At 36.7% G+C, this 72,089-nt stretch overlaps 1 protein-coding gene across 1 annotated transcript; it reads right to left on the reverse strand.

The window, feature by feature from the left end:
* Positions 1–45,486: 45,486 nt before the first annotated feature.
* On the reverse strand, positions 45,487–57,920 carry LOC131048425 (small ribosomal subunit protein uS15). Its single transcript, XM_057982382.2, has 5 exons — positions 57,757–57,920; positions 57,541–57,613; positions 50,086–50,224; positions 49,724–49,910; positions 45,487–45,915 (listed from the first exon to the last, which is right to left on the reverse strand). Exons 1-5 carry the CDS (start codon positions 57,777–57,779, stop codon positions 45,882–45,884), a joined length of 456 nt encoding a protein of 151 aa, XP_057838365.1. The 5' UTR covers positions 57,780–57,920; the 3' UTR covers positions 45,487–45,881.
* Positions 57,921–72,089: the final 14,169 nt, after the last annotated feature.

The raw sequence follows: 72,089 nt of genomic DNA on the forward strand, positions 1-72,089 counted from the left end.
GAAAACAATTACCTTAAGTGGTTGGTTGTATTGAATTCATTCATTGTTAGCTTAATATTGTGGCCTAAGCCTATAATTTGTTGGCTTTGGATATATATTTTCAAGCTCACATTTTCATATTGTCTACTTTTTTCTTAGTTGTCATTGGATGCTCCTATTTCTAGTGTTAGGGTTAAAGGTTGGGATTATGACCATATATAGGATTATTGTAGATAGAACTATAACCTTAATTACATCATAACCCTAATATAACACACATTAACTCTACCCGTTAGTAACCCTATTCCTAATATTAATTGAATCTTAACCTAACACTCCAACATTAATTTTATTTACTCTTTACCTTACATCGAGGATAGTAATTCAATACATAAAAGATGGTTCTTTCCATATTTTAATAAAATGATTTTACACATTTTCTAATCATTTTTATTTGCAATATTATTTTTAAATCATTTAAACTTTCAAAAAAAATTAAATTTTTTGCTAATTCTTTTTAATTTTATAATATTTTTAAATACAAATTGTTTTCTAAAATAACAAGCAATATATTAGAGACAAATTTTCTTACACTAGAATTAAACATATTAATAATATTTCTTTTTCAATCCCTAATGCTAATATTAACCTAAGTTTTATCTTAGAATGGAAACCTTATTCTAACCAACCCCTAACACCAACATTAAGCTAACCTTAACCGTAACCCTCACTACAATTAAAAGTTGGTACATATTATTTAATTTTGGTATATTTTTTTTTAATATTTACATTAGATTAGATTGATGATTTTAATTCAATTCATAAAGATGGTAATCTACTTATTGTAATAAAATAATTTTACAAACTTCCTAATCAATTTTTATTGTAAACTAATTTTTAAAACATTTAATTTTCAAAAAAAAGAAAAGAAAAATTTAATAATTCTTTTTCAATTTTATAATATTAATTATAAAATTTAAATATATTATTTTTAAATGACAACAAATAATATAATAGAATGAGAAATATCTTACAAAATGTAATTAAATCAAAATAAAAAATCAAAGACAAATTTCGTTACAATATAATTATAGCTATTATTAATATTTATTTATTAGAATTACAAGTATTATTTCTTCTATATGATTTCTATTGCATACGTATGTGTTTAAAATAATTTAAATACAATGAAATTATAAATAGACAATGATACATAAAAAATTTAAATATAAAAATAAAATTATTTTTGTTCAATAGAATTAAAAATAAACACTAATATATAAAATTTTAGGTTAAAATAAAAAATATAATTATATTTAAAGAAATTCAAATAATCCAAAAAATGTTGATAGTAATGCTAATTAAAAAATTCAATTATCTTATGTTCATCTTTACAATATTTGAATTGTCTTACTATTTTACTTTTTTATAAATAATAATTTAGATTATTATTTTCTTAATATAAACTTGAGGAAATTAGATTTTTTTTTAAAATGTTAATAATTGTAATTCTATCGTAATGAAATATGTCTCTATATATTACTTGATGTCATTTTAGAAAACTTTATATTATATGTTGTACTATTCTTAATCTTAGTATTTCAACCTAAAAGAATTTGCATTATAATCAATAAAATATTATTAATCTTACTATTATATAAACACGTGTGTTAGTCGTGCGTTTTACACCATCAATTTTGCAATAAACGATTGCAATTGACTAACACATCGCTATCATGTTGTACGAAAAGTCTGTTTTGGAGCCAAAATAGCTTCGGCCCTTAGATGCTGAGAGCCAAGCATATTTTTTATCCTTTTGAATTTTGAAGTGCTTTGCAGTTTCTTTATTCAGCGTTCTTTTTGTTGGAAGTTGAAGTCCAACGGACTCCTTCCCTGTTTACCGCCAAAACTCTTGGCTATTCATATTCTTCCTGGAAGCTCTTTAAGAGCTGATTGTAATTCATTTTCTGAAGTTGATTGCCAGAGCTGATTGCAGCTGTGTAGATGTAAACTAGATTGGTGAATAATATAGTGATTCCCCTGCTTAAAGTGTGGATGTAGGCAATTGCCGAACCACGATAAATCTGTGTGTTCTTGTTGTTTGTGTTTGTGTAGGGGAAAAAGCGAGACTAGGTTAACATGCCCTAATCCTACCTTTTGACACACATTACGGAATACGAAAGAGCCTAGAGATATCGCACAATTGGCTACTTCTTTTTGTGAAAGAGAGAGCCATGAGATATCTATTAGGATTTCTATTCCCTTGTTGAAATTGTAAGAACAAGTAATGCAAGTTCAAACCCTAATCCCAAAAATGCAAGTATGAACTAATAACAAGATTGCAGAATTGAGATTAAACAATGAACAACTGTAATTACAAGGATGAGATAAGAATGCAGATGTGTACCCGGAGTCAAAATCGGACTGAAAATGTTCAGGATGGGGGCGCGGGCGCCACTGTCCTGAAAACTGCACCGGAAACTGCTGTTCTGCACTCTGAAACACTGTCGGGAAGCTGTCTGAAAGCTGTCTGTCCAGAGGACCAGGGCGCCCAGCGCCTCTGTCCCAGGGACCAGGGCGCCCAGCGCCCCTGTCCCAGTCTTCTGCTCTGCAATTTGATACAGAGTGTTGTCTCGACCTTCTCTCTCCGGATCTGTATCCCGCGGCGTCGTTCGAGTCCGAAACCTACAATGATATCTGAAAAAGGGTGTATGGGCGGCTATATAGGGTTTTGCCTTAGTCAAACCCCCGCTTCGGTGATTTCCACCTCCACGAATAGCCAAGTTGTTTTGTAAAATGTATTGTGTGTGCAGACCTAGTGTGTGTGCAAGGTCCTAAAATGCAAGAAAGCAAACTAGAGCAACCTAGAAAGTAAACCCTAATTGCTTGTGAATGATAACATAAATGCTCTAAATCAAGATGCAATGTGATCTAAAGCATGAGTAAATGATGTATTGAAGCTTATGCAAAGACATGAAAACAACATGAAATCATACCCAACCCTCAAGGGAGGAGTACAAGCCAATCTTCAGTCGGTAATCTCCTATTGTTCTTCAATGTCTTCCAAGCCCTAAGTGAAGGAATGAAATTGATAGATGCTTGATAGAAGGATGTTGAATGTTGTTGAAGTCTTCAAAGATCTGCTCTTTCACTGCATATGAAGTTCCTGAAAACAAAAATCGGATCCTTTCAAATGAAGAAAGAGAGCTCTTATGTAGGAAACCCTAGATCGTAAATTCGTCTTTTGGCCGACCTAGAGATTGAATATCCTGCCAATTTCTTGGGGTTAAGCTTTATTTTATGATTGGATCGTGCTCCCAAAATTTCAGGAAAAATGTCCGGGACCATGTGCACTCCGGGCGCCACGATCCCGACAACTTTTCACCAAATTTTCAGGGCCGTCGGATATGATGATTTTAGAGAGAATCCCGAAGTTACAGGTGATTTCGAGATGTTTTGACCCCAAAACCAAGCCCCCAAGTTCGAAATATGACTTAATTAGGGTTTTTGATTGAGTGATGTATTGGAGGAATAAAATGTGAAGGGCACGCTTTAGTGAAAGGGCCCAACTTTATGATGTAGAGAATGATGAAATAGGACCTTAGACCTAATTAATTTGATTAATTAAGTGCTAAAGGAGAAATGCAATGCAGAATGTAAAATGCACTAAGGCGGGTGCTAAACTAGGTGTGAAATTGTACCACCCTAGCGAGTGCGTACAATTTACGACGCTACATTTAGCCCCCACTTTAGCGGTCATATGAGTACTACGTGCATATGCAAGCTAAAGTACAGAAAAGTAAACATTATTTGAAAAAGGATATATCCATAAGTTGTCGGACAAAGCCCCCAGCGGTATCTGCAGTACACAGTTAGGAACCGCACCCTACAAAACACACGTTAGATCACAAAATCACCTAATGCTTACTAGGGAAAGTGATGAAATCTGTGAGTAGCTATATGCCCCCCCCTGTTTCAACTTGCTTATTACGGAGGTGAAACAGCGTAGCATGTTTACTTACGACAAATTGTGTAAGAGAGTATTGATGAGGGGTGTTCACTAAATAGGCTTCATTAGAGCACTTTTTGGAACATCCTGAGAGTAGGGGAATGAAAATACGATTCCAACGCAACAAACGGCTTGAAAATCGCATCTCTCAGACCCAAGTTATGATAAAATGAATGATAGAGGAAGATTAGGGTTTCAAAAGTAGAGATAAACAAATGAAAGTATATACCTTGAAAGTGACACTTGCATTTGTCACTTTGTTGATTTCAGAATACTATTCAGTGCAGCGGAGCCCACATAGCCATCATCATGCCTTCACGACGACTGGAACGTCCCACGAGGATCGAGATCCTACACTAGGCCGTGATCGACGACGAGCCACTAGACGAGGTGAGTTGACTGAACGTTTGACTTTTGATTTTTCGCATGTTTGACTTTTTTGTGATCGTATGCGAGCCTTGAAGGCTGACCGGGGCCCACCCAGGGCGCCATGGTCCCTGTGGGGCGTCCTGGACCCCTCAGGGCGCCATGGTCCCTGTGGGGCGTCCTGGACCCTTCAGGGCGCCATGGTCCCTGACAAGGCGCCATGGTCCCCTCAGGGCGCCATGGTCCCTGACAGGGCGCCATGGTCCCCAATCAGGGCTTGGCGAGGGGTTTCAGGGCTGGCATACAATGTTCAATAGTTTGCGTTAGCGTTTTTGATGATCGAGTATTGATTACGGTTATGTTTTTGTGTTGTAGGGTCTCCCGTACATGAGAGAGCATACATCGGGACATATTCTTCGCAGTTTGCGAGATCAGATTCCGTGGCTGACTCAGTCAGAGAGAGACACACTATCGATTGTGGGATTGTGGTATGTGATCCTCATGCCAGCCATTCGGTTCCATCCTGCGATGCTGATGGCATTGATGGAGCGATGGGATCCTGACACATGCACTTTTCACCTTCCAGTAGGAGAGCTGACGGTCACACTCAAGGATGTGTACCGTATACTTCGTCTTCCTATCAGAGGAGCGACTGTTGCATACGCGACCGATCGGTCAGCGGAGGATCATCAGAGAGAGCAGGTGTATTGCATAGGGAGAGTCATGCCGAGCGAGACGAGAGGTCACATCATGGTCAGCTGGCTCTTACATCCTACAGGGGAGGTACCCCTTCTGAGACGCCTTATGATAGCCATCATAGCACTAGCCGTTTGCCCTAATGGGCGAGGGACACACATGCATGGGGGTCTCACATGGTGTATCAGAGCAATGGAGAGACACAGGAGAGTGTATGCTTGGGGTCGGAGTATGCTTGCACATCTCTATCACGACCTTGAGGAGTATGTATTCGGACAGGGTTGCAGTTTGATGACATGCACACTTCTGCAGGTGTGGATTTTAGAGCACTTCACATGCACCAGGCCCGTCGGCTTTCCGCTGAGTACAGTGAGCGAGCGACCTAGGGTGTTCGCTTATCCACTTACCAGCGAGTGGAGATTTGGAGATTTGTTATATTGGAGAGTGATTTTTGACAGACTGACAGCCGAGGTGATAGTGTGGAGACCTTACCTACGGATGCACAGATGGGATGGTATGGAGAGACAGTTAGCATGTCTACAGAGGAACCGCCTATTGCGGGGACGATATTCACACATCATAGTCCCATTCTACTTTGACCGAGTACGGAGGTAGTTCGGGCTAGAGCAGTGTGTTCCAGCCGATGTGCCCATCTATACTCGACACTCACGGGTCCTTCCCAGACCTAGAGCAGTAGCGAGACCGACGGTAGATGACATTGAGACGACAGACCTAGAGGGATCTGATCATGATGTAGTCACTGATTATTCTGCAGAGCCTGGAGCACAGCGGAGGTACGTCTCATGGTTTATGAGATCATATCCAGGTCCTATCTTTCCACTAGATCATCCGATAGGCTATCCAGGCCCATGGAGACATGGAGACCGAGATGAGGACCAAGGATCTAGGTCAGAGGAGCCAGAGGAGGGAGAGGGTCATGAGGAGGTGGGAGATCCTGATCCACCTATAGGCGATCAGCCCAATGCCGAGGAGGAGGAGGATGCAGGTGATGATGCGGATGAGGATGAGGATGAGGATGACAAGGAGGATGACGAGGAGGAGGATAGAGATGATGAGGAGGAGTCGGATGCAGCTCCCCACCATTCAGGAGACGACACCATAGCTCTGGATCCACCTCTTATTCCCCAACAGGGGGAACATGAGGCGATGCGGAGACCTGTTCCTAGTACCATCCAGCCTACACCCGTCGTGCACAGATTATTCGAGCGAGGGGAGCCTAGCGGTTCCCAGGCACAGATGCTACCATATCATGATCCCTACTGGCGTGAGGGAGATCCAGGTATAGTAGGTTTATATTGATTGATTAATGTTTTGATGATATAGAATGGTACTAACAAAAATCTGTTCAATTGCCACAGCTAATGTGCAGGAATGGCGTTCCCTGATTCAGCAGGCAATGACAGACATTTCCATGATAGCACAGATCCCCAGTTCCTCATAGATTGCCTATAGGCCTCAGGGGAACGCGGGTCGGCATGAGGATTTGTTTTTCCCATTCCGAGTACAAGTAGATATATGGAGGGAGAGAGAGAGAGTCCTATCAGAGGACCTCTAGCAGGCGCGGTAGAGAGAGAGAGAGTCCTATCAGAGGACCTCCAGCAGGCGCGACGAGATCTAGCAGCGGCTCAGACCGAAGCTACCACCTATCGCGCGATCCTTATGGATAGGGATCGTAGGAGTTCCTCTCGGAGTCACTCACGATCTGTATCGCGCTACACACCCATGGGTCCACCTTCACGGCCAGATCAGGAGGGAGCGTCCAGTCGACACTCTCCAGCCACTAGCCCTAGGGATAGGAGATGATTTTATGATGTAAAAGAGAGGTCACATTTTGGATATACAGTGACCTATATTTGTATACGATCCACACATATATATGTATATATACATGCTTCTCTTTTGTCTCAAATGTGTTATCTTTAATGCTTAAAACAATGTATATTTTGTTTTGATTAAATCTAATACATTTGGTAAATGTACATGTATGTTCAGAATTTAATTTCCATGTGATTGATTTCTCAATGCTCCATGATTAAATTGATACATGTGTGACTTAATTAAACATTTAATCAAGTGCTACATTGATGATAAGGAAGAAATATGCATTAAGTCTAAGAATCATATAACTAATGTGATTTAATTTTGAACTTAAACACAACATGATACGATTCTACTTAACACATAAAGACACTATATAATATGCTAGCATAATGAAAATGTAAATCTTTTACAATTTACATAAATGAATTCAAGACAAACTATAAAGTAAGAAGACACGCTTGTCAGGAATGAAGCAATATAGATTAAACAACATATCATTTAATTCTATTTTGCTTTAATTAAGAAATACTAACATATTATCCAATGTTGAAGAATTGAAAAGAAGATAGATGAGGAACGAAGAATTAAGCGTAATATCTACGCAAGTGCATAGCATTGATAGGTTCTTTAAGAGCCATACCATCTACATCTGCTATTTTGTAAGCACCTGATCCATAATCCTCAATAACAATATATGGTCCAAGCCAATTAGGACTAAATTTTCCCTTTTCTGCAGGTAAGGCATTCACATTGCGCTGATTCTCATAAAGGACTAAGTCACCTACTGAGAAGGAACGTTGAATGACCTTATCATTATAGCTTCGTTCTAGGGTTTTGTGATACGCTTGAATATGCTCAAGAGCGTTTATGCGTTGTTCATCAAGCATCTCAAGCTATTGAAGTCGTTGTTCTCTATAAGAGTCATCATCTACTATACCTTTGAGAGAAACCCTAAGTGATGGAATCTCTAATTCTAAGGGCATAATAGCGTCAGCACCATAAACAAGATTATAAGGAGTAGTTCCCGTAGCAATTCGTACACTCGTTCGGTAGGCCCAAAGAGCATAGATTAGCTGGTTACTCCAATCCTTACCATGCTTATTCACGGTTTTGCGAAGAATTTGTTCAATTATCTTATTGGATGATTCAGCTTGACCATTTGACTGAGGATAGTACGGTGTAGAAAATCGATGTTTGATATGATACTTCTCAAGGAATTTCTTCACGTCCTTGTTCTTAAACGATGTCCCATTATCTGAGATTATAGTGGAAGGTATCCCGAATCGAGAAATGATGTTTTCTAGGAGAAATTGACAAATCACTTTAGCAGTAGTAGAGCGAAGGGGAATAGCTTCTACCCACTTCGTAAAGTAATCTGTTGCGGTTATAATGAAGGTGTGTCCTTGAGATGAAGGAGGAGAGATTTTTCCAATAAGATCCAAACCCCATGCGGAGAAAGGCCAAGAAGCTACTTGAGAACGAAGTTCTTGGGCAGGAGCATGAATCAGATTATTGTGTTGTTGACATTGATGACATTTCTTAACAAATGAAAAGGAATCCTTCTGCATAGTTTGCCAATAGTATCCCATACGAAGCAATCTATGAACTAAGGATTTGCCCCCAAAATGCCCCCCACAGGCCCCTGAATGTGCCTCTTCAAGAGCAACAGGGATTTCCGACTTGTTAAGACAACGAAGGAGAAGACCATCATAACCCCTTCGATAAAGGACATTAGAAAGGATGATATATCTAGCAGACAGCTTGCGGATTCTAGCCCTAGTGTTTCTATTGGCAGAATCAGGAAAGGTACCATCGGTCAAATATCTTACGATATGCGAGTACCATTCATCTGAATCTACAAAGTCACAACATGTTACCAAGCTAGAATCGTCTTCAATAGCTGGAGAAATAAGGTTGTGAATAACAAAATTAAGATCAACCATAGGGTCCTCTAAAGATACTAGAGAAGCCACACATGCCATTGCGTCTGCATGTCGATTATCTTTTCGAGGAGCAGGTTCCATGGTATAAGAATCGAATTTTTGTAATAAAGAGATAGCAAGATCTTTATATTGTGATAATTTGTCTTGTTTTGCTTGATACATTCCTGTTACTTGTCTTATAATCAATTGCGAATCTCCATAGATATGTATGTGTTTTATATTCAGAGCTAAGGCTGCTTTTATTCCCGCTATAAGAGCCTCATACTCAGCAATGTTATTGGTACACAGGAAATTTAGACGATATGATAAGGGAATAGGTTTCTTTGTAGGAGAAATCAGAACAACACCTGCCCCCGATCCCGTACGACACTTAGAGCCATCAAAGTATAACTCCCAAGTTTCATCTTTCTCTATAAAAAAAATGAAGTCATCAGGAAAGGACTCAGGGTTAGGGAAGGAGAAAGGTGAAGGGGCCTCAACTAAGTGATCAGTCAACGCTTGTCCTTTAATTGCTCTTTGTGAAACAAATTTAAGGTCAAATTCAGTTAACATCATAACCCACTTAGCTAGACGTCCTGATAAATCAGTTTTAGAGAAAAGATGCTTCAAAGGATCAAACTTTACCATGACGTGGACTTCTGAATTTAAAAGATAATGTCTCAATTTCTGAGTCGCAAACACCATGGCCAAACATTGTCTTTCTATCGCAGAATATCGGGTCTCATAATCGAGTAAGGTACGACTTATGTAATAAACCGGACATTCCTTACCATCTTTATCATGTTGTGTTAACAATGCTGCGAGAGCATGAGAAGAAGCAGCTGTATACAGAAGGAAGGGTTTAGAAGGTTCGGTAGGTTGAAGAATAGGAGGACTAGCCAAATACACTTTTAAATCTTCAAATGCTTGCTGACAATCCTCATTCCATTGAAAAGTGATATCCTTTTTAAGAAGTTGAGTAAAAGGAAAGGTACGATCCGCAAGCTAAGACACGAACCTACGAATAGCTTGAATCTTTCCTTGTAAGCTTTTAAGTTGAGAGACATTTCGAGGAGGTGGCATGTTAACAATAGCATCTATTTTTTTAGTGTCCACCTCAATCCCACGATGCGAAACTATGAACCCTAATAGTTTTCCACTATCCACACCAAAAACACATTTTCGGGGATTCAAACGCATGTGATATTTACAAATTCTTTCAAAGATTTGACGAAGGATTTTAACATGATCCATGCGAAGAAAGGATTTAGCTAAAATATCATCAACATAATCCTCTAAAATCTTATGCATATAATCATGAAAGATAAGGGTCATCGCTCGTTGATAAGTTGCACCGGCGTTTTTAAGTCCAAAAGGCATCATTATCCAACAAAACGTACCCCAAGGAGTGGTGAAAGCGGTTTTGAATTGATCTTGAGGGTTTATGAAAATTTGATTGTAGCCTGAAAAACCATCCATGAAGGATAACAAGGCATGTCCTGCCGTAGAATCAACTATCATGTCAATGTTTGGAAGAGGGAAATCATCTTTTAAAGAAGCCTTATTCAGATCCCGAAAATCAGTACACATTCTTATTTTGTTGTCTGGTTTAGCCACAGCGACAATGTTTGAAATCCATGGGGAATAGTCAATAGGGCGGATAAATCCAGCCTCCAATAATTTTTCAATCTCAGCCTTAACAAGCAGAGCCACCTTAGGATTCATTTTTCGAATCTTTTGTTTCACGGGCTTAGCATCCGGAACTAAGACAATATTATGAGTAACAATCTTAGGATCTATACCAGGCATGTCAGAATATGTCCAAGCAAAGAGCTCAGGGAATTCATGCAATAGTTCTTCATATTGTTTCTGTTCCTCTTCATCCAAACATTTTCCAATTTTAATAACTTTCTCTTTGTTGCAAGGATCCATCTTAACATCAGTGGTGTCACTTATGAGAAGATTACTTTGTTGAGGAGTATCTTTTAACCGAGGGAATTCTTTCACAATCTCATCGTTATCAATCTCTTTTCTAAAATAGGCTTCAGTGTTCAAACAATAAGGGAGTCCCCTATTGTGGTGATAACGAGGAAGAGTGTCATAGGCTCCCAAGAACTCAGCTAAAGCATCGTCAGTAGGGAAGATATCCAAAGCACAATCACCTGAAGGATCCCCATCAATATACTCAGGGTGTTGTATTGATAAAGATATAGAGATAGCATTAACACTAATGCATGGTCTTTTAGAAGCTTTAGTACGTCTGCAGGGATTATAGCCAAGTCCAAAGGCATAATGTTGAAAATTAGTCTCTAGAGGAACTCTTATCCCTTGTTCATGAGCACCACAACCTTTTCCATGATACCCATGCTTAGCAAAAATGCGAAAACCACGACCATAACGATCAGCCATTTCAGGAAGAGAAGGTGGTTTTTCATAAGACAAAGAATCAAACTCTTCATAATTAGAGGTGTGAGGAGAAGTTGTTTGAGAAGCGGCCACAAAATTATTACTCATAGATTCAGGTAAGGTTGATTGATTTTTAGTTTCTTCTTTCTTTTCAACTTTGTGATTTTCAGCTTCTTCCTTCTTTTCAACTTTAATTTCTCTAGAAGGAACCTTATATTCACCTACAAAGGTAGGGTTAAAATCAAGAGATCCCCAATCATCTTTTGCGAGAACCTTCTCAGGATCAAAATCCTTTTTATGTGTAGTTTCAAGTCAAGAAGGATCTTCTTCAGGAGTTCCAGACTCATTCAAAGAATTTTGATCATCAGAGAGCGAAGACTCGTCGATAGGTTTCTTGTTTAAAGAATCATCACTAGACGAGGATGGCTTAGAAGAATCTCCTTTGGAATTAGATGTTTGTAAACAAGCTTGAAAATTAGTATCACCTATCAAAGTATATGTCTTATTGTTATAAACGAATTTAACTTGTCTATGCAATGTAGAGGGGACAACTTGCATGCTGTGAATCCAAGGCCTCCCTAATAACAAGTTATATGTTAAATTTCCCAACATAACATGGATAGGAGTAGGCAAAGTAACAGGTCCCACTGTGAGAGGTAAGGTGATGATACCTAATGAAGTCTTAGCCACATTGTCAAAGCCACGAATGGGACGAGCGTCAGGCTCAATAAGAGATGTATCCACATTCATCTTATGCAATAAATTAATATTACACACATTAAGGCCAGAGCCATTATCTACTAGTGTTCGTCTTATAGTAGTGTCTTTCATGGTAACCACAATCATCAAGGGATCATATTGTTGTTGAATTTCACTAGTAGGCAACTCATCTTGGGTAAACACAATTTGAGCTTTAGGATTCATCACAGAGTTAACCAAAGATGCTATATTACTAGATGTATTTGGTGGAGGAACATTCAAATCTTTCAAAGCATCTTGTAACATTCCATGATGAGCGGAAGAAGTTTGAATCAAATCCCAAAGGGATATCTTAGCAGGGGTAGCTTTAAGTTGTTCTATGAGATCAAATTCCTTACCCATAACTTGCGAGATATGGGGAGCTTGAGGAAGAATTGGTTGAGGATTAGGAAGAGAAACTGGAATAACAGGAGGAGGATTAGGTTGCCTATTGTTTCTAGTATGATAAGTATGGGCAACCGCATGATAACTCTCTCTAGTTATTTGCTTAGCATAACTGTAAGGACTTATAGGTTTTCTTCCTTGCACAGTGATGATTGGTTTATTCGGGGTACGAAAGGAATCATGATCATACCTTCCTTGGACAGTAAGGAGAGGTGATTTAGGAATTTGAAAGGTGGGAGAAGGATAAGCACCTTGGACTTCAAAGAGAGGCTTATTATGTTCATTCAAGTTTATCATGTTAACCAATTTAGAGGTCTTGTTCTTGTTTAAAGATTTCGACAAAGCCACAAAGTCATCAAGAGCATCATCCAACAAAGCATGATCATATCGGTTAAAAGGTTTGTCTTTTGATTCAAAAGGAGACATCTCCTCATAGAGGGGATTATTGAAAATAACCATGTTACTAGATTCAAGGGAAGAGTTGATAGGAATGTATCCTTGAGAGGAACCATTCAACTTATCTTTCTCATCACACCTAAATGGCATAGTAACAAGGTTTATGAGTTTTTGGTAAAATGAAGGTTTGGCATCCTTAGGGTTTAAAAACTCATCTAAAGCTTCATCTAATTCATCTTGGCTATACTCATAATAATCATCAAAAGCATGAACATTTTGCAAATAAAAATCTGACATTTTGAAAAGATTGCATAAAATTTAAACACACAATGCAAAGAAACACACTTTTTTTTTTTCTTTTTTTCTCTTTTAATGAAAATGAAATGGAAACACACTAAATCTAGATCTAGATCTAACAAATGCAATGCAAGAGGAAGCAATGATAGATTCACGTCGGGTTCACCAAAATGTGTAGGGGAAAAAGCGAGACTAGGTTAACATGCCCTAATCCTACCTTTTGACACACATTACGGAATACGAAAGAGCCTAGAGATATCGCACAATTGGCTACTTCTTTTTGTGAAAGAGAGAGCCACGGGATATCTATTAGGATTTCTATTCCCTTGTTGAAATTGTAAGAACAAGTAATGCAAGTTCAAACCCTAATCCCAAAAATGCAAGTATGAACTAATAACAAGATTGCAGAATTGAGATTAAACAATGAACAGCTGTAATTACAAGGATGAGATAAGAATGCAGATGTGTACCCGGAGTCAAAATCGTACTGAAAATGTTCGGGACGGGGGCGTGGGCGCCACTGTCCTGAAAACTGCACCGAAAACTGTTGTTCTGCACTCTGAAACACTGTCGGGAAGCTGTATGTCCGGAGGACCAGGGCGCCCAGCGCCTCTATCCCAGGGACCAGGGCGCCCAGCGCCCCTGTCCTGGCAGGACCAGGGTGCCCAGCGCCCCTGTCCCAGTCTTCTGCTCTGCAATTTGATACAAAGTGTTGTCTCGACCTTCTCTCTCCGGATCTGTATCCCGCGGCGTCGTCCGAGTCCGAAACCTGCAATGATATCTAAAAAATGGTGTATGGGCGGCTATATAGGGTTTTGCCTTAGTCAAACCCCCGCTTCGGTGATTTCCACCTCCACGAATAGCCAAGTTGTTTTGTAAAATGTATTGTGTGTGCAGACCTAGTGTGTGTGCAAGGTCCTAAAATGCAAGAAAGCAAACTAGAGCAACCTAGAAAGTAAACCCTAATTGCTTGTGAATGATAACATAAATGCTCTAAATCAAGATGCAATGTGATCTAAAGCATGAGTAAATGATGTATTGAAGCTTATGCAAAGACATGAAAACAACATGAAATCATACCCAACCCTCAAGGGAGGAGTACAAGCCAATCTTCAGTCGGTAATCTCCTATTGTTCTTCAATGTCTTCCAAGCCCCCAAGTTCGAAATAGGACTTAATTAGGGTTTTTGATTGAGTGATGTATTGGAGGAATAAAATGCGAAGGGCGCGCTTTAGTGAAAGGGCCCAACTTTATGATGTAGAGAATGATGAAATAGGACCTTAGACCTAATTAATTTGATTAATTAAGTGCTAAAGGAGAAATGCAATGCAGAATGTAAAATGCACTAAGGCGGGTGCTAAACTAGGTGTGAAATTGTACCACCCTAGCGAGTGCGTACAATTTACGACGCTACAGTGTTGTGTATATTTAATTGTGTTTATCTGTTGTTTTCAATTCGATTTCTTCATCCTAACAATTGGTATTAGAGCGAGGTTAGATCGTTGTTTAGATTTTGGTGTTTGAATTTCCAGAATCATGGAAGAATCGAAGATAGAGAAGTTCTCCGGTCAGAGCTTCGGATTATGGAAAGTGCAGATGGAGTCTTTGTTGATAAACAAAGACCTTTCAATCGTGCTTGAAGGGATAGCAAAGAAACCAACTAGGATAGCTGATGAAGATTTTGTAAAATTGGACAAGAAGGCGAGAGCGACAATTTTTCTCTCGCTGTCCAATAATGTTCTCTTCAATGTCATGGGTGACGCAACAACAAAAGAAGTATGGGATAGACTCTCAGCCATGTATGAAATGGCTTCAACTGCAAATAAAGTTTTTATTATGAAGCGCTTGTACAAACTGAAAATGAAGGAAGGTTGTGCTATGGCAAACCACATCAATGAATTTAATACATTGATTAGTCAAGCGACTTCGGTGGGGATGACACAAGATGATGAAAGCAAGGCTGTTTTGTTATTGTGTTCTTTACCAAGCAGCTAGGATGGTGTCGTAACAGTAGTTAGCACATCTATATCTGATAAAAATAAATTAGTTTTTAATGATGTAGCAGCTACTCTTCTCAGCGAGGATTTGAGAAGAAAGAATGATGAACCTTCATCCGATGAAGCTTTAACGGTGGTCAGCATCGATAATAGAGGTAGAAGTCATAACAGAGACAGAAATAATTACCATAGACATTCGAAATCAGAAAAGAAATCAAAGTCTAGAAACAGAAATGGTGAATGTTGGTTTTGTGGCAAAGCGGGTCATGTGAAAAAGGATTGCAGAAATTTCAAAAGAGCACAAGAGAGAGTGTGGGACAGCGAAGAAAATACCATTTATGATAAAGATGATAGCGTCTTAATCCTTTCAACAACCGACACTACTCCGGATTCATGGGTGCTTGATTCTAGTGCCTCCTACCAAGCTACCTCATGTCTTGAAGCATTCATCAACTACCATGAAGGGCACTTTGGCAAATTTTTTTAGGAGATAACAAAGCTTGTGAAATTACAAGCAAAGGGGATGTATTGCTGCCATTAGAAGGTGGTAAAACATGGTTGCTCAAATATGTTCGCCATGTCCCAAAATTGAAGCGGAATTTGATATCCGTTGGACAGCGCTTTGGTCAAGGTCTTAATGTTAATTTTCTCCCGGATACATGGAAAGTAACACATGGTACCATGCTGATTTCAAATGGTAATAAAGTGGGAAGTCTTTAAATTTTTAAGACTCATGGTGAAGTGGGAGCTGCAATGGTGATTGAGGACAGCAAAGTGGATCTTTGGCATCAAAGACTTGGGCACATTAGCAAGAAAGGTCTCCATGTTATGCATACAAGAAATCAGCTACCGGGCCTCAAGCTTGTGGACTTAGCCTTTTGTGAACATTGCCTCTATGGCAAACAAAAGAGAGTCAGTTTTTTGAAAGGTGGGCATGACACAAAGACAACACCGCTGGAGCTTGTACACTCGGATGTTTTTGGACCAACCGAGGTAACCTCCATTGGAGGAGCTAACTATTTTGTAACATTTCTTGATTATTGCACAAGAAAAGTATGGATTTATATGCTTTCTAGGAAATCAGAAGTGTTTTCAAAATTTAAAATTTTCAAGGCATTAGTTGAAAATCAGATTGGGCATAGGATTAAATGCTTACAAACCGATAATGGTGGGGAATTTTGTTCACATGAATTTGATAATTTTTGTGTTGATAATGGGATTAGAAGAATCAAAGTTGTTCCATTCACTCCTCAAGAAAATGGTGCAGCCGAGAGGGTGAATAGAACAATCCTTGAGAAGGCACAATGTATGTTGTCTAATGCAAGTTTAGGCAAAGAATTTTGGGCAGAAGCGTGTAACACAACAGTGTACTTAATCAACCGAAGTCCATCATCTAAATTGGATTTTGGTATTCCGGAAGAGGAATGGCAAGCGAAGAGGATTTCATATTCGCATCTTCATGTGTTTGGATGCAAAGCCTTGTCGCATATACCCAAAGAAAAGAGAACAAAATTGGATCCAAAGTCATTGAAATGTATCTTTGTGGGGTATGGAGAAGAGCAGTTTGGTTTCAGATTGTGGGATTCAATTCACAAAAAGATTGTTCATAGCAGAGATGTAGTCTTTCATGAAACCTCCTTTCCCGCACTACAAGATTCAAATAAATCAGAGACAGAATTTGTTCCTATGTCTCTATTTCAGAATGTGACTACCAACGCTCTGCCTTCAGTCTCTCATTCAGTGGGAGCTCCTATGACATCTGTTGAATATAATTCTTAGACTGAGAATGATAAAGGGAGTGATGAAAATGTTTGGTCTTCGTGTAATTTTGAAATTGGGGGTCTCCTAAACAGAGTGAATTCTCCCCCAAATACCACTGATGTTGGAGGAAATTTGGAAAATCATTATCATGGTGATATTGGCTCACGTTATTCCACATTGTTTGGGCATCCTTCACGGTGCTCTGCACCTCCAACACATTCTGCAAATTTTGATGCATACTCCCCATGGCATGCTGTGCAGTCTTCACGTGCAGCACACCCACCGCAGTCCTCACTCCCCGCAGCCCGCAGTCCTTCCCGGGAGTCTTCCGCAACTCCTTGCTACCTTCCCCGTGCTCCTCCTGCAGTCTACTCTCCCCGCGAGCTCCCTGTTGGTCCCCATGCCTCCCCACCCCGCGGGCCCTCTCTGCAGACTTCCCACGACCCCCCAGCAACTCCCTCTCCTTCTCCTTCGCAGACCCACTCCCGTGCGCTCCTCGCCTGCAGACCAGTCCACGGGGCCCCTGCAGACTTTTCCTTTGCAGCCCCACCGTGGAGTCATCCTCCAATGCAGACTGTGGAGGATGCCACCACGGCTCCCCACTCCCTGCAGTGAAAAATGTTGCCATGGCTCCCAGCCTTCTTCACACGCCTAGAACGCAGGTAGAGAACGGTCTACATTCCCGCGAATTGCCTGAATCTAATGTGGATAAAAATCCACAGGCCAGTAAAACTAACAAACTCACAAACAGAGGGAGTGATGTTAATGTGATTAAACAGGGAACACAAAAATTGAATGACTCTACTACTGAAATAGAGAGTCAATTGAGAAAATCAACCAGACAGAGGCGAGCTCCTGCGAAGTTCTCCGATTATGACTTACTGTTTTGTGAAGAGGTTGAACCTTCTTTACTCATCTCTGATCAAACAGAGCCTGCAACATACAAAGAGGCTTGTAAAAATGCAGACCATGATAACTGGCACGCTGCAATGTGCGAAGAAATGGACGCACTAGTGAGTTATCAGACATGGGATTTGGTGCCACTTCCGCCTGACAGAAAGGCATTGAAAAATAAATGGGTGTACAAACTAAAAGATGAAGCCGATGGTCACAAAATATTTCAAGCAAGACTGGTTGTAAAGGGATATGCTCAGCAGCAAGACCTCGACTTTAAAGAAATTTTCTTGCCAGTAGTTAAAATGACTACCATCCGAGCAGTATTGGGATAAGTTGCAGCGTGGGATCTTGAACTTGAACAGCTGGATGTGAAGACGAGATTTCTCCATAGCGACCTTGATGAGGAATTATTTATGCATCAGCCGAAAGGGTTTATTAACAAGGGGCAAGAACACCTTTATTGCAGATTGAAACGCAGTTTGTATGGGCTTAAGCAAGCCCCCCGACAGTGGTATCTTAAATTTGACAAATTCATGATTGATCACAAGTTTACTTGCAGCGAGTCTAATCCTTGTATCTATTACAAGAAGCTTCCTAATGGTGAATTTGTCATTCTTCTCCTTTATGTGGATGATATGCTCGTAGCCGGCACAAGCATGAGGATTGTGAGTGAACTTAAGACTCATTTAGCAAAGGAATTTGCCATGAAAGATTTAGGGGCAGCAAAGAAGATCTTAGGAATGACTATTTTTCGGGATAGAAAAAAGAGAGAACTCAAACTATCTCAGCAAGACTACATTAAAAAAGTCTTGGACAGATTTGGTATGGCGGATGCTAAGTCTGTTTGTGTACCTTTAGCCTCTCATTTTCAGTTGTCTTCTCATTTGTGTCCTAAAACACAAGAAGATAAGGAGATTATGGATAAAATTCCATACAAATCTGCAGTTGGAAGCCTCATGTATGCTATGGTGTCTACTCGACCGGACATTGCTCATGTCATGGGATTGGTGGTGTAGATTTATGGCTAATCCGGGCAAATCACATTGGGAGGCGGTTAAGTATATCTTGAGGTATCTCAAAGGTACTTCTGATTTTTGTTTATGGTTTGGAAAGGACAAGGCAGTTTTGCAAGGGTTTACCAATTCAAATTTTGTCGGTGACTTAGACAAAAGAAAGTCTACTTCTGGTTATGCTTTCACATTTGTCGGGGCAGCGATTAGTTGGGCTTCAAAATTGCAACATACAGTTGCTCAATCAACCGCGGAGACTGAATATATAGCTCTTTCTGAAGGAGCAAAAGAGATGGTATGGTTGCAACTCTTGTTCAACGAGTTGGGTTTGAAGCAATCAGATTTTGTTTTGTTTTGTGATAACAGCAGTGCAATTTTTATGACTAAACATCAAACATCTCAGTCGAGGTCAAAACATGTTGATGTTCGCAGTCATTATGTTCGCCATACGGTTGAAGAAGGCAAGTTTCATGTAGACAAGATTCATACCGATCTGAATCCAACTGATGTACTCACTAAAGTAGTTAAGTGGGAGAAGTTCGATTTCTGTTGAGCTTCTCGCGGCCTTTCCAATAACTGATAGTAGAACTAAGTGGAGGAATTTACTTGTTGCAGCAGTTCATTGGCCTTCAGTGGGAGATTGTTGGAAGTTGAAGTCCAACGGACTCCTTCCCTGTTTACCGCCAAAACTCTTGGCTATTCATATTCTTCTTGGAAGCTCTTTAAGAGTTGATTGTAATTCATTTTCTAAAGTTGATTGCCAGAGTTGATTGCCGCTGTGTAGATGTAAACCAGATTGGTGAATAATATAGTGATTCCCCTGCTTCAAGTGTGGATGTAGGCAATTGCCGAACCATGATAAATCTGTGTGTTCTTGTTGTTTGTGTTGTGTATATTTAATTGTGTTTATCTGTTGTTTTCAATTCGATTTCTTCATCCTAACAATTTTAAACTTACCACGAAGTGAACCACGTGGTGGCATGGTGCGATTTCTATTCATTTTCATGAAGACCTGCCCCATACATTATGATGATTCAAATGATGATCACACTATGCGCAAGAAAGGAAAATGATGCAAAAATCATCAATTCAGGGCAATTGCAACGACCTCTATGATGACAATGTACACACTGCAAATATGCAAAAGTTTGTTTCAGTTACAACGCCCGTATGTAGTTCAAAGAGTTCGTTCCATAAGAGCCTGAGGGCATTTTGTATTAAGGGTTCACAAACTTTTAAGAAAGATTTGGATATTGTTATTTTTCTAACCTTAGCTTTATTTTGAGTTCATTTATGAAAGAAAACATGCCAGATTGTGTCTAGTTTGCCTTTATTTCTATTCTAATGAATGATTTTGAAGTTTAGTGTCATTATGAGTATTATACTTTAAATCTTCGATTTTGATTTCTATTATTTCAAAAGAAGCATGTAAGTCATTGGATCATGTTCTATACTCTTTCAAATACTTGCAATGTTTGTGATTTGGAGTTATATTATGTCATTTGGTGAGCTAGATTGATAAGGAATAAGTATTGTTCTAAAATAATAGGTATAATTTGCACTTAAAAAAGCGTTAATAGGTGCTTCTCACTAAGGGATCTGAATATTATGCAATGTATTTTGGTGTCCTTATGCATTCTATTCTCTTCCCCAACAATGAAGAGTTTGCGGTGTGATTTACTTGAAATTTAGTTGTTGTAAAAGCTTTGGTGCATTGTCTAAGATTATTTCTTGTTGCTTCTCTCTATCCTTTTCTTCCCACAAAAATAAATGAAGAGTCAGCTTCTAAAATCTCAGAGGTTGTTTAGTGGAGCGCACTTAGTCCCCTATTCCCTGAACTTCCCATAAGGTTGTTCCCAACGAGTGTAAACTTTAAGGATCAACAATAATCTTATTAATATTACTAATTACTATGATATTATTATTAATAATATTATTCTTATTATTAAAAAGATTATATTATTATTGTGTTATTAAATTATATTATTTTTAATAATTACTATGATATTATTATTAATAGTATTATATTATTAGTGTAATGAGTACTTGCCCTTAGGCAATACTATTGTAATGATTTTGTTTTTTTTCTAGTTAACTAATTATTAAAAAATTATTTTGAACCAATTACAAACAAGTTTTTATTTTTATTTTTTAAATCTTTTTATTTACCAAAGTATACTTGCATAATTTTTAAGTTCACAAATTATAAAAACTATTTATATGTGTACATTCATTGGCAAAATACAATTTAGCTCTTATAGACCGGATTTTTAGGAATCCAAAAATAAATTGTTTTAGTGGCAATTATATCGCCAAGAATATAGGTAATTCATTATTTGATTTCAGTTTTTTAATTTTTTTAAGGCAAAAGGTCAAGGGCCACAATATATATTAAAATACAGAGGGAAAAAAATTACAAAAAAGATAAGACCAAGCTGTAGGAAAGATTCAACCTCAACACCCATACCCAAAATGAATTCCCTAATAGAATTCCATCAAACCAATCCTAATCTAGTCCTGAGAAGAACAAAACTCAGCCTTTCACCCAAATACATAGATTTTACAAATTTGAAGAGCTCAAAGGGCATGATAGAACATAATGCCCACCCATATTGGCATATAGGAAAACAAAATTTCTCCAGAAACAAGGAGAAGAGAATCACAAAATACGACCCAGAAGTTGGCAGTGGAGAAGCCGAAGGGTAGACAAAAACTGAAACTAACCAAATCTAGTACACATTCGAAGGGATTGAAGACCGAATCCTCCTCTGACGCTGCAAAATACTCCATCTAGATGCGAACCATGTCAGGGAAGCTCAACAACTTCATGGGATCTTGCCATCGACTCCACCAGAATTTCACCTTTGTCCAGAAACCCTCCAATTCTTTGTCGACATGAGTTACATATCTTCTCATCGAAGAGGTCATATCAGCATAGGCACACAACATCGGCTATCTATTTTATGAGTCTTATTGAACCCTTATGTCTCATAGAAATTATTTTTTGTCGCTAAGACTCTGCAAAGTCTCACCGATATGGATCTTATCGGTGAGACTATATGACTTCGATTTTCTCCTTATCTGTCTTGGCGACCTCTTAAGTCACATCGATAGGATCTTCATCGCCAAGACTTTGCAATGGTCTTACCAAAATCAGTGAGATCGGTGAAACCTTAAGACTTCAGCAATCTGCTCAAATTGTCTTGCCGAAACCAACCAAAAGTCACAGAGAAAACAATCCTTGTCGCAAAGACCACACAATGGTCTTATAGAAATCCTTCAATCGGCCAAACACTGCAGTTGACACAACAAATAGACTATCACTTCTGTGAGGGCATTCTCCACCTTTGAGCATGGGGTGACAAATATCGACTACAATGAATTCATGCGAAGGAAATACAGTCTTGCAACACTCATAATGCCAGAAATTATGAATTTAGGTGCTTCAAAAAGTGGCCTCCAAATATATTGAAAAAGGAATAATCAGACCTCTACAAAAGGAAAAGAATAACGTTAATTCCAACAAAATTACTCTATAACTATCTTCCTTGATTTTAAGCACTCTCCAATTTGAATAATGCCTCAAATCCTTGAATAAGATGTAACTCATTCTGAGAGTAACTCTTTTCTCCTTGAGAAAGAATGCAGTCTTGGTTCGCCAGAAAATCTGCAATAACATTTGCCTCTCTGTAACAATGAGAAACTGAATATTCTTTAAACTGTGACAAGAGAGACTTTGCTTCCTGAAAAATATATCCAATCTTCCAATTCCCCCTTTCTGTATTTGTATCTGTCAGAGCCAATATTGTATTCATAGAATCCCCTTCTATCCTAATCTTTTTCACTTTGATGCTAACGGTCATTCTAACCCCATGATGAAGGGCTTGGGCCTCTACCATATTGTTAGAACCATCATAGCTAATCTAGCCATCCCACACTTCACAATTGATCCCCGATGAGTCCTTATGACATATCCTACTCTTGAAATCCGAAGATTTCCTTTAGATGCACCATCAAAATATTTTTTATTTACCTTTGTCTATGGAATTTACTGTTTGTGAATTAGCAAAAATTTAGAAAGGTTAAACAAATGCATTTAAGTTTAAAAACAATTGCTATAATGTTTTCCTTCACTCACTTTAACATTAGATCATTATTTTTAGTTTTCTATTTTTTAGTTTTAATAATTATTAACAATTAATATTATTAAAAATATTTATTAGTTTTATTTTATTTATAAGATTTAAGAATAAATTTTTAAGTTTACAATATATTAATAGAGTTTAAATTAGTATTATCAATTTTTAATGTAAAAAATTGTATATTTAAAAAAAGTTATTTATAAATTGAATTTTAAAATTAATTATTTTTAAATAAATTAGTTATTATTTTTATTTTGTTTTAAAGTTTTAAAAAAATACCAATGAATAATAAATTACTCATTAATTAATTTATTTTTACAAAATATAAAAAATAGTAATAAAGTAATTAGCAATCAAAAATAAATCTATTGAATTTACAATATATTAATAGAATTTAGATTAGTATAACCGAAATGATGAAAAATGTATATTTGAAAAGTGGTTATTCATAAATTGAATTTTAAGATTAATAACTATTTATATGCATCAAGCATTAAAAGCAATTATTATTTTTTAATTTATCAAGTTTACAATATATTATTAATAAATCTATTGAATAAAAATATTTTAGAAGTTTACAATAAATCTTTTGTAAATTTGATATATTGTAAACTAATATATATCAATAAAGCTATCATTTTTTTTTGTATTAAATATAAGGAGTAAAGCAGTACATAAGTGTCATACAAAAAGAATATCCACGAGCCAAGGCACCCTGACTATAAGAGTAATATAGACAATAGATCCACTGGACAAGACAAAAAAGTTGAGAGTACGAACTTTTCCCTAGACTATGAGTACAAAAGCATCCCTATACAAAGAAAGACTATACATATTAAGTATGTAGTCCTATATAAAGAGAGACTATACAAAAAGAAGATTTGTGCATTACAAGCCAACACATCAAGATCTATCAAAAAAGCAATCATCAGGGGTTGATCCAAGAAATCCACCCCAAAGGGCCCTCCATCCATATCGCTATCCTGCCCTCCTGGAAGACCACCAGGATAGCAGCAAAGGTTTGTTGTCTTCTGAAGTCATAGACCTCCCTAACTGCAGTGTCCAGTGCTGAGGAGAATGAATTACTTTCCTTAATATGCCTTGACCATGCGGATCCGTATGACAATTCCAAGATGTATATTTTGACAGAGCCTTTGCCTAGGAGCCTGACAAATTTTTCTTCTGAGATCTTTATGTACAATGAAACTTGCGAAGCAATATTATGGTATATAAGTCTCTTGAGAGGCTCAATAAGCTCCCTTCCTCTACTCTGAAACTTATCCTCATTGTAACTTTTCCAAATAGTCCATAGAATTTCACAAGTAAGAATAGACCAAAAAAGATTAATATATTTTCTCATCCCTTTAAAGAAACCATGGATAATATCAATATGAGAAATGCCAAACATGCTCCAGATTTCTCTGGAAAAGATGCAATTAAAAAATATATGAGAAATATTCTCAGGAGTTCTACATATAGAGCAAATAGAAGAGTTGTTTTGCAGATCTTTGATAGAAAGCTTCTGTAAGATCAATAACCATTTGAAACATTTTAGCTTAGGTAAAATAGGAGAGTGCCAATGGAAAAGAAATACCTTTTGCCAATCCTCCTTAGTGTACTGCAAGCTCCAAACAGTGTCAAGATGCACAAAAATACCATCAGAAAGTAAAGACTTATAAATCAATATAGTGATATCCTTGGGCAGAGGGGGCCCATTATCCATGTGTAGGAGGAGGGCTTGTCCTCCCTCACTACACATAGAATGGATAGGTCCAACCTGTCACATGCGGCTTTAATCATGGAATAAGTCCTCCTATTGGATTAGGGGATATGATATCTGAGTTGCAGAATGTCCCATGGGATAAGAGCGCCATCACATAAAATATCATTAAAAGTATTAATACCTTTGTGTGCCCAAACCTTAGTTGAGCATCCCTGGATGAGAGCTAGGGGTTTGTCATTATGCAATAAGTTCCACCAAATAGATTTTTCTCCAGCAATCGTATTGTTATTGTCAACCGACCCATTGTTAGCAATCAAATGCCTAGTATATTCCCAAGATTTCCAGATAGTTTTTAAAATAGGAGATCCTGTTGGGGATACAGGGAATCTACCAGCAATTAAGTCAACAAAGGGGAGTCGCTTCCATCCTTTGGCTTGTTTAGGAGTAACAAGACAAATATTGTTTCTCACAAGGATTTTCTAGAGCGCATCTCCTTCTAGAGGATGGAATATCCATTTAGATGCGAGAGATACCCTGAAGGCGAAGGTCCTTAAGTCCTAGCTCGCCCATGCACTTGTCTAGACAACACCAACTCCATTTGATAGAGTGCCACTTCTTGTTGCCTTTACCATCAAACCATAAGAATCTTCTAATACTCTTTTGAATATCATTAATCTGATAATTACAAAACATCCAAACGGATGAGTAGTACAAAGTATAGGATGAGAGGATCTTCTGACAAATTTGCACTATGCCTGCAAGAGAGATACATCTTGTTCCATTTTTCAAACTTATGTTCCACCTTCGTTTTAACCCACAACCACATATCCTTCAAGTTGGGGTTAACCACAAAGGGAATGTCCAAGTATCTAACTTTCTTTGAGGGGCCACCCCACTAGAATTCAAATTTGGAGAGTCGCCCAAGAGGGGTTTCATCCCATCCCAACAACATGGATTTGGGAGCCGAAACTTTGGCTCCTGAGGCTTCACAAAAGATATTTAGTTTATGAAGAAGGGAGTGGAAGTTATCTTCTACTAACTGCAGAAAGAAAGTTGTATCATCTGCAAATTGAACAATGATCAAATCCTTATTGTTGGGAAGGGTAATGCCATGTACTTTGGGGGAAAGTGAAGTATCCCTGAGTAAATAGAACATAGCATTAGCGGCTAACACAAAGAGAGCAGGGGCCAGGGGGCATCCTTGCCTGATAGATCTGCTGAGAGAAAAACTCTGCGACCGAGAGCCATTAATATCAATTTGAGTTGAAGCATCTTTAAGTAGTACCTCCACCAACTTGCAAAAGTCTTTAGGAAAATCTAAGGCATCAAGCATCATAAGTAAAAATCTCCATTCCACCTGATCATAAGACTTTTCAAAGTCAAAGAAAAACATAGCCACTTTTTTATTGGTGGACTTCGCCCAATTCATAGCTTCCCAGCTTGTAATTAAATTCTCAAGGATGTATTTGCCCTTGATAAAACCGTTTGTGTGTTGCTCACCACCTTAGGAAGGGCAGTTTCTAATCTGAGTGCAAGATACTTGGCTAGGATCTTGTATGAGACATTGAGAAGAGTGATAGGTCTCCTGTTCTTGACAAGTGATTTATCCCCATCTTTGGGAATAAGTTTAATAACCCCTTTATTGATCTTTGGACCAAGAGTTTCGGTGTTAAGAGCTTCTTGATAAACTTGAAGTAAATCCTCAAAGATCCAATCACAAATGACCTTATAAAATTCAGCAAGGAGCCCATCTAGACCAGGGGTTTTGTCATTACTCAGGCTCTTAATGGTCTTCTTGATCTCCTCGATTTCGAGGGGCCTGCTAAGAGAAGCAGCATCTAAGTCTGAGACCTTTTTCTGAATGAGACCTCGGCACTGTCTAAGAGCGGGGGTAGACTGAGAAGGGACCCATTCCGAGGTAAAGAGATTCTCATAGTATTGGAGAAAGGCCATCTAAATATCCATTGAATCGGTCATCTCCACACCATCCTCCCAGATCCTATCAATCCTCTCCTTAAACTCCTTCTGTCTGAGCATGTTAAAGAAGAACTTGGAGCCCTTATCGCCATGTTGCATCCAGTTGAGTCTAGCACGGACTTTGGCCCCTTGAGCTTTCTTGTGTTGGGTGTTTCTGAGTTTATCTCAAGTATGAGAAACTGCCAGGGCACAATCAGGATTGTGGAGGTTTTGTTGAGCCAGAGCTCCCTGAATGAGGAGTCTGTCAATGAGCTATTTCTCTTCTTTCCTACCATCTTTAGCAAACTTGGTGCCTAAAGTTTGACAGAGAGCCCTCCAACTCTGTATATTCATGTTCCAATTGTTAATAGCTGAGTGATCTCTAAAGTGCCATTTACTGATTTGTCTGACTATGAACAAGGCATCCCAGATATCTTGAGAATCCAGAAGCCTAACATTTAGCATGAAGTTGTTACTCCTGGGAAGAGGGGAGGCGCTAGAGTTAACCAAAATGTGAGCCATGATGGGATTGTGGTTTGAGAGGGTATATGGAATAGCCTTGATCACACATCCAGAGGGATCTGGATTGAAAGAGCAAGCAATAGAGTTTGCATAAAATCTATCCAGTCTCGAATATATCCTCTTGGATCCTTGTTGGGCATTGTACCATGTGTACCAGATGTGGTTGAACTCATTTTTCCTGCCCTAGAGGGGGTCAAAAAGGTGAACCTTAGTTTTCATTCTATCCCAATATAACTTCTCACCACACTTCCAATCCATGTTAAGCACACCAACCTTATCTTCAGCTTCTTCAACCATATGAAAGTCTCCTCCAAAAATCCATGGAATATTAGGGAGAGTAGACAACCATTTCCATAGTTCTACCTTGTCTCTGTAATCATTTGGGGTGTAAATAGAGCATATGCCAGTTTTGTGTCCATCTTTCTCTAATATCATCCATGTAGCTCTATTGCAAGGAGAGCATACATTATCTACAATCAGTGAGGACCATTTCCTATTAATCAAAATGACTACACCACCTCTACCTTTGTCATGATTGGTGGTGAAATGAATAGCATCCCTCTAGATGAATGTGAGATTTACCTCTAGTAGAAATTCAAATGCTTTAACTTCTTGTAGAAGAGAGATATCCATGTTCTTATGCAGGTTGAGAAATCTCCTAATAATGTGCTTTCGATCAAGGGACTCAAGCCCCCTAATGTTCCAAGTTATGAGTTTAAGATTCATCACAGACGAGATCAATTAGTAATATCCTTGGCAGCTTTGAAGCCACTAAAGCATTTGGGAACATCACTTTTATTGTTCTTTCTCTTAGGGAGAGGGGATATCGTTTTCTTGCCTAATGGCCTCCCTCTCTTTCTTTTAACAACAGTGAAAGGACCTTCACCGTCTGTGGTAAGGGTGTCCCCATCTTCAGTCTCCACACCTGGGGAGAGCTCCTCTTTGTTGGCTACATCGATGGACAAGGATCTCTACTCCCCATCAGGATCTTCAAATAAGGGGTTGGAAATGACTCGACCAAATTGATTAGAAACCAGAACCTCAGGGGATACCGGCGTTTGATTACTGACAATGGGCTTGGCCTTGATGACTTCAATACTCTCCACCTATAGGTCATAGACAATGGGGAGAGGGTTTTGTAGAGATGATGAATCATTCTCATTAAAACTACTCTTGTTAGGGGGGTCGATATTATTGGTGTTAACAGTAACCATATGTTTAGCATCCTCATTGATAGAATTAACATCTACAAAATTAACAGAGATAGTATCTTTACTAAGAGAATTAACATCTACAGAATTACCAAAATTATCAACAGAAATAGCATCCTTATTAACAGAGTTCACATCAATTGGATTAACAGAATTAACATCCAGAGCATTAGCTTCCATAGTAACGGAATTAACAACAACAGAATTAGGATCCTTATTATCAATAGTCATCTTATATGCATCACTATCCTTATTCAAATTATCCATAGAAATAGATTTTCCTTCGAGATCTTGGACAATTGATTTAACAAATGAGAGTTTACCTTTTGGGCTAGGAGGAGAAGTAAGATTAAAAACCTCAGTATGAATGGTCTTGGGATGAGGGAGGGATTTCAATGTATCCAGTGCATTGCACATTTTTGACCCTCATCGTTCCTGGTTTTTTTTTGGGGGGGGGGGCATCATTCATCTAAGCCAGAGATATTTCCAGCGCAAAATGAGGAGGCGGGTCAATATTAAAGATCCCGAACTCCATATTTTCATCAAAAGATGGGAGAGGGCCAGCTGATTTAGCCATAACCTCAACTATCGATTTACTCAACTCATTTTTGTATAAAACAAGGGTTTGCACTTCCATCGGTTTAGCAGAGGAAGACATATTTTATCTTCTCTCTAGGCCTTTCTTAGTAGTCGAGTTAGGGTTACATTTAACCAAAATAGAGCAGTTTTTACGCATATGCCCTTCGCGTCTACAAGGGAAGCATGCGTTCAACCCCCCGAGAATCTCAATGGAGCAGGTAATGAGATCATCACTCATCAAGATTTCGATGGTGTTGGGAATATCTTTACCCGGGTCAATCGTAATGAGTGTCTGAGCATCAAGGTTTGGGATCAAAGAGGGTGAATGATCAACCCTAATAATCCTGCCAACCGACTGAAGGAGATGTGGAATGAACCTCCACAATAGCAGGGGAAGATTCTTGATAATGATCCATCTAGGGCTTGAAAGGGCAAGGATCTCATCGCTAACTGCCTCTGGAGACCACTTGATAGCCCTAAAAGTACATTTGGCGACCATCCAAAATTGCTTGCTAACTACTTGAGCCTGCGAACTACAATCTTTGAAAAAAATAGCATATTAACCCCTTTGAATCATTCTACAGAAAAAAAAACTGCAGACCTAGTTTTTTAATCCAAATGTTCTTCAACCATTCATCCATAAATTTGCAGGCTGGACAATTAGAAATATTCGTGGCCGCTAAAAAAACAGCAACATCCTTCAATCTATTTTTTTCTACATCAATAGCATCCAACATGGAAGAGTTTGGAGTTACAAAGAGGGAAAAGCGAGAAGAGGGAGGGGGTGTACCTTCTTTTCCATCGATCCCATCGCACCCTGCAGGAGATTCTAGCACCCTAATGTCAAATTTGGCTAAATCAGAAACAGGGTTAGAGTACAAATCAAGCAACGCTGAATTGAATGACTTAGGAGGAGTTGAGCCCTCCACTGGAATCACTCGACATAAATGATTGAGTGTGCAAGAGGGCATAAAAAACAACAAAGAGCCCACATAAATGACCAAATGGCGATCAGACATAAACAAGATAATAAATGTAGAAGAGCTAAGAGAAAGAGGCAGAGAAACTTACCTACGTGGAGGAGGCCACCTGCACTCCTCCACGTCAGAGGCCAAGAACCCCTACACGAACGTTGAAACCCTACAGACTCGTCGCAATGTAGACCGATTGTTTTGAATATATTTCATAAATATTAATAAAGCTATCAAATTTACAAAATATGTATTGCAAAATAGCTAAAGGCAACACGCCATGTTGGAAGCTAAACTGATGGGTGGCTATGATCCAAGAGAAACTCAACACATTTGTGGAGTTTCGTGTCTCGCATATTAGGAGGGGAGCAAATGCAGTGGCAGACTTGTTGTCAAACATTGGAAGTGAACTGGACAGTTGCGTGGCCAAATGGTGGAAAGGAGATGGTCGCATGTGGGAATGGTACTAATTGCAACTTTTTATAAATGTACAGTCTTCAACTTGTTAATGCGAGCAAAATTTGGCAAGTACATATGCAAAGGTGGCGACTGCTCTTTAAAGAAGGAGTTGTCTGTGGCAGGTCGCACGATCGGAGCGAGGGGAGGATGGCAGAAAATTCTGCTCTTGATCTCATGACATTAATGCCCAATCCTTCGCACCCATTACCCGTCCCATACGACGAAGGTAGAATTTATTACCCGTTGAGCTGGGTGCCAGAGTTTGTTTGAAGTAGGACTACTTGTATCTTTGAAGCTTTTGTATGACATTGCATTGCAAGAATTGCTATTTTGAAATTGCAGGTGACCATGGAGGCGAATTTCACTCTGCAAACAGACAAGAAGTTGGTGCCCTTTTTGGGCAAGGTATCGGATAAGCGGATGCAAGGACTTTTCCGGTTTAAGGAGGAGAAGTTGTGGGCGGCAGCTCGTCTTATGCTTGCGAAGGATGTGGCTTATATCCGTCATCAGTATTGAACTAACATGGAGGTGTATTCTTTGCTTCTAGAGTGGGCCTATAAGTTCGAATCGGAGGTGGAAAAGGTAAAACTCACACTGACCAAATTGATCGATGGGGAGTTTTTTATTAACCTGGATTCAATCTTGGAACGGGTGGTACTGCAAGCCGGCATTCGAATCAAGGAAGGGGACGACCAGGAGGAATTGCTTCCTTTTATTCGTGGTTCAGAGGATGCAATCAAAGACCAGTGTCGTGAACGTGCTCGAGTAGGGTGGGAAGCGATGAAACTCTTTGTGAAATTAACCAAAGTGGATGAAGTCCTTAAGGCTCTGCATGTAGTGGCAAGGATGGAGGTTGGCAGGGATCTGAGAGATAGATTTGAAGAAGGAAGAGCCATTCAATTTCTAGCTAGCTTGGAGGGTGACCCGGACTTCAGATGCTTGGATTGCATCCCAAAGATGCAGCCTGAAGCGGCAAAAGGGAAAGCACCGACCTTGGAGGAGGAAAGGGAGGAGGCGACCCAGGAGGATAATGAGTGAGTGGCCTATCGGCCAGTGTTTTTTAATTTGCTCCTAAATATTTCATCTGTTATAGTTTTTACTCTAAAACTTTTATTATTACTAGAACATTTGGTTTGGAGAACTAGCACAGAACTGGTTTTTTGGTGTTGTTTTAAGTTGTAGGGTAGGGTAATTCACAAGTTTGGACTGTGGGTAGTTTGGATTTCATATTTTCTGTGTTTATGCATAGTGAAGACTGCAAATTTTGTATATTTAAATTTCCATATCAATAGAATGAAAAAATTTACCGATCAAAAAAAAATAACTTTTAGTTATTGATTTATTTTAAAAACCTTAAAATTCAACTTATGAATAATTATTTTTTGAATATGCAATTTCTAACATTAAAACTTAATAATATTATTGCACAACAAACTCAATTTATTTATTGTTACAATTATAATTATAGTTATATAAATGAAATTAAAATTAAAATTATATAAATTTATAATTAATTAGAATATACCTAATAATTATAATAAATTTATTAAAATTGTTATTATAATTACATCTAAGATTACAATTACAATTAATTAGATTGTGCTAATCCGATTTAAAGTCAATGTTAATCCAAATAACCATACCATTCACTCCAATAGTTATTTGCACTACAAAATTTACACTACAAGATTAACAAACAGCAAGTACTCACCACTATGTGGCGCTGGTTTTTATTTTATTTTTTTTCTATTATAATTGTATTTTTATATTATTATTATATGATTAAACCCAATCCATAATCATAAATTAATAGTTATCATATTTGAACTGAAACATTTACTCTAATCAAACCAAACCTTTCACAGCTTATTTTAATTACTACTCTGAAGGCGTATTACACTCACATAATGGATGCAAAAACCTCGGTAAACAAAAACAAGAAACATTAAATTTGACTCCTCCCACTTCAACAGTTTCTTGCTTTTAGTTTTTTTTCATCCATCAATATAATAATATATTAATAATATAATCTTAATAGATTTTTTTGCTTTTATCAAGAGTTTAACAGAAATACTAGTGTAGTTATCTTTAGAGAAATATAGGTAAAGGAAGCCGAAAGATGTCATATTTGTTTATTATTCCACTTGAAAAATAATATTAATATTAATTTATTATTATATTATGATATTGTAATCAATATTATTTTATCATTAAGATATTACTATATTTTTATATTTCTTTTAAACTCTTCACCAAAGCAAAAAAATCTATTGACTAATTATTATTATCATATTATCATATCTTTATATTATTATTATAATATTATTTTGACAAAATTAACTATTAGTATGATGGAGATAAATAGAATTGATTAATAATTAAACTTAGAGTGAGTGGTAGTTGAGAGGAGAAAATAAACAAAATGTTTTGTTTTTTTGGTTTTTCATGCATTTATTTTAATTTAGGTTATTTAAAGTTATTTAAATTATTTTTATTTAAGTAATAGTAAAACTAATTGTAATTATGGGGATGATCCCGCAGCATGATGGTTGTCATGAGCCCTGTTGATAGGGCAGCCTCGAGTTCGAATCCCTTTGTCTTGCACGGATGCTCTGGCTCATGGTGTTCATACCACGGATTTCGTGTTGTAGCAGTATTGTCGGTCGCTGACCTGGTCCCCCTTCTGCGATTGGTGTCCACATTGCTCCTGCAACTTGCGATTGGTGTCCATGTTGCTCCCATGACTTGCGATTGGTGTGAGATAAGGAGTGAGGAAATATTGGAGTGATAAGGTGAAGGAGACATGGAGAGATAAGGTGAGAGTGGAGTGATAAGGAGAACAAAGTGATAAGGAGAGAAACAATGTGTGGCATGGTAGATCATGAACGTGTTAATACCTCACAATGTAATACCATGGGGAGGGGGTCCCCCATTGTGACCCTCACTAGTTCATAGCTCCAGTCAAAAGCGATTACCAATAAAAAAAAAAATTATAATTATGACGGGTGTCAATTTTAATCATAGGGGGTTTTTAATCTCGCATATCTATCAATCCATTATGCGAGTATTAATACGCCTCCACTTAAAAAATAATTGTATTATTATATTATGATTAATATTCATTTATTATTATATTATGATATAGTAATCAATATTATATTATTATTAAGATATTACTATATTTTAATATTTTATATTTCTATTAAACTCTTCACCAAAGCAAAAAAATCTATTAAAATTAATTATTATTATTATTATATTATTTTGACGAAGTTAACTATTAGTATGATGGAGATAAATAGAATTGATTAATAGTTAAACTCAAAGTGAGTGGGAGTGGTAGTTGAGAGAAGAAAATATATAAAACATTTTTTTTGGTTTTTCATGCATTTTTTTTAATTTATGTTATTTAAAGTTATTTAAATTATTTGTATTTAAGTAATAGTAAAACTAATTGTAATTATGACGGGTGTCAATTTTAATCATAGGGAGTTTTTAATCGCACATATCTATCAATCCATTATGTGAGAATTAATAAGCCTTTAATATTTTAATGGAATATAGAAATATAATAACTGAGAAAATATTAAAACTTAATAACATAAACATATTTTTATAATAATTTAATACTAATTACAATATAATAATATAATAATGATTTAATATTAATAATATAATAATTACTTCAAAAGACGTATTAATACTCACATAATGGATTGATAGATATGCGAGATTAAAAACCCTCTGTGATTAAAATTGACGCCAACCATATCGTATGACATTGTCATAATTAAAATTAGTTTTACTAATACTTAAATAAAAATAATTTAAATAACTTTAAATAACCTAAATTAAAATAAATGCATGAAAAACAAAAACAAAAAATTATTTATTTTCTCCATCATACTAATAGTTAACTTCATCAAAATAATATTATAATAATAATATAAAGATATGATAATATAATAATAATAATTAGTCTTCATAGAATTTTTTTCTTTGGTGAAGAGTTTAATAGAAATATAAAAAATATTAAAATATAGTAATATCTTAATAATAATATAATATTGATTACAATATATTGATTAGAATTAGTTTTACTATTACTTAAATAAATAAAAAATTAAATAACCTAAATTAAAATAAATGCATAAAAAAACAAAATTATTAATTTTCTTCTCTCAACTACCACTCACTCTGAGTTTAACTATTAATCAATTCTATCTATCTCCACCATCATACTAATAGTTAACTTCGTTAAAATAATATTATAATAATAATATAAAGATATGATAATAAAAAATTAATTAGTCTTAATAGATTTTTTTGATTTGGTGAAGAGTTTAATAGAAATATAAAAAATATTTAAATATAGTAATATCTTAATAATAATATAATATTGACTACAATATCATAATATAATAATAAATTAATATTAATTATAATATAATAATATAATTATTTTTTAAGTGAAATAATAAACAAACATGATATCTTTCGGCATACTTTACCTATATTTCTCTAAAGATAAGTATACTAGATTTTTTTAGTGGAATAATAAAAAAAAATATATGATATCTTTCAGTATACTTTACCTATATTCCTCTAAAGACAGGGATGCTAATTTTTTATTATTCTTTTGTAAAGAAAAAAAAAATATATAAATTATATAATCCTAATTATTTAATTTTCCAATCTCATCACCGCCTCTTATTTTTAAAATACCTTACATTTATAATAATTAGAGAGTGTATTCTAATAGATTATGTACAAAAGTAGCTTAAAATACCTTACATTTCAACCGAAAACCAAAATCCATACTTTCCAATTATCGTGTGTTGAGTTCCAACTTTTTAGCTTATGTATTGTGAGAATGCCCTTAACTAACGTGAGCCCCACTTCCAACACTTTTTAAAATTTCCACATTAATTTATTTTTGTGAAGTTGTGTCCTATTCCACGAATTTCAAAATGGTCTTCTGCGTCCCGCATGCAAGTACTAAATTATCACGCATGAAAATCACACTTGATACCACCTAAAAGAAAAACAAATTTCTTTTTTTTTTCACAATTTTTAGCAAATATTAGAATTTTTTGCGCGCATCAGAAACTGGCATGAGACATTACATGCCAATGGTAGCTTTCTCACATATAATAGCTTATCGGCTAATTACTGAGTGTCATCAAAGTGTTTGTGGTGGACACTTTAAAGCTAAGACCACTTCCTATAAGATCCTTAGGGTGGGAGATCGGTGGCCCACACTATTTAAAGATGTGGCTTAAATGGTACACTAATATGATGTTTTCCAAAGGTTCTCAAGCATGTTGAACTTTGTGGGTGCACTCCCTGTCATGATAGTCAAAGTTGAAGCTCCTTTTCAATAGTGGGGGTAGAGTTTATAGGGAAAATTCAAGAGAAATTCAGCAATGGATATAAGTGAATTCTTGTAACCACTAATTATTTCACCAAGTGGGTAAGACAATTCCAACCAATAATGTCAATAATGCTACATATAAGGTGGTACTAGACTTCTTGATTAACAATATAATAACTAGATTTAGTGTTGCTACAAGGATTATTGCTAATAATGTCATATGTTTAATATCCCAAGATGTGTTTATGTGTTCTAAGTTTGGGAGTAACCTAGCTCACTCATGTCCTTATGATCCCTAGAAAAATGGACAAGATTAATCTCACAATAAAAGCCTCGTAGGTTTTATAAGCATAATTTTAGACCTAAATAAGAAGAGGCGGGATGATAAGTTGAAATATGCAATATGAGATGATAGAATAACCTTCAAGCAAACTATTGGTAAGAGCCCCTATGAGTTGGTGTTTGGATTGGAATCTATAATGCCAATCAATCTAGAGTTGCATGTGTACCAACTATTGTGTGATATTGAAGAGGAAGAGGATAGTGCAATCTCTCAAAGGATACTAAAATTGACAAACGTGGATAAGAGTAGGTGGGTTGCAAATGAAAGGATCTTGTCACAAAAACATGCAATGAAACATCTCTTTGATAAGAAGATATTACAAAAGAGACATATAAGTTGGTGATATGATTCTCTTGTGGAATGTTAGACCAAAACAAAAGGGAGAGCATGAGAAGTTTGATCCTTTATGTCTTAGGCCATAGGAAATCACTATGAAGTATTACATTAATGAATATCCTTTCAATAACTTAGTTACAAAATTCATGGAGCTACCAATGCATGGTTGGCATCTAAAGCATTGCTTTTGATAAGTAATGAGGCATTTTGGTTGGTGAGTGCATATATTATCATTTTATGCATATAAAGCATTACTTTCATAAGTAATGAGGCACTTCACTTTTTGAATGCATGTATTATCCTTTCATAGTTTTCTCTCGAGTGGTCATGACCCATGTTTGTCATGATGAGGTGTTGTTATCATAGTCCATCCTTGTTGTTTTGTCTCTTTTGTGGTCTATTCCCAAAGGATTATTTTAGATTCTTGCCATTACTATAAGAGACGTCTCCCAAACTAGAGTCACTGGCGAGATCCCATTTAAAAAATTAAAATCTATCAGAGCCCTTTCCAATTTTATAAATATTGCTCAAATTGCACCTTGTGCTATCCCTTTTGAATCCCCCATGTGTTGAAGATGTCAATTGCTCAATAAAAATTGTGTTAGCATGTTTGTGAGGCCTTATTATTCTCCTCATGCTATGGAATTTTGGGTGAACTTGGGACCTATGGACTAGGTTCCAAGGATCCAGTTCCCCCTATAACCAGGACCCATACTCCTCTGTAGTTTATCCTTATTTCCTGCCAAATCACAAGTCTACAAATAGACCAAGGGACTATGTCCCCAAGTCCCTAGTCCATGTTATTCATCTTGTCCTAAAGTTATAGAACTGCCTAGAACCCTAAGACACCTGACCCTTTATGTCTATTATACCCCCTAGAGCCCTTATCTCCAATAGAACCTCAAACCTTGGCACCAAGCCCTAGGGTCAAGTCTACCCAATATGCCCTAGTCCTTGTCTGATGTCCTTTTTCCATGGTTCATTACATGCACAAGTTCATGTTCTACCTTTAGTCACTCAGTCCAATCCTCAACTCATACCAACCCTCAGATGTAGAAGGCCGAGATGAACTCACCACCTTTCCTCTATTTCAGATTATATTTCTCTCAGGGTAAAAACACAAAATTGTGTCACGTTTCAGGCTAACTTATCAGCACAATTGAAATTTAGTAATTATAACTAAAAAAAAAAATTACTCAAACATGTGGTCTATATAAATTCATTATAGCTAAGTTATGTATGGGCCACAACTTTTCCAATTGGAAATGTCTACTAAATGTATATTTTATACCACTGAGTCTAATTACCAACAAAAAAAAAATCAAAGTTTCAACAACTCCTACTCTTATAAATAATATTTTTTTTGAAATGTAATAATACCTTTTTATAGATCTATAAGTGAATTTTTCAAAATCTATAACTTTTAATATTTTAATTAGTTTTTATATTTTATATTTAATATTTTATTTTTATTGAAAGTAGGTCATCAGCACTAAAATATAAGATTGATTATCTTGTCGAGAAAAAATATTAAAATTTATTTAAAAATTTTGAAAAAAAAAAATGATGTGGTAGAGAAAAGAATCTATGTCAAGATGATATGATTCTTTTCTAATTTGGATAAATTATTAAGAAAAAAGGTGGTGGCAATTGGAAAGAGTTATATTTCAGCACACAAAACTTTTCAAATTTATTGAAAAATATGTATTTATAAAAAATAGTAAAAATATATCCATGCACTAAAGTTTCAGGTTATCAATATACACAAAAAATTGAAGAAAAAAAAGTAAAATTTACTAAATAAAGTTTGGCGGCTTGTGTAATTTCAATTTTAGCATTTTATCAGCAACTAAATTATAGTGTTTACTTTATAAAAAACTACATTCAAATAATTTTTTTAATTTTTATTAAAATTACAAACATAAAATTTACAAAAGAATATAAATTTTATTAGTTTACATCATTTCAAAATTCAAAACATATATTTCATTTTCTATTGATTTAATTTAAAAAATTGAATCAGCATTGACAATTTCCTTTATCAAAGTGTGACACAACTTTGTACTTTTACCCCTTACCACTCCTCACTCCACACCCCTCCTACTACAATCCTTATGTGCCTCCCAAGCCTAACTCTTTCTGAGCACCAAAATACCCAATTTTTTACACCAAGGCTCATCATGCCATAGAAATCCTTGAAATATATTTTCACCTACCCCAAGGACCTCTAGAGTACCATTCAATCCCTATTTCAACTCTTACATGATTCCAAAGGTGTTTTCCAACCCAAAAATGTGATTCAATCTCTTGGACATGTTTACCAAAAGCATTTTTAATAGGCAGAGGATGAACCCTCACAAAGATCACCATTAATGTTGTTCGTTAGTTTGAAATGTTGGATTTGAAATGAATTTCTACGTGTTTGTGGGTGTGATCTCCTATTGCTATACTTATGAGCTACTTCCTCTTTTCACAGGTTGATCATTCCTTATTTCCACAAATGCTTACAATAGCTAACTTAGTCTAGGATTTCAAACTATGTATGTCTAATTTTGCAGGAAGGTTGTGAATGCCTCTTTGGGGACTCTTGAGATGGCTTAATCACTGCCCTTGGGTCGAGTTAATTGAGTGTTTGTATTGGGCATTGATAGTTCGAGCTTTTGGCGCAACAACAAACGATTCCAGCAATTGGTTTCAAAGCCTTGGATCACAAGTTCGAGTGTCCCTTCACTAGGTGTTGAAGGCTCAGTCAATGCTAAGGGGGGGATTGTTGACTTGGTGGTCAGCACCTCCTTGGAGACTCGTGACATGGCTTAACTGCCTCCCGTGGGTCAAGTTAAATCTAGCATTTGTATCTTGCATTGATAATTCAAGCTTTTGACGCAACAACAAACGATTCCAACATGGAGCATATCAACATTGAAATGTTCTAAAGGTTACCGACAAGAAAACCTTCTTAAGATTATCTATGTAATCTCAAAGTAAATTTACAATGTTTGGTTAAGGTTCCTCTAACCATGCTTGCTAGTATGACTGTATTGTGAATTTGATAAATAGAACAACATTTTTAAAACATTGCAAACCTTGTAATTGTCCTTTATTCATTTGATCTATTCATGTATGATTCAATTCACTGTTTTCTCCTTGATCAATTGTGACTTTGTCATCCATTGGATAGGCATTGATCTTTGGAAACAAATGATTTAATCACACTCCTTAAAATGAGAAAATATTTTAACCAGTTATATAGAATTAGTCTTAGTATTTGTGTAGTTTGTGATTTAGCATTGTATACAAGAAAATACCAATTGTGAACTTTATCAAATAATCATTTTGAGAATCATGTATTTATACCTTCATCTTGCACTTCTTGCAATGATGTCAATATCAACTATATAAGAGGTCATTGTGTAGTTGGCTAGCCTTTAAGCCAGTGACAACCTATGGGGTTAAACTTACATTTGATATAACTATATAGTTCATACCTTGCACTATCTTACAATGCCTTTAACATTAATTAGCATACCCCTAGGAATGTTGTCTTAGGTTTAGGTTAGGCACGAAGCATACGAGAGTTTATCCACTCTCATCAATTGGCCTTTAACCCTACCCAATCTTCTAATGAACCTTGATTTTACCTTCTTGTAGACACCCCTTGGCCTTAAAGAAAATCATGTTCTAAGATTGTGAAACAGTGGTTTTGGGACCCAACAAACCAACATCCAAACATAGAAAATAATGTCACAACAGAAGGTAGTTCTTTATTAACTTCCACATTAACACACATTTGTGCAAATACAAGGTATACCCAGAGTTGGTGATGTGATCCAAGGCCAAGAATTGGCCTTTAACCCTACCCAATCTTCTAATGAAGCTTGGTTTTACCTTCTTGTAGACACCCCTTGGCCTTAAAGAAAATCATGTTCTAAGATTGTGAAACGATGGTTTTGGGACCCAACAAACCAACATCCAAACATAGAAGATAATGTCACAACAGAAGGTAGTTCTTTATCAACTTCCACATTAACACACATTTGTGCAAATACAAGGTATTCCCAGAGTTGGTGATGTGATCCAAGGCCAAGAATTGCCATTAAAGTTGATAATGCCCTTTAAAGCTTATTCATCCTAACTCTCAAGAGGAAAATTAAGCAATCAACGCCATACAAAAGCCATCATGCAAAGGTCAATACACAAGTCAAATTTAGGTTTCGATTCACTAAGGGAAAGCCTTGCCTTTCCCAAAAGCCATGGGTCATCAAATCTTCATTCCAAGAGGAGAAAGGGAAGAAACCTTTAGGATTGTTGTAACATCCAAATGACCCTTAAGATTTAATCTTTCAACAAACCATCTTCAACATCCATATTTGGCCCAATGTAGAAGAATACTAGTGTCTCAATCTCCCCACTTATTTATCGATAGCTAGATCAAGGACTTCAATTAGAATATTGCCCACACCTTTAATAATGTTACAATCCAATTAGTTAAGGGCAAAGATAACATAATCTTGAATATCAACCCATGATTTGGTGGGCAAGGGTCCTTAGAAGCCCACCCTATCTCTCCCATAGTCCTCAAAGGAAACATGTGAGATAGTCAACATGGCCACAAAAGTGCCATCGTGAAAAGATTCCTTAAAAGGGCTTCAAAAATTTGCCTCCACCTACAAGTTTCCCCCCTCGAGCTCATACAAAATTCCACATCTATTCATGTGCAATTTCCACTCATCTCCAGTCAAAAGAATTTTAATCCTTATTACATTTGAAAAAAAAAAATCATTAACATTCACAATTTTTTTATAATTTTTATCTTACAATACAAGATTTGAAAAAATTAAAAAGGAAATGCTCTTTAATTTATAGTGAAAGAACAATTAAAGTAGAAATAACTTTCATAGATATTTGCATGTTGGGGAGACTAACTTAGATGAAGTTGTTAGATTAATGATATGTCTATGATCAAACAAACAAATAACTCAACAAGCAATAAGAAAGAACACCAATATACAATCATTAATGACATAAAAGTCCCTAGAATGAGTCGGTGATCAACCTATGCATCCTCCCCTAGTCTCCACTTGCAAAGTGTAGATTGAAGCTTTAGTTTCATGTTGCTTCTATGGGAAAGTTAGGGGTATCTAATACAAGAAGTACATTTTGAGATGAGAATAATACATTAGTCATGCCTAGTGCAAAGCACATCCTTGTTAGAACTAACAATAAAGCAAAAAAAAATCTCTAGTGAGGGATCTTAACTTCATAACAAGGACTTAGATGTTGAAAATGACTCCCTTATAATCATCAATGTAATAGTTAAAGCCACAAACCAAGATGAAAACTTAGCCATGTTCTAATGAGGTGAGGAAATTTAATTGGTACCCAAATGATTGAAAGCATACATGGTATTGCCTCTATTTCTATACCTCTAAACAAGTTATAAGGATAGGCCTACCCAATAAGGCAATAACCCCAATTCATGTAAGTGTAAATTACACATGAAAGAAAGTATTTATATTATAGCTTTCTCCTATACATTACACAACTCAATAGTAGAACCCAAGTATTTATAAAACAAAAGGACCCAATAAAGATGGGTTTTAGACTATAAAAGAAGTATTCAAATTAAAGCAAATTTTGTAAAAAAATTCCTCTTCATTTGTTTCAATAAATAATGAAATAAAATGTCAGTCTTTTTTTTCCTTTTAAAAACTCAAGCTACAATTGATTGAAGAACTTTGGCATCTAGTATATTGACAATAGTGTGTATTAGACCACTCTTTTAGCTAACAAAATATATTTTACATGGGAAGACCTTGCACCTATAGACATAAAGCATTAAAGGAAAGTATCACAATACTAAATGCCAAATTGTTGGTTCAATACAAATATATGTTGATAATTTCATAAGGATGACAAAAATAGATAGGTCATACAACAAAATTATAAGCAAGCAATAACGAATTATGACCAAGACCATCAAATAGAAACCATAACCACTATACTAGTGCAATTTGAGATAAATTTAAGAAAAGAAAATCCAAACCAAAATAGTTTGGCATTCCTCTCACAATAACATTTTTTCTTTATTTTGGTCTACAAGACTTGTCTTCAAGTAGATAAACATCCATTCTTCCAATTTGATAGGACTTGAGATGGATAGAGGAAGAAACCAAATCACAAGTAGTTAAGCAAAGTGGTCTAATATTCAGTGATCTTCATAACGAAAACTACGTAAGCCAAGATTTAGGAAAGTAATAAGTGTAGTACATCCTACTGAAATTATTAGGAAAACAAGTGTAGTGAAATGGAGCTAGAATATTGTTTTAGCAAAGGTACTATATAAGTCGTGTCCCTATCTAGATGTTATTTGATAGCAATGATTGGACTAAAATACCATATCTATAGATTGGATTGCAAGGAAGTCCTTTGTGACTATTTGAATAGCATAAGTTTTGACTTCTTATAATGTAGAGCTTGACCACAAAGTTTCTATATATTTAACATGACCTGCACATCAATATTTTGTGCATTTTTCCATAATGTTTGCATCTAAGTGATTTGGGTTTGACTAAAAGAATGTTTGATGTCTCACAGCCTTATGTCATTTGCTAGGGTGTGGGAAATGTTGGAGATAATCTTAAGAGGCCATATACTTATAGGGTTGGGAAACATCATTAAACATTAATGCAGATTCTCAAGTTGAGGGCAAGAGAGAATAATTTATTGATCTAATCATGCACATTCACACAAGGTGGGGATGGACCAAGTGGCAATAATGCCTAGAGACCATTGAGAATGTTGAAATTGGATGGATAAAAGTTGACTTTGGTGCTAATCTAATGATAAAATGACTCCTTGAACAAGGATTGGTTTGGTAAACTATTAGTATCTAGCTAGCCAATTATGAGAAGTGGCCAATAAAGGTGAGCTATAGTGGATATAGGATGCATGGATAGAGTATGTATGGATTGGGGGAGAGTGAAGGGCTGAGGGACAAGGATTGAGGAAGAGGAAGATGGAAGATGAGAAAAGGGATGGAGGGGATATGCTAAGGAATGAAGAAAAATTCAACATTAGAAGTACTAATGACAAAATCAAAAAAATTGCAAATAAATTAAATATGAAAATAAAACAAAAGCTAATAGTTAAAAGAACCTCATTCATTTGTGTAATGCTCCCTAGGGTATTGGATCCTAGACCTAGACAAAAGTGAGTGATAAAGCACAATCACCAAGAGAAACTCATCTAGACCTCAAGTTATAGGTGTGTTATTATGCACAATATCCAACAAAGGCTTGTCAATCTCTCCTGGGCTCTTGAAGTTTGGTAGTAGCCACCATTAATGAGATTTTATTGACCGCATTGGAATTGTACTATCTACAATCTTTCCCTCAACACTACAAATCCACCATAAATAACCAAAAACATAAGGCATCACAAAGGCATTCTTGAGTCCTCTACAATCAATTGTCTTCAACCTTCATAAGCATGCAAAACTTTAAGAGGAAAATAGTCCATTCAACAAGAAAAAGACGTGAACAAAAAGAGACAATTTCATCTTTCATCAAAAAATAGAGGATACCTGATTACAACTTCAACCAATAGCTATGTAGAAATGCAACCAATGGGAAGAAAGGATTTTTGTATAATTATATTCACATTAGCCATGTATACTTCTATGCACATTGTATTCAACTTCAACCATTGCTATGTATACTTCTACTCACATTCCCTCACAATTTGCAAGAGAAATCATTATAGTTTTCTTTAAAATAAGATGATACCATGACTCTAAAATTGAGAAGGCATTACCATGCGAAATGTATATTCAAAGTGAATTTTGATAGAAACAATTCACATCCTTCTTTATGCCTCCTTCAATCCAGCAAATATAAAGGTTTTGACTCTAAAAGAAAAAAAAGTTCCCAAACCATAGTAGGGGCAAATTAATGAATGGACTCTTAGCCAAACTCTCTTTATTACAACTCATCATTATTTTACATTTCATCATCTAAGTACATATGGAACTCGTTACTTCCATCTATCATGTATGCAAATGACAAGCTAAAAGGCATAGGAGAGTAAACAAAACCAATGTTTTCATATTAACTTTATACTAGAGCCTAGGAATAATCATGCTTACATAGTTTTAAAAGAAGTATTCTACGGAAAACCAATCTCATTGAATTCTATGTAATTATAATAAAGCTTTACAATCCTATAATCTTAATCTATAATTATGGTATCCATGGGGCTTGCCTCCACTTTTTAATTTTTGGAGTCATTTATCTCAATGAACGGAGATTGGGTAATGGTAAATAAAAGGCTAGAACTATAATGTTCACACATTTATAGGGGTAATCCATAGATATTTAAATACATGGCATCTTTGTGGATATTTGGGTTAGTTGTGCTTCTATGTTTGGTTTTCCCTTGTTTATCCCTTAGCCATTTACCCAAATGCATAATTTTTAAATTTTGGCTGTGTACAGGTCCTTTGAATCTTCTATATTGTAAAATACTCTAATGGGCATCTGTAGTTCAAATTTGGATAAAATTGGGTGAAAATTGGCCAAGTTATGGTCAATCGGAGCTTTCCTGGATTCCAGGAGCCTTGTCAACCCCCAATGTGATTCCTGGAACTCCAAGAACCCCCAACGTGGTTCTCGGAACTCCAGGAACCCCCGACGGGTTCCTAGTTCTCGGCCAGGCACCAACAGTGAGGAGAAAAGTTCAAAGGTGGAAAAAAGTGCACTGGGCAAAGACTCTGTTTGTTGACAGTTCCCATGGTTCCCAGAGCCATGGGAACCCCCCCCAATTGGTTCCAAGTTCCTATTTGGGGTCCGACCCCTGACAAGGCGAAGTGAACAGAGGCACAGGAAGAGACAAAGAACCAACGGATAACTCTGCAAATTGAACCTGAAAATGGATCCCCACCATACTGAAAATAGTTTATAGGATTCAGAGCAAAGAATTCCTGAGAAAGACAATTATCCTCAAAGTTTCTAGTTCCTTATGCCAAAAGAAAAATCAAGAACTCCCATTCATAAAAGAGCTGAAAAATACCATAATTTTACAAAAGAGCTAAATAACAACCAACCCAATAATATTAAATAAAAGATAGCAGGAAATCAAGTAAAAGTGAAGAGTACAAAACTAAACACCAATGTTAAACAAAAAAATCAGTGTGACAAGTTATCCTCCTTGCTAAACATTTGTCAAGAGCCAGTGTATTTTATTACACTAGAAAAGTTATTATTCATTACTCATCCCGACAACTCCAAATATATAAAATTTCAAGGAAAGCTCTATAAGACATAATTTTGACTGTTAATAAAATTAAATAAATGGAAATCTCTCTACATAAGATTTCGCACCATACAAGAAACTCTATCGAAGGTTAAGATGTACTCCAAGGCACAGCTTATCCATTCAACAAGCAAAAATAATCCAAAACTGTTATTTGATACAAATCTGCTGTTGAAAAATAGAAAAAGCACTGACAAGCAATTATCCTGAAATCATCAGAATCATTGAAGAAGTTTTATGCCACAAGAGTGCTGGCTGTGGCAGATTCGCTGTAAAAATATATTTCAAATGCAAATTAGACAAAGGATTCCACAAAGCATGCATAGATTTCAGAATAGAAACAGTTCAGAGAACTAAAAAAAATTGTCGTCGTTATCATAAAAATTGCAGAGAAGCAAAAATGGAGTTCAAGGCTTTCGTTGTGAAAATACTGTTACAAATGAATTAATTCACCAAAATAACAAAAGGTAAAATCTAAAGAGTCAAGGACCTTATCGTATGAAACTTGAACAAACAAGGCACTTCAATCTCAAAAAAAAAGAGCAGAGCCAATATAGCCACCAACAACTACCCTAATGAACGGTACATGAGAGATTTGATATCATTTAATAGCCTAAATGCATCAAAATGCGTAAAATAATCAAAGTATAATCTATAATTCCCCTGTCAATGGGATAAGTAGGTATAGGGACTTCTCCACATCTCCTTCAAACAACAAGAACAAGAAGGAAATAATGTTGACAAATTCATTGCAGATGGATTGGTGCAATTTTAAATCTGGGGCTGTTATTAAAACCTTTATCAGTTTCCCTGACACACTATTGACACAGTGTAGCAAAACTGTAAATGTGAACCAATTACTCAAGTTTAAACAGGCCAAAATTAGTAAGCAAAAAAAAAGTTACATTTTAAAAAATTGACGAAAAAATGATTTGCTTATTTCATGTCCTGGATGTGTAATAATAAAAAAAAACATAATACATAAAAAATGCCAATGAAAAATAGTTAAAAAACAATGTGTAGGTTTCAAAAATTCCTGTTTTACTTTTACCTTAAAGAGTAATGCAAAAAAGACAGGACTGGTCCTAATAGATCAAGCCATACTATCTTAGGGCCAGCCCTATGTATTTTTTACCTAAACCCTTGTTACGGTGTAAATAACAAAAGTAACTCCCTATAAGGCTTAGTATTTAACTTTAAAAATAAATTAAAGTTTTATAAAAAAAAAATATAATAACCCTAAATCCTAAATTAAATATTTTCAGACTACTTGTTCTGTATGTTCAAGTGTTCCATAAGGACTTGGGGATTTGGTGGGGATGTCAACCTCTTTTCAGAGGCTGGACAGATTGCACCACTTCATATGTCCAAATTTTATAATAAAATATTTTTTAACCAAAAACACGTCAAAAAGACAAAAAGTTAAAAGGCGGATGATTGTCATTATAAATTCAGCACATTGCATTTACTTTTCAAATTTCACCTTCCTTTAGTTTGTTTAAGTTGTTTTTTAATAGCAGCCCCCAGCCATCCACAAAATTCAGAACAATTTATGCCATCCCCAAAACCACAGCCCCTCATCTCTCTGTCCCGGAAATTCAGAAATACACTGATATTTTTCCACCTCTAAATATAAAACTGAGCCCAAAAACTTCAAAACCACTTTTTTAAAGACTTGGGAAACGGCTTAGCAAATGAAGCGGGTTTGCAAGACAAAATATTTCTCCACCAATACTACAATTATCATACTCTTGGGAGGGCCAAATAAATATGCATTTAGCTTTAGTTCTGAAGGTTTCAGTTGGGCAGGAAATATGTGGATTTTGTTTAGTTTGTGTCTTCAAACAAACAAGTAGATATTTGATACGGTCTATACTTATAGTAATCCTAATGATAATACAAATAATCTAATTTTGATAAGAATGGGTAACTGTAGTCCTTTGCTTTTTAACTCAGATCAGGAATTTATAGCTCTATTTTCTCATGGGTCTGATTGGTTTAAGGACTTCAGGTACACTCTTCTTGTTTTGGGAAGGGTACTTAATAATAGAAAGCATTTCTGCTTGGCAGTGAAAAAAAATCATATTAAGGCCTGTACTCTTGGAAACATCAAACATATCCCATGACATTCCAAAGGTTCTCTGGATTAAACTAACAAACATACTTACAGGACTCAGACTCAGCAGGCTGATTTTTGAGTTGAACTCAGTCTCGACATTCAAATTAGTGAAGACTCAGCAAATTTAAAAACCAGACTTAAAGCTTTTACCATGCACCCTTCAATAAATCAACTTTAAAGACGTAATAAAACTATCAATTAGAAGCTGCTTTAATGACATACACAGGTATAGATTGATCTGATGAGTACAAAAGTGGATTTGAGTTGAAGGAAACAACATTTTTTAATATATAAATATTCTTTAAGTGTTTTAGGTGTACTATGATAGAGAAAAACTTGTATCACTTGGCCCAACATCACTAGCTCTATGTGGGGTTCTTGCACTTGTATCTCAGACAAGCCTGCAATGTTGCTAGAAGCATAGGAGCATTACTAAGGATCAGGATTAGATTGACAAACCAAAGTATAAATCTGTGTTGCATGGGTACCCGTACCCAACCCCCTAGAACGCGTACCGGAGACTGGTACGCGTCTCCCGTACCAGAGACCCGTCAGGAGACGTCTCTACACATAGGAGACTCCACGTCAACAAACCCTCCCGTCTCCACCCTAAATAACACGTGCAAAAGTCAAAAAGTTTGACGCGATGCATGGGCAGAAGCAAAAACCACCGACGTGAGCCCCATTTTCAGACATTTGTATGACATTTTGATTTGACTCATTTCACATTTGTGTACTTAAACTTCAAAGTGAATGTTAATTCTTGTTTTGAAAGTTCTATGTCATTATATTTTCAGATTTTCTATAAATTATTAAATTATATTTTTTTAAAAAATTGGCGTCTCCAAGTTACCCCGTCTCCTATTTTGAAAAAATAACTGTACCGGTACCAGTCTCCAACATCTCTGAGTACCCCCATACCCATGCAACCTTGGTATAAATTAATAAATGTAATTTGATTACTTGAAATTTAATTGGGGAAAAGTTGACAGAAAAAAAAACATTGATTTTCCATCGGACATATCCCATAACCATTTTTATGTTTTGCTTTTGAAAACTAGAGCAAGGATCTGGAAGCTGAAACCCCCAACAGGGTTGAGGGGCAGCCATGCTTCATAATTTTATTGCTTTTTAACCAAGCTCAAAGAATCCAGATGCCACACATACATCAGTTTCAGTTTTTGTGTATTCAAGACAACATATTCTAGCCTATCTTTATCCACATTACCCCAGCTTATCTTATGGATTATATAGATGTCGTCAAATTAGAAAAGTAAGTTATAATGTTTCCTATATTTAGTAGTGTGTGTGGAATTTCTCCATACTGTGAAATTTGAAATCTATAGGTATCTATAGGTCAATAGACAGTTGTGGACCATTAAGGAAGCCAACTAGAGATGTTTAAAAAGCATGCTGTTGGAAGTAGAAGTTAGGGTTTTCATTTTTCCAAATCATGGTCCACAGCCAAGTCTGCATGACAAGACTTGCTGGGTTCGGTGAGTTTGGCAGACTCCACAAGGTTGACCAGACTCACTGGGTACCCAGGTCCTAAGTCTGCTGGCCTCAGCTAGGGTAACCCACTTCAGAACTCAATGAGACTGGGCAAGTCTAGGCAAGTACTATAACTCTGCTGATAAACACTACATATTTGCAAACCTATAATGTTCAAATTGTTTCCAAAAAGAATGTATTAGGTAGATATTTGGATCATAATTATTGACATAGGCGTTTTCCATGTGCTGACCATCATCTTTTGAAGCTCTTCTTTATGACTGAATCGACTCAAAATTTTTAGCCCAATTACATTTTCACATAGATTCTTCATACGTTATCTATCTTAAAGTTGCTTGATATGTGACAACTATAAATGACATTTCCAAATCATGTTATTGAGAGAAATCTGTTCATGAAATGTAAAGCAAACTTTCACAAAATAAAAAGGATATATTGCCACTTACTATTTCCAGACTGGAGGGAGTTTCTTGACTCTTTTGTAGTATCGTGCCAAACGGTGAACCCTACTCTCCACCAAAATCAGCCTGAACTTTGAATCCTTATCCTTACGATTTCTTTCAAGATGCTTACGAACCGCAACAGCTTTTTTAATGAGATGGTACAAGTCTTCCGGTATTTCAGGTGCCAAACCTATTTAAACCAGCTTTCCTTAGATAACCTAGCTTTCAGTAGAGATAAGACAATGTCTATGAAAAAACAGGAAAAAAGATTGAATTTAAAAATTAAAACCACAGCAGACACTCGATATCAAGAACTTCTGAAAAAAAATTGATGCCATGATAAGCTAATTCAATTTAGTGCATACCATGAGCTTTCAAAATACGCAAAATTTTGCTTCCAGTAACACTCTTGACCTGAGCAATACCATGGGAGTCACGAAGTATAACACCAATTTGTGATGGTGTTAACCCCTTCTTGGCAAACTTGCAAATATTTTCTTCAACCTGAAATTAGAAAAGACAAACAGGGTACTGTTATCTCAAAGAGCAAAAACATATGTTGAATAATAATATAATAAACTCTACAAAAATCAATTTTAGAAGACTAGACGTAAAAAATTTGAGATTTCCACAGGTACACATTTTGAGGAATATCACTCAATTCAACTGTGATATATCTAAAAAAAATGAGTACAAAATACAGTTGAATCGAGAGTTATTTGTTGAAACTCTAGAAATTAAATATATGTTGAATTGACCCCTAAATGCTGCTGGAAGAAATCTTTACAACTCTATATAACCTGAGATAATTTGATCCAATCGTCGGATCATTTATAAATAGGAACGCTTAAAGAGGATGATTAGATTCAAAAAGGAGATAATGAGATTCAAATATTTAGAAATCATACTCGACAGTACTAATTAACAGGGAACCAGTAAAAAAAAACACAAAGTTATCTACTCCTAGATCTTGCATTTCTACGCCAACTATTGTTATTATCATATAGGCTGCATCTGCAGCCCAGTTATTAAATAATATGGAAGCCCTTATGATTATCAATCTTTGCAAGTTCTACTGCATGCATTTGATAAACTAGTCATGTCAAGTGATTATCCATGATATTTACAGCAATATATGGGCAATATTAGGCATGCCTATTTTTTGGCTTTTGACTCCTTTTCTAATGATGCATAAACATTAGTGATCAAACAAAAATCAGGAAAACAACTGAAAGTGGGAACAAAATGAGAATGAAAATAAGGAAAAAATCATATTAATATCTAAGATGACAGAGAGATCAATGGCCCTAGCAAAGGCATGTAACAATATCAAAGGAAGTGCATATAGCATTTCCACATGATGGTAAAAGGAAAAAGAAAAGAAGATAGAACATCTACAAATATCACATTTTAGTGCTAGATGTTGCGCAGAGAATGTATGCCAGGAAAAGTCAATTAGAGGAATGTCAAGTAGAGTATAAAATGATGGCTTACTTAGGAGCCCATCCATGTCTGTGAAGTTTTTCTTGCTCAAGACTAAGGTCAATAAAAATATTATCAGCTTCATCTTGTACCTCAAGAGGACTGAAGAGGAGATAACTGCATATTCACTGTGGTGTGTCCCTTCTAGAAACTACTTCCCAGATATAGAAAAATAAATTTCATCTTTCATATTGAAAAAAGGGGAGTATTAAACAAAACAAAATTTCATCTCATGATAAATCAGGAAAATGAAAAAAATGTCTCACAATTTAAGTAAACAAGATAAACAAATGTACTAACCTCTAGGAGTATTCTACCCTGCTTCAATACTAAGATGACTGGATTCAACTGTAATCCGCACTAGGGGGAACCATTGCCCCATTTGAGTACTTCCAGAAAGAATATCTTGGGAGAATATTAGTATTGTTCACAACCTGGAGGACATGCTCAACATAAAGGAAATCTTGGTGCTAAAAGGTATTCATACATTTCACCCATGAAGTACTGACGTAGCTCCTCTAAACGTCATTACAAGAAGAATCCCTTACCTTCTCATAACAAGGAAGAAGACTCAGTCTAGTATCCAAAAATATAATGAAGAGAGAAAGTTTATCTACAGAAATACCTATAATTGAAGAACAAATAAAGTCCAGACAGCAACACTGTTTAGATGAGTTAATTTTAAAATCTTAACATACCAAAATCTGAGAAGAACAGAAGTCTGGATATTGGTGTATCCCATACAATTTGTCTGTAATGCACTGGAATCTATAGAAGTGGGAAAAAAGATGAAAGGGTCTCAAGAAGAAAGGAATGACCTTTGACCTTTGCTTGAACAATACTTTGTGATAAAGTCGCTTTGCAATGCACTAACGATCAATGAATAACTGTTTGAACTCTATCCATACAAGCCCACACGCCATGATTAAGACTATTGCCCCAAATCTCTAAATCAAAAGGAATTGTTGATTTAATAATAGCATCAAAAAACTGTATCTCAGTTACCATTACTTGTAGATGTATAACTGAAAACACTTTGTATTAGTCATACCTCAAATTAGAGTCAAAGTAAAAGAATGTAAGTCCCACTATGAATATTGTGATTTGAAGTCATTAGGGATACATCATCAGGTTAAAGGTCCTTTACAAAAATCTCCGATTCTGATTTCCTTATAAAGTGATTAATTTTGATATGGAATGAGGCAGATGATCATCTTCAAGACACTTGCATCTAGTCGTTATGAATCAAGTTGCACAAAAGTCAAGTGAATCCAGAACAAAAGTAGTTGATAGTTATTACAAATTTACAACTACCAACCTAATCTTCGTGCCCAACATCAATACAAGAATTTTTTTATTTATCTTCATCATTCTAATGTTCCATTTATTAATTGTTTTAATGTTTATGCTTCAAATTATTCATGTCCCCTGTTAAAGGGCTCCTTTACACCTCAGGTTGACTACTAGAATTTAAATGCATGAGTATTTCTCAAGGACAGTTACCATTCATGGCATGCATGCTCAGGTAAGAATGTACAATTGACCATTGCTTAGGTGACGAACAGTTTGCAAACAAGAGAGGTTGGTGGAGTTTGCCTGCAAAGTCAAATTACATAGTTCAAAGGCAGTTGCAACTCATAACATGCAGTAATGTAGGATACAAACATGTTCACCCATTGCTCAAGGTGAGAATACAGTTTGCAAAGAAGATTGGTTGGTGGAGTTTGCATGCATAGCAACACCCTATCAAGAATCTCTCTTCATTCATATTTTGTTGTAATTCCTCAATTATATTGTTGCATTCCTTCAATTTATTTTCCAACTCATTTTTTTTCTTGAATACACCCTATCAAGAATCTATCTTCATTCATATTTTGTTGTAATTCCTCAATTATATTGTTGCATTCCTTCAATTTATTTTCCAACTCATCTTTTTTCTTGAATACATAACTTCTCATGGTCCTTACTCAATACTCTTAATCGAATAAGTTCATTCTTTAGAACTGCTATGGTGCTTTTCATGATTCCCTTACTTTGTATGAGAAAATATGATTCACTTTCCCTAATTTCTCTGGGTGTCACCATGCCTTCTATTTCAGCCTCATTAAATTAGTTAGTTGTGATCAGATCAGTGTGAAGTATGGCTTCCATTTGATTGTTATTAGCCCAAATATTTATCATTTGACTTTTATTAACCCAAACAACCTTATTGGTGAATTTCAAATCAGTTATTGATTCGGTAAGAACCAATATGATGTTTTCTACAAAGGCTTGTCTTCCTCCCCACTTAGTCAAAAGGTAAAACATAGACGCAATATACTTATGCACTATAGATGATATTATCTGCCTTGGAATAGTGGTAAATTCAAATTCCTCTTCTCCTTTCCCAAAGATAACAAAAAGATTTTCACTCCACAACAGAGTCCTTTGGTAGATAAGTGGTAGGAATATATTCTTCTTATTATAATCCAATGAACTAACTTCCCTCTTTCATATGAACTTACATGCACTAGTGTGAGTTTTATGGGGGAACGTCACAAAGGTTCCATCCAATGAATACCATACTAAGAAGATGGGAAATATTGTATCATGACCGTTTCCCATAGCAGATAGGAAGCTTTCACAAGTTATTCCTTGCTTACAAAGATCCATTCTTATGTGTCATGCTCTCTCAAGTGGTTCTGCTAGGTGTTTGTTATGAAACGATATGCTTTGCTTAACCCAAGAACTATAAAAATTCTGCTCACTCATATATATAGCATTATATTTTTGCCTTGAAAAAGGACAAGAAAGATTGGCTCGATCATATTGAATGAGATCATTCGTTGTCATGATCCTCATTTCATTTTCACCAAAGATCCTAGACAATGAATACAAACTCTTTATTGTCATTGCTGACGTCCAAAACAATAGCAAAATGTTGCATCTTTCGTCATGATGAATTATGGGAATGTTGTGAATACCAAGATCCCACTCCTTTGTGCACTGCCAATTTTGTATTTGAGCAAAGGGATCTAGATGTCCTTCACTGCAGGTTATATCTTTCAATTCAATTAGCATCAAGCTCCCCGGGGTGACTTTTTAACTTCAAGTGTTATGGATGACAACATGGTGAATGCATCCATTGTTCTTCAATGTCAATATTGGTCTCTCCAAGAGGTGAACCAAAAGTCTCCTTCTCATGACTACAAACTAACACATCAACAAGCTCACCGGTCTTGGAAAAAGGGGCTTCAAATGTCCCCTAGTCAACTTATCATCATGGAGTTTTCTTGATGAACTTGCAATTCCCCCTCATGGGGGTCAATCTTAGATGCATAACTAATATCTTGCACATCATCATCATGTGGTCCAATCATTTCCATACCTTGCAAATCATTTTTACATGGATCAATTACTTTCATACCTGAAAATAGGATGGATGTTTCTTGGATACCATTTGCAATTATTGACACATCTTTGAGACACAATATTGGCTCTTCTTATTCTTTGGTTTTAGCAACTTCTCCTTACCAACCTTTATCTTTTACCATAACCGGTCAAGAAAGAATAAAACTGTGATTCTAATTCTTGTTGAAATGTGGCGACTGATCAGCAAAGTACTGTACACTCAGCACGTATCCTCACCGGGGTCCGGGGCCGGGCTGGGCCCCGGGCAGGGGTTCAGGGGCAGCAACCCCCGAGAAAAGTGGAGATTCGGGGGCGGCAGCCCCTGAGAAAAAAAAATTTTGTCGTTTTTCGTTGATGAAAACCGACATTTTAATAAACCCTAAAAAGGCCGACTTTGTTTGTTGCCCTAAAAACACATGTTATAAGCAGCTAGGATGCTTAAGGCATTGTAAGGTTGATGTACTATTTTTGCTGGATAATAAGAAAGATTGGATGACTGCGTATGGTGGACGTAACCCATTCTGGGTGAACCACATTAAATCTCTGTGTTATCTGTGTCCTGTTTTATTTCTTTATCTTTTGTATTTAAATCTGCATATAATTGTTAGTTCATATTTGCTTCGGATCTGCTTGAAACCCTAACAATTCTAACTTCTCTTCTGCTATAATTAATGATTTTCTTGGATCTTACTCATTGATCTCTTGCTTGGCCAGCTTTCTTATGTATTCATATAGACCTCTTTTGTTGGGATATTGGTACCCAAATGCCTCTAGGTTCCAATTACTCATCAAAGGGAAGTTGGAACAAAATATTTTGCACGATCAAACAAACTTTGATATTGGTCAACATTTTGGGGGGCCTCAAGTTTGTACAATAACTCTTGAATAAGGTCCATATCTTCTTCCCTTTGTCGACCTTCAATTCTCTTTGACTAGAATGCATCCGTCATTTTAGCTTTACCCCTTTCGCTGGCAGGATTGCTGCTCTGATGCCATTTGTAATGTCTCATTCTAGAACATTTATAATTTTTGCCTTTAAACAATAACTCTTAAAAGATAGTTGCATTATATTTATTGATATAAATATGAATTTATCTAAAATTGTGAATTTTATTATAATATTCAGATTTATAGCTTATGACATAATTCTGAAAATAGAACTTCTGCTATAATTCTCCTTCCAATTTGCAGATATTCTCCTTGAATGATCGTCCCTAATATCTACCCAAGTTAGGGGTTTTCGTCCACCAACTTGTTAAAAGAAATTAAAGGGTTTTGTCCTTAAAATCTCTCAATTTTCCTTGGAGGGGTTTCATCCTCTTTGACTGTAATATTCACTTGCAATAAGTCATAATAATCATTCATAAACTTGATGCCTTTTTCTCCTAGATCCACCTTCCTTATTAACCCTACATAGGTCTTTTGACCATTCAGAACTTGACTTTAGTTAGTGTTTCCTAATCATTTAATGAGCGATTCTTTAAACATCTTCTACCTTGTACTCTTCTCCCAAGCACTTTTTTTTCTAAATGACCTAATCTCTTTTCATTTGCTATATTGTGTCTTCTAGTGCCTAGACAATGTTTACCTTTGTCTTTATTATGGCTGAGGTGGTTTGTCTAATTTAGCACCATATTTAATTTCTTTTGTTTTCCTTAGCAAATTCCTCTCCTATGGCTGGATTAGATTCATGTTGTAATGGTGCGCTTTTATTTTTCCTTAAGACCCATGGGAGATGATGAGGGAGCGTTGGGCTAATCTTGTTCTGACTTCAAGGAGGGGATATTACAGTATACATATATTACTATATATGAGCCTACCTATTTATACACATGAAAAAAATATGCATGAATATGTTTGTGTTTTTATGTATGGGCATGTGTATGCGTATGTGTATAAAAATATGTAAGTAGATATTTTAAGAAAATATATAAAATGATGCAATGCATATATAAACATGTATGCATCCAGTATGCATAAAGACCATATAATTAACAATGCCAAAGTTATAAACAAATCTGAAAACATGCACATAAGAGCACCTAAGAGCCCAAATCTAAATACCAGACCAAGTAAATCAGCAGAGAAATTAAGAAAAAAAGAAAACTAAAGGAGAAGGCTAAGACCACATGCTAGAAACACAAGTAAATTACTAGTAGAGTGAATTTATATGATATTTTGTAAATTCAAAGCGTAGAATTTCAACATCTGCAGCATTATTGGTTTGGAATTTACAGATGCCTTCGGAGAATGTCTGTAATTAAAAACAAGGCCAAGAGGACAGTTGCATGTAGAACTGACAAGAAAATCATTTGACACTTCATGAACAGGATCTTAATGTTGCTATATAAGAACAGAGATTTACACTGCAGTAGAACTCTCCAAAAAGATATATGTGTTTCTTAAGAGCTTGAAGTAATTCGAATTTGCTAGAATGAATCTCAAAACAATAATAATAATAATAATAACCCACTCCGAGAGCTAATGAGAGATTCATTAGTCTCATTAAGATGCATTTTCGAGATGATTTTATTGATCTCGTTCAGACTCTTTTCAAAAAAACCAATGCTGAAGTGTGAATGCGAGAAGAATTATGTGAAAATAAAAACAAATAACCCACTTTGAAGGCAAATGAGAATTTTATTCATACCCTTTCGAAACATTTTCAAATTAATTGTTTGGATCTTATTTGAAGTCTTTGGGTAGTTCAATTGACAATGAAATAAAGTAAATGCAAAATGAATCAAAGCAAACTTAAACTGAACTAATTTTTTTTTACATAAAAGTGTTAGATCCATTAAAGAAACTGTTTTTGAAGAAATGGTAGGACCCCCCAACTCAAACTGTATTAAGAAACAGTATGAAAGATTGAACAGATTAAAAGGTAGTATCAAAATCTCTTAAAAAATTCAATTATAAAGGACATTTAGAACCGTTTTAAGACTTACATCTTGCGAAGAAGTCTTGAGCCAACTTGGTGGGGTTCTCTTGTAAGGCAGAGCCGAAGAGGAAATACCTTTTCTGCTCAAAAGTCACAAGTAAAACCCATTTAACAACCTTACATTGATGTTAATTTCATTGCAAAACAGGTTGGCCAATAAAACCCGTTTAAAATCTTCATATTAATATTATTTTCATCGTATAACAGGTTGGTAAAAACATACCCGCGACTGTGCATGCGCCCCATGATGACAGAGACGACCGATCAGAGAAGATATTACAATATAGACGCTTGAGCTATTAGGTTTGGGCTTTACGATTACTCTTGGCACTTCATATCAATGACCAAATCTCCAATATAATTTGCCCTAGTCATTTTAAATGCTTCTGTTCATTTAGTATCCAACCCAAATATCTTAAGCAGGTTACACGTGACTGCTGAGTTAATTTTATTAGTAGTGGTTACTTTATTTTTTTAGGGAATTTTTTAAAAAAAAAATTAGTGATCTTGTGATTTAATTTTTATTTTTTTAAGCAATTTTGTGAATTTTTTGGAAAAATTATATATTGATTTATTTTTTAATATATGTAATAAGGTTGTGTATGTTTTATAAAAATTTAATAAATTAAAAGAAATCATCAATTGAAAGAGAATTAATATATTTGAAGAGTTTTTTTCTAGTAATATAATATAATATGTAATAATAAATGAAACATATAAATAATATTATAAAAAATATTAACAATGTTATTTATATTTTAATATAAATGAACACAAATATATTTAGTTTGATTAAATTTCACAAACATAAAATATGAAATATTCATTTTTCAAAGTCCAAAATAATATATTCTATAATATTTCAAGATTGAAAGAAAATATCTCAAAGAAAGTAAGAAATATATGTTAAATAAAGTTGGAGGTAAAAATCCACTTTTTTTTTCCTTACTTTTATTTTTCAACAAAACAAGGGTTTAGAACAAGAAAAGAGAAAAATATAATTATGAAAATAAATAATTACTTTTACAATTAAGTTCTAAGGATTCCATAAAACTACCTTGAAATTTTTAACATTGTCAGTCTCCAAAAACTCCAATACAATTAGATCCAAAAATATTTTCTAACCAAATAGATTAAATTCAATCAATTGAAAGATTAGAATAATGCGGGGCAAAAAGTTGTATACAAGCAAAAGAGATTTTCATAAGAAATGAACATAGTTTAAATACTATGCAATTGACTCAAAACATGCTTTATATCACAACATCTAAGAACTATGCATTCTTTATAAAACTCTCTTGGAATTAAATTTTTGAAATAGCCTTCTTATGACTTCAAAGGTGAACATGGATACTCCATTAGAGGAATCCAACATATTGTTGCCAATTTACTTCTACTAGGAGCTTACTTTGTCCAATAAAGTAACAAAATTTGTATAAGAGAAATTTGTGTCTTAATATGGAATACAAAAAACACACGATAATTTGCTTCTAGTAGGAGCTTACTTTGTCCAGTAAAGCAACAATTTTTATTTTTTTTATTTTTTTTGTAATAAGGTTTAGATTTTATTAAAGTCGGGGTTTTGGTCTAGTCCAAACTAGGTGTGGCTACAAACAAGGAGCCACCTCCTTATGCATAAATCTCACAATAAAAAAGAACCATTAATGGGTCAGACTAAAATAAACCTAGGAAGTCATATCTTTAGAATGAGAACACAAAATCATATGACAATACCCATCTTGCTTTTATCTTCTCTCATGTTTCCCTTTCACCACACACCAACCCTCTTCCAACTTCTCCCTACCAAGCATACCCAAACCTGCATAATATTGGGCTTCCATTATCCTATCTCGTAGAGGTTTAATTTCTTTAGTCTTCAAACCCCTGGGGCGTCAAAGAAATTGTCCCACCTTTCATCTACATATCATGACCAACATTAGCATTGATCACATCATGATTCCCCTTCCCATCAAAGACCCTAGAAGGAGGGGGGTCCATGGTCGATTCCATGGAACCAATATCCATACAACTTGGGGCAAGTGATTCATTCTCAGAATGCTCAATTTCTTTTTCCACTGAGTAGTGGCTAGCAGAAACCTCTTTCCACCAGGACACAATCTTCACCTCTTTGTTTGACACATTGTGCAGCAACATGTCTGATCTGAAAGCATCTCCCACATCTGAAAGGGGTCCCCTCTTATTCCACTGACTGCTCCCAACACCCTTTCGATGATTTTATGGAGATGTCTTCCGGAAACTCCTTAGATACATCCACCTCCACCAGAATCTGAGCGTAAGTATAATGTAGAAGATTAGACGAACCCTCATCCACCATTACGAAACTGCCAATAGAATTCCCCAACACATCAAAGCATGAATCAAACAAAAAATGCAAAGGTAAATTTGGAAGCCTTACCCAAAGGAGAATCCAATCAAAGGATTCAAAGATGAGGTTGAAACATAGGTGCCACAACTTTAGCATTAGCATCTGTTTACCCTCCCAACACCTAGATGATTACAAAGCACCTTGTTCCTATCTTCCATATTTTCAAAAACTATAATGAAAAATCCATGAGCACATGGATAGATTTGAACACACCCATTCGAAATGGGACATTGTGCTCCAAATCCTCTTCTAGCCCTCCACCAAGATCCACCATAATTGTCTTCGCTAAGGGGAGCAAATCATTGTTAAATTGTTTCTCCTCTCTCCTCCCCTCGACTAGGAAGTGTCGCTCTACCATTTGGGTGCCACGATTGGCAAATAGAGGGAAAGGAGCCCATGGCCTCCCCGCCAAGCTAAAGATTCACTAAACAATGAGGGAAATGGTCCCATCCACATCTGGAATGGGAGCCCTGACTACAAAAACACCCTCGTTCAGCCATGCCTCCCCTTTGCACATCCACCTAGCCATGCTTTGTATTCTTCTGCAAAGGTTGTAAATGGGCCAAATACGCCTAGTCTTTATGCCACATGCCCTACAACACACCCCCACGGCCATCCTTCCTCCAAACCCTAGCCCCAACAGTGCCTGGTAAAGACTCCATTTTCAAATTAAGAAAATTGATTCTTTTCCAAACTCATGAAAAATAAGGAATGTGTAATAAAGTAACAATATTTGTATGAGAGAAATTTGTGCCTTAAATTGGAATACAATAGACACACAATAGTTTGTTTCACTACATGTAAGGTTATGGGATAAAAAAATTGAAAGACAATTCATAAAATACTAATAATAATAATTTTATGAAAAAATTAATATTTTTCAATAAGACATAACAACTGAATAATAGAAGACTCATGGTGACAACAATATAGAAAGTGTCAAAATCGCTCTGCAACTTTCCCGCTTTGCCTGTGTTTGAATTCGAATCCCCGCATGTTCGTTTCCTCAGGGGAGGATCCTTCCTCCCTGCAACCTGACCCCCCTCCCAATACTGTCGGTTCACATGTTCCTCATGAGGCTCCTATGTCTACCTCTGGAACCCCACTGCCTGCGGGTACTTCGAAAAAGTTTGACCAGAACAGAGTTTTGGGTGGTTCATCCCCTTTGGTACTGATGGAATCTGGTTAGAAGGATGCGGACATAAAAAAAGGTTAATCTTGAAGAGGGTAACAAGAAATCCCCTTCTATCGGGTCGGAAAATGTTTCCAATCAAAAGGATGCGAAAGTGGACAAAAATGGGTCTAAACCCAACTGGAAAAGTGCCCTTGTTGGCTCTTCAAATATGACCCTAGAGACAGCCTTGGCTAACTTTATCCAAACTGAGGAGGGGACAGAGATTAAACTACCTAATAATCTCATGGATAAAATTACTTCATCCCTGCATATGACACTCGTTGGATGATTCTTCTCCTTCAGACCGTCTATTGACATGGTTAGACATTGGGCTGCTGGAAGGTGGAAGATAAAGGGAAGTGTGGATATCTCAACTATGTCAGGAGGTCTCTTCCTTTTCAAGTTTAATACTGAGGAAGACCTAATCTTTGTCCTATCAGGCTCTTGGACATATGGGAAACATATTTAAACTCTCTCCAAATGGAAGCCTAGTTTCAACCCCTCTGCTAAGCTCAATCGTATGGCCCCTGTTTGGGTCAGGTTTCCTGGCCTCCCTCTGGAGTTTTGGGATGATCAGATCTTCCGCTAGATTGGGAACTCCTTTGGCAGCTATGTCACTTCTGATTCGGTCACCCTTGCTAAATTCAAGTTATTTTATGCTCGTTTCTATTAACAAAGCATTACCCAACTTTGTGTCCCTCAAATCAAAATGGGGTAAATGGTTTCAATCCATTGTCTATGAAAATGCTACTCTTTTTTGCTATAAATGTGCTAAGCAGGGGCAAACTATTGTTGATTATAAAGCTCCATCTACTTTTGAGCCCAAGCTTAAAGAGAAGATTATTGCTAATGATGATCCTATTAGCCCAAGCGCTCCCTCTTCTTCAACCCCTATGGGGTTGACTAATCCATGTGCGATGTCTGACAACTACCCCCACATAGACAATATTCTAGACATTATCAAATCTCCTATGGTTTTGGTGAAGAAGATGAGGCCAGTGGAGACTCTTGAAGATGGGGAAATCCCCTTGGTGATTGGCCTATGTTTATCCCCCAATCCTTCCTCCTCCTCCTCTCTGGTCAAGTATGACATTCCCCTCTCCCCTCGCCCCATGGGTGAAATCAGTCCCTCGCTTCCCCATTCCCCTCATTTAACCTGTGATGTGAAAGTTCCCTGCTTTTCACCTCCACCCCGGTCCCCCAGCAGCTCGAGGATTTTGGAGGATTTATCCAAGTCTTTCTTGTTGGCATCCAATGTGAAAACCTCCCCACCCTACCTTCCTTCTATGGAAAATGAGGATTGGCTGACATAGAAGAAAAAAAATAGGACCAAGAAGGTGGATGTAGGCAATGACAACAAAGTGGGAAGACCAACTGAGAGAGTGTTGAGGCAGAAAGTTGTGGCAAGGGATATTGCAAGGGGGCGATAGCTGGCCCTTGATGGAAATAACAAAATTAAGAATTGAAGTTCCTCTCCTGGAACATAAGGGGACTCAATAGCCCCCAAAAGCAAAGCAAATGGCCATAAAGCAATATATTTTAGAGATGAAGATTGATATTTGTTTACTTCAAGAAGTCAAAATGTCCTACCAAACCTTTGCAATGACTGTTGGCAAACTCTGGTCGGGCGCAACGTTTCTTTATGTGGAGGTGTTAGGGGCATCTAGTGGAATTTCTACCCTTTAGAACCCTTACAGGCTCCAAGGTAATATTCATGTTAGCTCACAAAACTGTCTGGCAGTAACCTTCCAAGTTGGTGATCTTTATTGGCATCTGTTCAATATTTATGCTCCCAATTCCAAGATGGCAAGGCGTCTGGTTTGGGAGGAAATTGTTGATAGCATCCTTGAGGATCTGAATTCCTTCTACATGCTGGCTGGAAACTTCAACACCCCTCTCTACCCTTCTGAGAAATGTGGTGGTCTTGTGGATTATTTAGATAGTATGGGTGATCTGGCCAATCTTATAAATGCTTCTAGTCTTTTTGATTTAGACCTTCAGGGTGTCCCCTTTTCCTAGTCTAATAATAGGAAAGGGAATCACCTAATCCAAGTCAGATTGGACAGATTCTTAGTCTCTACTAATTGGGATATTGGTCACAACTCCTACCTAAGGGCTCTCCAAAGGACTACCTCTAACCATAGCCCTCTCCTCCTCCACTGGGCTAATAAACCCCCTTTAGGTCCTCCCCCTGTTCATTATGAGATTATGTAGGCCTCCCACTCGAACTTTAGAGCTCTGGTTAGGAGGTGGTAGGCCTCCACTATTCGAGGGACTGCTATGTTCAGGGTTGTTGAGAAACTAAACCTCATCCAACGAGAAGTGAAAGGTTGGAACAAAGCTACTTTTTGTGACATATTCAAGAAGAAGAAGGATCTATGCTCCATACTGGAGTAGATTCAAAACATTATGGCCTCTGGTGATCCCCCTCACTCCCTCCTTATTAAAGAAGAAGACTGCAGAAAAAATTGGAAGGAAATTTCATCTAAGGAGGAAATTTATTGGAAGCAGAGATCTAGAATTCAATGGTTGAAGGAGGGAGACATGAACTCTTCCTTCTTCCACCGCTCAGCTAGCATTTACAAAAAAAGGAACATGATCAAATCTCTAAGGGATGACAGTCGACAGAAGATCACAGATGAAGCCCAAATCGGTCAAATCGATCTACTAACTTCTTCATTCGTATGTATACTGAGTTTGGAGGAGGAAGTGAGGCTCTTCAAGATAGACTTATGAGTAAACTACCTACTGCTATTGGTGAGGAGGATAACTGCCAACTTCTTTCGCCTATTTCCTTGGAGGAGGTCTGGTTGGCAGTCTTTGCGATGGGTACTTACAAGGCACCAGGTCCGCATGGTTTCCCCCCAGCTTTCTTCCAGGAATATTGGGACATTATTAGCTTTGATGTCACTAGAGCTGTGAGGGATTCTTTAAGACTGGTAAATTGTTGAAAAAGATGAATAACACTTTCATTGTTCTTGTCCCTAGGTCTCAGGACCCTAGATGCATGATGGATTTTTGATCTATAAGTCTCTGTAATACTATTTATAAGATCATCTCTAAGGTCTCAGTAAACAGAATCAAACTGTTGCTTTCTTAGTTTATCAACCCTTCTCAAAAAGGCTTTGTCCCAAGGCATCAAATCTTGGATGCGGCCATTGCCACACATGAAATTATCCACTCCATGGATAAAAGCAGATCTCTAGGTATGGCTTTTAAACTGGACATCTCTAAAGCTTATGACAAATTCAACTGGGGTTTCATGGTTAAAACACTTTTAAAACTGGGCTTTAATCCTAAAATTGTTGATTTGATTTGGGAGTGTGTGTCTACGGTTCAGTTTGTTGTCTTGATCAATGGGGTTCATAGGGGGTTTTTCAAAACGGAAAAAGGTATTAGATAAGGGGACCCCCTGTCCCCATACCTCTTCATTATGGTTGTTGAGGTTTTGGGCAGAAATTTCCTAGATATGTTGGCCAATGGGAAACTATAGGGTGTCAAGGCTGCTACTACTATTCCCCCTTCTGTGATCCAACAATTTGTGGATGAAACCTTTTTACTTGGAAAATCATTTGTGATAGAAGCTAAACTCTGGAAGAACCTACTTTCTGACTATGCCTTTGCTTCAGGTCAATGTATCAACTATAATAAAGGGAACCTTTTATTTTTCAACACCCCCATGGATTTACAGTAAAAAAATTCTTAATATTCTTGGATGTCATTCTGCCAATTTACCAGGGACTTACCTGGGTCTTCCTCTCATTGTTAAAGAGGTTACTCCTACCTTCTGGAAATCTATCCTTGAAAGAGTATAAAAGAAACTTGCAGTTTGGAAAGGTAAATTTCTTAGTAGTGTGGGGAAACTCCAACTCCTTGCAACTTCCCTCCAGGGTATCCCTATTTAATTCCTCTCCCTGTTCAAAATTTCGGGCACCATGGGGGAGAAGCTCGAGAATATTCAAATAACCTTCCTCTAGACGAGTTTGGAAGAAAATAAATGCCTCTCTCTGGTTAATTGGGATATTGTTTATTTACCTAAGACTATGGAGAGTCTAGGTATCAGAAAGATAAATGTCTTGAACAAGGCCTTAATGGCTAAAGTGGGCTAGAACCTAGCTAAAGGCAAGACAGATTGGTGTAACATTATCAGAGCCAAGTACGTGGAAAGAAAGCAGTTTTGCTTCAACTTGAGTTTTATTGGCCTACCTCCTGGTTCTAAATTGTGGAACAACATTCTCAAACTTAGACCTATTATCAGAGAGGAACTGAAGTGGCAAATTGGAAATGTTAAAAAGATCAAATTTTGGGAGGATTCATGGCTGGAAGATAAACCTCTGGCTTAAACACGCTTCTGCTAATTAATGAACACTCTGAAGGACCATTTTGGTAACTATATTGTTGGCTACATTATATCGGGAGGAGGTAAGTGGAGAAATATCTCTCTGATCTTTTGAGTGGCCTGACCTATTGCCTAGGCCCCTTGAACTCCAAGAACTCATGTGCATGACGTGGATACCTCTATCTCCACATGAGGATAATTTCATCTAGAAGGGGACCCAGTCTGGAGATTTCTCAGTTAGATCTGCTTACAGACAACTCCTGAGATTCAACGGGGATAGTGAATGCTAGAAAAAGATCCAGAACCCACATCTTATTCCAAAGATTAATTTTTTATGGTGGACCATTATGCATGGTAAAGTTTTGACTTAGGATAACTTGAGAAGAAGGGGCTTCCAATTACCGAATAGATGCATCCTATGTAAATCAAAGGAGGAATCTATTAACCATCTCTTTATCCACTGCCCCTTTGCTAGACACTTGTGGACTGTTACCCTTGATAAATGTGGCCTCCAATGGGTTTTCCATGAAGACATACGCCAATTTGTGAATGATTGGTCATCACCTTCCCATCACCCCTTGAGTATTCAACTGTGGAAGCAGATCCCTCCTCATATATGCTGGAGTCTTTGGAAAGAAATAAATAACATAATATTTAGGGATGTTCAAACCTCCCCAGATAATGTTTTTAATAGTTGCTTCAAGATGGTCATGGACAACATCTCAGTGACTAGATGAAAAACCCCCTCCAACCCCCCTAACTCGGCTGATTGGAGAATTGCTCAACATTGGAAACTTCCCTCTGAGTTTAAGATGTTTAACAACACTAAAAAGATCAATAGCAAAAGGACCAAATGGGAAGCCCCAAGTCCCTCATGGCACAACTTAAACTTTCATGGGGCAGCCCACAATAACAAGCAAGCGGGAGGTGGTGTTATACGAGATCATCAGGGTGGTCTTATTGCTACCTTTGAAGGAAGCTTGAGGAATCATACTGTCAATCAAGCTGAGGGAATGGACCTTTTATGAGGAATGAAGTTTGTCACTACCATAGGTATCAAACGACTTGAAATTGAAGGGGATTCAAAAATAATTATTGAGGCTGTCAAGGGTATAAATGTGACGGGTTGGAAGGTGGATGCGATTCTGAGGGATACAAGAATTCTTCTAGCTAATCTTGACAGCTTCACTATTTGCCATATTTATAGAGAAGGAAATGTGGTTGTTGACTCAATGGTTGTTGTCGACATGCTGCAAGAAGGCTTATGGTGTTGGAGGAGCTCTGAATCACTGCCAGTGATCACAAAGGAGATCTTAGAGAAAGAAAAGAATAAGTCTTAATGTTGACCCCCTCCCTCCGCTCTTCCTTTTAATCAGTTATTATCTGATGAGGATCATAAATTACCAAATTTTGAATTTGAAGTCAGATCCTACCAATGGTGGGATGAACATGCCACATAGCGGCATATGGCCTAGTCATCTTTCCCAAAATAATTCAAGTGGATTAATTAATGATTTTATCTACTTGTGGAGTACCGATATCAAAAAAGGCAATATTTTTTTAACCATCCAGTCTAATGACATTGGCAGTGATGAAGGCAACGACTTGTCTCGGATAAGTCACATTGGGTGGATTGATGATTCGCACGAGCAGAATAGATCTCGGCCTTGGGAGATGCTCAAACACTACTTGTAATAATCACAATGAATATTACACTGGTTTATATCAAAATTTATTGGGTCTGCTTCTGGACTCTTCTTTGGCTATGGAGCAACTCTATTTTCTCCTTAATGTGCTTCTCTTTACTACTACTAAGCTGGAGGAAATGATAATGGGGGGTGACAGACTGAGACTTGAACCAGATAAAATGGATGATTTCAAAGCTAGGCCGGTGGTTTGGTTTGTGTGCATGGAAGGAGGTATTGATAAGTTCATGGAGAGCATGAAAGGCAATGACGAGAGATTGTCTAAATAGTTTGTGGCTTCCTGGGAGGATAGAAGGGTCACTATGGATGACATTTCATTTGAAGTGAATGAGGAGGTCATAGCTAAGGCGACGAGCCATTCCATGGAAGGCTAAAAATGGAAAAAGCAGAGTCGTATCGCGGACACCACTAGTCTAAACCAATTTTTTCCGCGAAGGTGATAACCCTGTGAAGCGGGCTGGAGGATTCAATTACGAGGAGATTTTGTCACCATGGGAAGAGGTGTGCTACATCATTATGAAGTATTTCACTCTCAAAGGGCGGTATGGGGTTTTCTATTACTACCACCTTCCTTTTCTTAATCATCTTAGGAATAGGGACCTTATTTCTATTCCTTTTTATCTATTGCATTCTATGGCTACTAACATGAGAGATGTTGCCGAGGCTAAGAAGAAAAACAAGGATTATACCATTCTCCACAAAGGCCTTATCCTTCGCCTGTATAACTTCCATCCGGCCCTTTGCCCTATCCGCATGATTTTGGTTCAAAATGTACTAGAAGACCAGTCCCCGCCCAAGACTATTGCAAACCCTAAAAAAACCCCTCTCTTTCTCGAGCTTGGCTCCTCCAACAAGAAATCCAAGAAGCATGCTTGTCACTCGGAGGATTCAAAACCCTTCGAATCCAAGAAAGTGAGAATCCAAGAAATTGACTCCAATGTGGATATCACTAATGAAGCCAACATTCCCCATTGCTCTATGAGACTAACATCCAAGCCCCCTGAAAAAAGAGAAATCCTTTAAGGACCCCTCCTCTTCCCATGATACAAGGATTAACCCCTCTGATAATGTGGCCCTGTCTCACTCTACCTCAACCCCCCATTCTGATAGCTCTATCCATGTCTTTGAGAGCCCTAAAAACCCTCGGATCCTAGATGTTGATCCCAAGTCTCAGGCCAATTCCCCTTCCCCTACCCTCAGGTTTGAGAAAATGGTGGTTATTGAGGAAGCTAGCAGTATCAAGGAGGAAGCGAATGGCAAGTTGCTGGATCTAGAGAAGAAAGTGGATGCGCTAAACGAACAAGTGCAGGAAATTGCTAGTAGAGAAAATGTCGCTAAAAGAAGACTGCAGGAGATCACCAGATTCACGCTGAATGTCATGCACAGTTCTGCAACCACTCTGTGTCTTTTACAGTAAAATACCCAGAAGGATAAAAAGGAGGAAGAGGACTACAAATACCTCTACAAATTTCTCACTAAGGAATGGGCTAGGAGGCTCCTACCCAAGATGAGTCATGGAAAAAGGAAGTAGGGATGTTTGGTACTTGGTGGTTTTTTGAGTTTTTGAATGGCTTGTGTCGCCTTACTAGTTATAGTTATGGTTATACAGCTTGCTAGATAATATTGGACTTGTTTATCTTTAGCCCTGTGTGGCATATTTTATGTTTTACTATGACTCTTTTAAACTCTGTTAATGTGGGTAGAAATTTTAAAGTTTTTTATAGAAGAAAGTTTTAGGAGGCTGTGATTTTGTTGTTTCTCTGCTAACAGTTGCTCGTCTGTTGTTAATGTGAATGTATCTGGGTTAGCCCCCTTGTTTTGGCTGCTTTTAATATAAAAAACAACTAAATAATAGTACTTATAATTTTGTTAAGTACTAATAATTAAGAAATTTGTAACAACAATAAACCTATAATATAATATAATATAATATTATACTATTATATGATAATAGTGTAATTATATAATATAATAATAATTTATAATATATAATAATAATAATATTATGTCTTCAGACATGTAGTGTCACGGTTAAAACACTTCATTGGTGAAGCGGCCACCAAGGTTCAAACCCCTGTTGGGCCATTGTGCTCCCAGGCCTTGTGTCTTCACTGGGTCATTGTGCTTGCGTGTTTGAACAAGTGAAGTGTGGGGATGAGCTCCCTCAATTGTAGCCTCACCGGTTCATAGCTTCGAGTCAAAAGTGTTTCACATGGAGCCAAAGGGTGTGTCATGCTAGCGTCGCTGGTCACGTTAAAAAGTTTAGCAAGCATTAAAAAAATAGTAATAATAATAATATAATTTTTTATGTGATATAATCTTTATTAATTAATTATATAATATTATTTTATTTTATTTTTTATAAAAAGGGGTAAAGATTTATTCAGAAATCACAAAATTACAAAGAAAATGCCTTAGGCCCACCAAGATAGCAACAAAAACTAAAAGGATCCTAGAAGAACCACCAGAACCACCACCACAAAGCCCAGTGACCATAGCAAGAGATCTGACCGTCGGATTTCCAATGATAAACCTTTTCGGAAAGCCCTTAGAAAGATGACATTGCATGAAGTAGGGTCAAAGGCCAATTACTTTGGAATTACACCAAAAACCAGGCTCATCCGGAGCCTCGAAGGGCCTCAAAAATGACAATGAAAATGAAACAAACATAAGAGGGAAATTGATCCTACACCACTTGGTGCTCTTGTGGCATCTCGTCTTCTAGCATTAACCTATCTAAAGTTTCAAGATAATCAAGAGGTAGACCATCCCTTCCACTAAAATCCCAACCATCAACATGCTCTGAAGCCCACTTGGCCAAACAATCAGCCACTCTATTCCACTCCCTGGGAATATGACAAAAGGAGACAAATTCCAATGTATTATACAGTTATAAAATTTGTCTGACCACATAAGCTAATTGCCAACTCACATCATTCAAATTTTGTTTGTTCAACATGTCCATAACAATCTGAGAATCCAACTCACAAATAATCTTCCTCCATCCTAAAGAACGACCTGACTCAACAACAATCTTAATAGCTAGGGCCTCCATAAGATTGTAAAAGTGTTGCCCAATAAAAATAGAGAAGAAAAAAATTGCACAACCATCATCACCTCTACCTATACCTCCAATACCTGCATGACCAGGATTCCCCTGGGAAGAGCCATCTGTATTAATTTTTAAGATTCTCATAGGAGGGGGAATCCACCTTCCATCTCTACTTATCCGTTGCTTTGCATGTCGAGATCTATTTCCACCAGCACAATCCATTTTAATGTTTTCCAATTGCAGATTCCTTACAATAGCATAATCACCTGGATCAACATTTTTAGACAAATTGCACTTAGCCGAGATTTTCTCTTTAAGCATATTAACTATCTTCTCTCCCTATATGTGAATCACAAAAGACCCTCTAATTCCTTCCCAGCCACAAATTCTAGATAATAAGGGCTGGCCCAATAGCCCAGGCCACTTGAAGAAAATAGGTATTTGTTGGGGGTCTACCCAAGCTATCCCAAAATTCAATTAAGGAGGTACCATGAAAACAAGCATGTTGCCAAGCCTCCCACCACTTGTGCCAAATCTCCCTAGAGAAAGGGCATAGAAAAAACAAGTGGGAGCAGTATTCCTCATTATGCATACAAAGATAATAGATAGATGGTCCCTTGAAGCCTCTCTTACAAAGATTCTCCCATGTGAGGCATTTCCTCTGCGCAAATAGCCATAAGAAAAAATTACATTTTGGCCAAGAGAAGCTATTCTAAGCCTTCTTCCACCAGGGAACATCCGTCAAGCCATGCAATTGCCTATCAAGTTGAGCATAACCTCAACAACAGAAAACTTGCCTTTTGGATTAGGACCCCAAGCCAAAATATCTCTCTCCTTAAGGGAACTACATAACCTACCCTCCAAGATATTAACCAACACCACATGATCTTCATCTGAACCACCCAAGGGCCATTCAAGAGTATCTTTCCAACAAGTCACCTCAACTTGTCCAATGTGCCTAATCATTTTTAAATTCTCCACCTTAACCTATCCAGCATCAGTGAAAATGTTGCAAAGAGGCTGAAGCTATGGATAACTAGACAGAATAGGAGGGTGACCATCCCAAGGGTCCTGCTAAAAAAGAGCTTTAGAGCCTCTATTACAAATCCAGAAAAGGTCATCTTTAATAAGTTGGGCACCTTTTTTAAGAGTATCCCAAATACAAGAGCCCCTGCCCACTAAACTAAGATGAGGCACCTCATGATCATTAGCACCAGGGAGATACTTGTGGGTTAAAATCTTAGCCCAGTCCTAATCCTGACTGTTACACCACCTCCAATACAGCTTAGCCACTAAGGCCTTGCTAACCAAAGCAATAGATCTAAGGCCAAGACCCCCAACATGTCTCGGTCTACAAACAGAGTCCCAATTAACTAAACTCCACTTAGAAGAAAGAAAACTACCAGACCAAAGAAATTGACGAGAAAGAGCATCGAACTCTCTCACAAAGCTAGAGGGGGGAGCTTGCATAAAACACCTATAAATGGGAAGTGCTTGCACCATAGTCTTTAGAAGAATCACTCTTCCAGTAGAGGATAACCACCTGTAAGTCTAATGATTAACCTTACAATGAAATTTATCCAAAATTCCTTGCCAAAAATCTTCATGCTAAACCCCCAAATCTAAAGGAATCCTGAGGTACAACAAAGGAAGGGACCTCGTCTGAAATTTGAGGATCTTGGCAATCCTATTCTGAATAAGCCGAGGGGTATTAAAGAAATATATGGATTATTTATCTTTATTAATTTTCTGACCCGAGGCTTTGCAATAGATATCTAAAGCTCTCCTGAAATTCACTGCCTCATTGATTATGGCCCTGCCCATCAAACCTGTTGTAGCGTCGTAAATTGTACGCACTTGCTAGGGTGGTACAATTTCACACCTAGTTTAGCACCCGCC

This window comes from Cryptomeria japonica, chromosome 8 (genome assembly GCF_030272615.1).
Source record: "Cryptomeria japonica chromosome 8, Sugi_1.0, whole genome shotgun sequence".
In the NCBI taxonomy this organism is placed as follows: Eukaryota; Viridiplantae; Streptophyta; class Pinopsida; order Cupressales; family Cupressaceae; genus Cryptomeria; species Cryptomeria japonica.

What these genes read in the sequence shown, in the direction of transcription:
- LOC131048425 (XM_057982382.2), bottom strand. Translation starts at nt 57,779, where the DNA reads ATGGGGCGCATGCACAGTCGCGG. An exon ending in TCAAGACTTCTTCGCAAGAT is followed by an intron (nt 50,225 to 57,540) that starts GTAAGTCTTAAA and finishes TTCTAATTTCAG; the next exon opens with GTTGAAGAAAATATTTGCAA. An exon ending in CTCCCTCCAGTCTGGAAATA is followed by an intron (nt 45,916 to 49,723) that starts GTAAGTGGCAAT and finishes ATATTTTTACAG; the next exon opens with CGAATCTGCCACAGCCAGCA.